The sequence below is a fragment of the Prionailurus bengalensis genome, chromosome A3 (assembly GCF_016509475.1).
Source record: "Prionailurus bengalensis isolate Pbe53 chromosome A3, Fcat_Pben_1.1_paternal_pri, whole genome shotgun sequence".
NCBI lineage: Eukaryota > Metazoa > Chordata > Mammalia > Carnivora > Felidae > Prionailurus > Prionailurus bengalensis.
In genome coordinates, this window is record NC_057354.1 from 77,364,306 (window position 1) to 77,436,394 (window position 72,089).

Below are 72,089 nucleotides of genomic sequence, written 5' to 3' on the forward strand. Positions count from 1 at the left end.
TTTGGCTCCCTTGAGATAGATTACTGGTTTTATCTGGAGGTGGAAGGCAGTGCCTTAGACATACCTTATATCATACGACAAATGTGGAGTTTGAGGAAATGTTCATCTGTTTTGCTATTATTTACACAGGCATATGGTCCCCGAAAGAATACACTCTTTATCTGTATAAACTAGGTAAATCTGTGTTTGTATTATGAAGGTGAGTCAAGGAGATGGGTTAGAACTAGAAAACTTTATGCTTTCCTTTTTTGTAAGTCAGCGAAATACCAGGTCCAACGATTACCATGTTTCTGATGAAATGAAAAAAACAAAAGGTGTGATAGCAGATTTTTTTTTTCAACGTTTATTTATTTTTGGGACAGAGAGAGACAGAGCATGAACGGGGGAGGGGCAGAGAGAGAGGGAGACACAGAATTGGAAACAGGCTCCAGGCTCTGAGCCATCAGCCCAGAGCCTGATGCGGGGCTTGAACTCACGGACCGCAAGATCGTGACCTGGCTGAAGTCGGACGCTTAACCGACTGCGCCACCCAGGCGCCCCCAGATTTTAAAATAAGTTCTGTTTTTGGATTCCTGATAAAGAATAAAGAAAATAGTATTTAATGTACAGCATGATTCAAAATAATTGAATACTAGAAATATACTAGGAGAGTACATTTTGGGTGCTCCATCCCACACAGAGGAAAACCATATGAGGAAAAGATATGTTAATTAGTTTGCTTCTATTCATCATTTCACTATGTATATCATATCAAATCATCATGTTATATACCTTAATATATTCATCTTTTATTAAACCCAAACAATAAGAAAGGAACGTAATCTCTCTTTGCTCAAATATACTTCTCTCAATTTCTGAATTTTGCTACCATCTCCAAGGGAGTCAGGAGGGACTAAAAGGGAAGTTGAAGATATTTATCTTATTTTTATGGGAGAAGAAAATGTAATTCACTTACTGAATATAAACAGTCATCATGCATGGAGGTCAGCATACATAGCATTAATTTGATTCTTAAAAAGGTGTGATGCCCTTAGGTTTGGCAAAACCAATGTCAAACATCTTGCATGGAGGATAAAACAGTATGAACTCTTTCCATCACGCCAAGAGCTACTTTAGATACTTGATGTATATCATCCTATTACATCATCATAATAAGTCAGTAAATTAATGTCATTGATTCCACTTTAGAAATGAGCAAACTGTTCCTCAGCGAGGGTAAGAGCCTTGTTAATGCTCTCCCAGCCAGTGAACAGCTAGGGCCAGGATTCCTACAGGTGAACTGCCCACTGAAAGGGCATTATGAAGTCGATGATGGTAATATGCATACATTTTGGGACAGCAGTCATTGCATTGAGTAACATTATTATCAGGAAATATCTTTGAGTTTTAAGATTCATCAATACATAAATGGCTTCTCCACAGGTGTCTTGTCATTGGAAGTATTTTAGGTATCACAAAGAATAATTTTATCATGGATCAAAATGGACCAGATACCTGAATATATCTCTTTGGGGGGGGGGGCAAAATCAAATTCCCATGTTAATGCAAGGAGTATGATAGAAGGAAGGAAGGAATGAAGGAGGAAGGAAGGAAGGGAGAAAGGAAAGGAGAAAGGAAGGAATGAAGCGAGGGAGAGAAGGAGGGAGGGAGGAAAGATTAAAAGAAAGAAGGAAGGAAGAAGAAAGAAGAGAGAGAAAGGAAAAGAAAGGGGGCTAGGGTAACATCTGTCACCATTATAAATGTTTTAAAACCTGTTTCTCGATACGGAAGGACATTGATGCATTTTGCTAACAATGGTATAAGATATATAATCTATGTATATTCAAGGAAAAATAACCTGAATTAATTGCAGTAGGAGGCCATCAATGCAAAATACTGTTCTATGCAGCCTTTGACCTTTATCAAAGATGAAGTGATTAAATAAACTATTAAAGACACATCAATTAAAATGGATACACTGGCCATTCTGAAAGCCATTCATTCCACGTGGGCTGTTGCCATGTGCAAACATAGAATGTTTTCCTCTAGGAGCAAGACGCACTTACTGATCTGTTGCAAGTTCCAACTGTTTCACCCCAGGTTCCATGCATAGCTTTCTATTGGGTGCATGAGAGCACACTCTACTTAGACTCTAAAATGGTAACAGAGCTACGTCATTCTGAGCGTGAATTCCTACACATGGACCAGGTGTGCTTGCCAGTGGGTTTGCGGCAGGTATTCACCATTCCTAGTCTATGGTCTTAGCTTGGCTTCTTCTAGGAAGGAAAACAGTCTCAGATTCCTAGGATTCTGCATCAGTTGCTGTGTACCAATCCTTGACTTCTCTGTGTATGATGTGAGGTTAATGAGAAAAGACAGTTTGCTTTTTTTGCCTCAGTGTGTAGACGCCGCTGAGCAAACTTACCCAACTGCCATTTGCTTGAGAGTAACTTCTGACATATGGATCAGATTTCAACACACAAGCAGACATGCACTGGTTTCATATGAAGCAAGCGTTCCCTTGATATCCTGTGTACGTAGCAATATATATGTAACTAATCGAGGGTGGAATATACCAAGCTGCACTCACACAGCCGTCCACCTAGGATCATGAACTCTATTCAAGTGAACCAAACTGAAGACAGAAGCTTTCTGTGATGCAACAGAATACTTCTAAGGAACATGAGTGACTTTTTAGTAGACTGAGATGGAATGAAAAACACAGTCACAGTATTTAAGGATGTACTAGAGTAAGAGACAGTGAGTACAAACATCCTCTCCCTGCCCCTGAGCTCCCCCCCACCCCCGCCCCCATGACCTCATGATCTTTCTTAGCTTTGTCCTGACAACCTGACCTTACAGAGCTCTACCTGGTCCAGACAACCACATAAACCCCACAAACAAATAGGGGGTTGGTGCAGCCTTTTCGGATTTAGGATCATGTTTAAGCTTATGAATCAGATTTTTCTATGTGTGGACATGACAACGATGGAAAAACTGTAATTTAGGACATATTCTCTTTATCCTTTTATGTAGAATTTCACTTTAATGTGATGCAAATGACAGTAAGAAATACATTCAGTGACTGTTAAAGCCTTCCCATTAAAAATTCTGTATGCATTTTACATTCTAATTCATGTACAGTCAAAAACCCTGATAAAATCACAGTGCTGATTTGGCTGCTGCACTTATCGTATTAATGAGGATACTTTATGCCTTTTGAAAATTGGGATATGGTCCATTATGTGATTGTAAATGATGTGATTGTATCACATAAATTTGTTATTCAATCCCCCCCTCCCTCCAGTCAGCTTTGTATATAAGAAGATTCATTGGTGAGCCAGAACCGAGGGCAGAGAACTGAACTGCAAATTACTTTCCTTCTTTTGTCTTTTTTCCATGTATAGGAAAGAATACAATAAACATGCACACGTGTGCGTGTCAGTATTTATGTATATTTTGTCTTCTCCTCATTTTATAACTTTCCCTAAAAACCAGAGAGTAAAGCTCAAAGTGAAAGAAAGGAGCAGACAGGCCAGAGGCTCGCAGAAGTACACGGTGACTTCTCCCACAGCCACAGCTACTCCCTTCGCTTCTGAGCTGATCCTAGACTGAGGATTTTGCTTGAAGATAGATCTTTCCTTCCCCCCTCTTGCAACAAGTGAAAGGTTTGAGAACTGTTGCTGTTTAAGGTTTCCTGATTTTGAGTTGCATTTACATTCCTAAAAAATACCAGCTCCTCTTTCTGTTTATTTATTTTTCTGTCATGCCTGCCTAATTAGTCATCATTTGCTCCCACGAGCACCTAGTGAGAGTGATCTATGAACACAGCTGCAGGGGACCTTTGGCTTCTTTCTGCCCCTGTACCTTCTGTTTCTGAATCCTGCCATAAACGTCTACCTTGGTAAAGGTCAAAGAACTGTTTTTTTCCCCTCACCAGAGACACAAACACCTCCCCAGCCATCAATATCTTCAAAGTCCCCACAGAACGAATTAGAGCATTGCCAGCACAAGTGGCCTCAGAACACTCAGGTTAAAACAAAGGAGGGGACCAGTGGCCCTCAGCTGAGTCCCTCATAGTCTCGAAGGGCTGCACACTTCCTTTCCTCTTTAATGATGGTCTCCGGCCTTGTCATGCGGTTGTTCGAGAGTAGTCCACAGACCACAGAGTGTTCTTGCGCCCAAGTCTGGGCAATTGTCCATTGTTGCCTGCGCTTCTGTGTCTCTTAAACATTTGGCTTGGGATTCCTAAGCAATTTGTAGGCTGGGTATTTTTTTTTTCTTGTATTTCTTCAAAAACTTCTCTTCTATTGCCTGGAACCTGGAGAAGTAGTGGTGCCCCTCACAGTGGAGCAAGCTCCGGGGTAGAGTCCTTAGAGTTTGGAAATGCAAATGCCCAAGTTCTTGACACACGCCTGGCGATTTCACATTTCTGACTTTCTTGCTCATCTTAAAAGCTGAACTTTAGGCTTTATCAAGCTCTGTGTTTTCCCAGAGTTCAGCTATTATGGATGAAATCGCTTTTTTTCTTTTTAAGGTCTCTGTCATGTTGCCACATCAAAAATACAGTACCAGGGCTCCTGGGTGGCTCAGTCGGGAAAGCTTCCAACTCTTGATTTCAGTTCAGGTCATGATCTCATGTTTGTGGGATTGAGCCCCACATCGGTGCAGAGCCTGCTTGGGATTCTCTCTCCCTCTCTCTCTCTCTCTCTCTCTCTCTCTGCCCTTCCCTTTCTTGCTCTCTCACTCTTTCAGACTAAATAAACATTAAAAAAAAAATACCGTACCATATGCTTCCTCTCCCTTCCCCCACCCAAAAGGAGAGATGCTACAGGGAACAATATGCCTAGGAGAATACAAATATTATTGTAAATTATATATTTTAAATGGCTTGTGGGAAAAGAGAAGTAGCTTGACTGAGATATACCAAAATCTCACAGCGGGTCTTTTGTGATGGGAGGTAAGTTTTTTACCTTATTTCAGATTCAAGACCAACAAGAACTTTGTACAATCTTCTGGACAAAGCTTGCCCCATCCTAATCTGTGCAAATCCACTCTGTTCTGTTGACTGCTCTCCTTACTAATCAGCCCTACACAATTGTACCTTCCTCAGGAGTTATACACACTGCATTTTTATGCTTCTGTTACTGAGTGGCCTTTTTCATACTTTTGCTTTATCTTGCATTCAATTACTCACAACTTGGTCTGTAGAATAGGATACCATCATTGCCTACATTTAAGCAACAGCACATTATGTCATCTTGCTTCATATATTTTACTTCTATCTCTCTTAAAGGCAGCGCATTTGAGAAATCTTGGCTCTGCCTTTGGGGAGGAATCATTTACCTTCTTTCATTCAGGCTGAAATTTGTCTCCTCGCTCCCTTTGTTAATAAAAAAACTTATTTACATCTTCTCAGATCCTATTAGTTAGCTCGATTGCCTAATTCTTGTAGTTTTAAGAACAAGTCATTTTCTTGCTTTCAATCATTGCTGGTCTATTTTATGGGTTCCACAAGGCCACATTTATATGTCTGCTTACTTTCTTTGGAAAGCTTTTTCTATTTCACTCTGACGTGCAGCATCATGTGCATGGTCCATTTCCCTCCCACGAATAGGAGATGTGAGGACATATGGCTAAACAGGCTTCCTGTAAAAGAGCAGAGAGGAAGATATTAGGCCTAGCAATATTGCCCATTGGGCTCTATGTCTGAGGATGAGCATATTTGATTCTATATGAATTTGCTCGGGTCTTTCTTCTCTCTTGTCTTTTCTAGTGTCTTAATACTTCCTCAGAATAAATTTTCCCACCTAAGATGGAACTCCTCCTTTCTCTCTTGACAATGCCGAGTAAATCAGGGTGTGGAATATTACCCATGAAACCCACTCTCTGAGAGGTATTGCTGGCTGAAGCCACGCTGTTCATACACCATTCTATACCCAACTGTGGATAATAACAGAATTGATTTTACCCGAGGAAAGACAAAGGAACCTCGGGGCTGCTTTCTGCATTATTTTGTTCTCAGGTTATTCTGCTCTGAATGGTAAGATCTCTCACTAGAATACTGGGTCACATTTAGCTTCCTTTATAGCAAATCCCCCGTAGGGTAACTTCTGGCATTGGGCTATGAGGTATTATTGTTCTGTGCCCGTGTGTGTGTGTGTGTGTGTGTGTGTGTGTGTGCGCGTGCGCGTGTGCGTGTGTGTGTGATCATCAAATTATAACATAAATAAGTTTGTGTTTTCAGGTCCCATGAATACCCTTCTTCTTTTTTATAACTATTAAGAAAGTATATTTTGAGCTAGAGACTAAAACCTGGCTTTCAGGTAGTGTGAAAGGTGGGTTTAAAGAAAACTGTTCTTTAATAAATAGTAATATGACCATGAATAAGTCAACCTACATAAATTATAAGGGCAATACTGATAATAGCCACTATGAAGTGGGTGCTTAGTATGCCTCATGGATGTTCCAGTTGTCTCCAGCTTATTAACTCACAAATTTAGGTGAGTTAACTCACAACTCCTTTAGATATGTATTACTATTATCCCTATCTTCCAGATGTAGAAATTGAGGCATAGAGAGACGTTTTACTTGTTCAAGCCATGGGTGGTAAGTGGCAGACCCACAATTCAAACATGTGGCATTGGCTCCTCGATTTTGACTCTTAAGTACCTCATTGAGAGGAAACTCTACAACCTTTCATATAGTGGTCATAATATCAGCAAGATCTTTCACAAATAATTTAAGGATATTCTGATAAAATCACATGTAATGGTAATGACTTCATTCCTAATACTTGTGATTCTTTTCAACTACATTATCCCTTAATAATAAAACAACCCAACATTTTATCCTGAGTGCAAAGGATTCTGGAAAGTTAATAACATATAATGGTGATAAAGGTGGTGGCCTTTAAAAAAAAATTCCAAACCTGGTGTGTTTGTGATATGATTCTTTTACTATTGCTTAGAATTCACGTTTCCATCTCAGTCTACGATCTGTTGGTGATCCCTGATTCACCTTTATGAAGGTGAATAGGTGCCTAATACTCGGGAAGGGTATCTCTGGAAAGCTCAGAGAAAGAATCAGCTAGAAGTCTCAGTTGTGCATGACCAGATGTGCGTTCCAGGGCTGATCTTCATATTCATAATTCTCTGTTTACAGAGAAAGTTAGCGAATGTTTAAGGGTCCGTGCTCACTGCAGCTTTCTGAGCATTGTTAACTTTGGGTCTAGTTCTTTTAGCTCATTGCTCCAGAGTTGCCATGAATGGGCTTTAAAGTCCTACATACACACAAAGAATGTATTGGATGTTCTGGAGTTGTGAAAGTTTGAGGAATATTGGATTTTATGTTTCATATAGTATCTATTACTAGCTGACTATCACTTGCTTCTAGCTCACAGAGAATTAAGAATAGTGAATGGAATGTTTTGCTGGTTTTGTATGTGTATTACCCATTGGATTGTGTGCGTAAGCATCAAATTACTGGTCAGGAATTACAAATTAGTACAATTTAGCGTAAATATCATAAAGCTTTCTGGAACCCCCAAAGAATCCTTTCTGTCTGGCTCTGGCTCCTGCCGAGTCTTCACTATTTGATCAATATATCAGATCAAGAATAAGTGGAGCCCCAAAGTCACACCATCTTATCAAAATAATTATCTTTAATTAATATAATTATTGATCATGTAGTAGAAGTCACTGTCTACATGATATAAGGCTTTTAGGATTTCATGGGAATGCTTTACAACTTAATTATGTTTCCCTGGGAGATTATAACATAATTCAATTTATTTTCCCATGTGTTTCATCAATCATTATGTGAATAGAAGGAATATCAGAATCTCATTTCTCTGTCAATTCTTGAAGAATTTAGACAAGTCATTTCAGTAGTACAGAGCTGATTAGAAGAAGACAAGGTCCCTCCCACATGAGATTGATCCCCTGTATCACTGTTGTGTCGGTGCCACATTCTGTTGCTTTTGTAGTATGTGACAAGGCTAACCGCAAAAGCCTGTGAAAGCTTTTGTGTTCCAGCTTTCGTAGCAGACCGAATTCCGGCCTATGTAAAGTTCCCTTCATTGATGTGTAAGGAGCTATGTTCTTCTCTGGGCCTTGGTTTCCTTATCCAAGGAGGCAGCTGGTATCTAGGCTTCCTTCCACCTGTAAAGTTCAGTGCTCTAGTTTTCCTTGTGCTTTAGCTCTTCTAGTGTCTACGGCGGTGCGTCTCAACTTTGAGTGTACTTCTGAATCACTGAGAATCTTGTTAAAATGCAGACTCTGAGTCAGTAGGTCTAGGTGGGACCTGGGCTCCTGCCTTTCTAACAGGCTGCCAGGTGATGCTGAAGCTGCCGGTCTGTGAATGACTCTTAGTAGCAGGGATCTAAATGATGCACAGAGACAGAGGGGGAAAGACTAGCTCTTTATCTTCCTTTGGTAACTTCTCCATTTGCTTTCCTCCCAGGGCTACGATTCTCGATGACTTTCTTCTGCAGATCACTGCAGCGTGCCTCCTCTTTCCTAGCTCTACCACACGGAATTGGGGCTTCAAGAAGACTGAGTGCATCCATACAGAGCACAAATCCCTTTGCCAAGAAGGAAATCACAGAGCTTATCAGGAAAGATGTGTGCCTGTAATGTCAGCCATCCCCGGCATGCTGAAATATGAAATAAATGAGGTGGAGTTTAATTTTAGGGTCTACAAATTTGTAATGTGTTCATCATTCCTGTTGCCATTTTGCATGGCAGGCTGAAGTTGGCGGATATGTTTTGTGAAGAGAGCTGCATTTGAGTTCTGGTTAAATCGAGCACTCACCCCCTCTCCTGTCCCTTCTCTAATCTCCTCTTGCAGTGATGAGAAAGAGATGCCACGTGTCTTCGAGGGGGTCCCTCCTGGAGATGTGCATCTCATTTGCTTTCCTGAGGGCAGGCTCTTTGGGGGATTTTCCCAAACCCCACTGCAGACTGGCCTTCCCCAGCAGAGGGCGCACTTCCCCAGTGCCGTGGCCCCAGAGCAGTTTCCTCCTCTCCTGGGGTGGACTTCTCTCTCCCCACTGGGCTGGTTAGGGCTCCTGGAGGATCAGAAGTGGGCTCTCAGGAGGAGAAGAGATGAAGTCTACTCTAAAGGAGAAAATCAAATCAAATCATTTCCGATCTGAATCAGTGACTTTTAAAATGAAAGGTCTACTTGGCTACTGTTAATGGGCAGCTTTTCATAATTCTCAGCTATTACAAGACTAACTTTCCTTTCTTAAAGCTTCTCTGAACCTGGCATTGTCCGGCATTTGTATCCTTCACTTTAATGAGAGCTAAATAAGAATTATATAGGGAATTTTAATAATTCTCACTGGACAGTTAATTAAGCAGTGAGGAGTCTTTAGAACTGTTACTCTTTCTGCCTTTTACAGACAAGTGCTTCCACAGATTCCAACGAAAGAGGTCACATTTATACATATATATAAAACGATGTGTGGGTTAGTAATTTTTCTCAGTAACAAATGACCTCCCTAACGAGCTGAAATAGTGAAGTAAAAATCCACCTTTTGTGGCCCACTTTCCTTGAATTCTATTCTCCACTTCTCCTCAAACATCTTTGCCCAGGAAATGAATTCCCGCTACCTTTAGGGGGATGGGTAGAGGGCTTAGGTGTGTTGATCTCAAGTTTTCCAAATTTGTTGTTCCTCTGTAAATCATACGGCCACAACCCAGCCCAGTCATTCATTGTGAAATTCATTTCTTTTCTTTCTTTCGTTTTAAAAATCAGTTTCTGTTCTTCCTCATTTTTGATGGATCCTACCACAAACTTCAGCTAGAGTGAGTGCAGACGACCATAACATCACTCTCACATAGAGGGTATTTTATTAAGTCCAGCAGTTAAAAATGTACAAAGTTCCTTGTAATAATCCATTCATTCTGTTCTCGCCTGATTCTTGGAGTAAGCCTGCACAATTATTCAAATCCCAGCTTTTAGCTACAGCATACACCTCGCCATGGGGCTATGCCTCTGTAATCTTGCTTTGGTCTTGCATGTCAAATGGAATTAACTCCCATAAGAAATGTGTGCGAAGACAACCCAAAGTGTCTAATCCTGCTGCTGTCTTAAATTTCTGAAACTCTGAGCTGTCATCTTTTTCTATTGCTTTGTTGAAGTTCTCACTTATGCTTCAGTCCATCCAAAGCTGGAGTTTAGGAAAATTTGCATTTTTATGTATTTTTTTCAGTTATGCTCTCCCTTGGCCTTTTCACATGTTCTCTTTGTAGAAGGATTTTTTTTTTCTCCCTTCAAATTCCAAGACCATTTTATACACAGTGGAATTTCAACGAGAGGTGAATTCACTTCTTTTTTTTTTTTCCCTGAGAGTACACAACTTGAAACACAGACAACACTAGTTGAAGATTCACAAGCCAAATCCAAACAGACGTGGGCGAGGGCGTGCGTGTGTGGATGTGTGTGTGTGAGTGTGTGTCTCAGAGTATTGGGTGAGAGAGAGGAGAGAAGGAATAAGGATACCATTATTACTATACCTTAACCACTCGCCTAGCTAATCGCAAAAACTAATTCTGTCTCGATTGAATCTCAAACCGCATCATCTCCCTCCTGGATAAAACGCTTGGTGAAATGAGTTTGGTGAGGCTACTTGTATGTTGTATTAAGAGTAGATTAGCTTGATGAGTGATTTCGTACTCTTCCTTCTCTAGAGAGCATACTGTTTTAAGATCCTGAATGCTGAGAGTGGCTTCTTCCTTCTTCGCCATGTCCTGAACTCCGTTTGCCACCTCCTGCTATTCCTGGACATGAGGAATCTGGAAGAATACGCCGTATCTGGAACGCCAAGCAAGCCCTTAACAAATATGTGTTGAAGCCCTTTGAATGAGTAAGAACAGCTTGTTCTATTCTTTCTGAGTGACTTATCCTGTTGCCTCAATTTACAAATTATATCATTCAATCTGGAAATGAAAGCTGCCCAGATTTTAGTAAACTTTCCTCACAGCCTGTGTGTTCAGTCGGATAATTACACGTGGTCCCTATTTTTAAATCACCAGTTATTCAGCATCGTGGGTTTTTCGAGGCGTCTTGACTAAGTGAGGTGTGGAAGGGTAAAACTGTAACTCGGTGTGGTGGATATTTAATAAGTGGTAAACCGCAGCATTCTCCATTTGAAAGTTAATTAAGGCCACTAGCTGACCGGGCTTGTGCAGCAAACATGTTCATGGTTTAGCCATGGAAACAGTCACAACAACGCTCAGCTAAAAATAAATGGCCTTAAGAGACATTTTTTCACTGATCACTCTTGAATGCTTATTGTTTTTTTAATAAAGGGGTTGTCACATTTTTTGAGGTAATCCCCACTAGCACCGGCTCCTTCAGAGACTTGGAAGTTTTCCTTATGCCTGGCCGCTGGAAATCAAAATGAAGAGTGATGTTAGGGGACAGACACATGACCAAACAGTGTTTTTAATGCTATGTGCAAGAATGTCTCTCGGAAGGTAATCATCTGTTGTGTTCTCCTGGGTCTCTTTGCCTAGTTGATAATGGCTTTTAATATGTGGATGCAACTCGTTTGGGCACAAGATTAGTGAACTCTCTAGCTCACTAATAGTTTATTTGCTCCAAATTGGGTTTAAGTTTGTCGAAGAGCCCTCCTTTAGTGACAGACAATATAATATGAATTACGTTTCTGTGTGCTCATTGTTTCTTCGTGATGAAAGCAGTGTAATAAGACAATATATTTTACTGTACAATATACTACTTTGGCTAATAGGATTGAAAAAGCACATTAAATGTAAATGTCCTTTCAGCATCTGGATGGTGAAGTTAGATTGTCTTATCAGATATCTTAATACTGCTCTGGGATCCATCCGGCAGTATTTAGGGCAGCTGAAATAGGTGATAGCAGTGTTCCAGGCAAATGTGAGACCGGGCTGGAACCAAGGTAAAGTGGTATCAAGGAGGCCGAAGCGATTCTGAGGCTTTGTTAGACTGCTTGATTTCAAGTTGTTTTCAATGGAGCTCTAAGGATGCTGTCTTAAATCACTTTGGCAATGGACACACTGTAATCTTGGTCCATGAATCCTTCCATTTGACTTTAAACCATCTTCCTGACATTGGAGCATATTGGGACCAGGTATTACAGGAATTCCTCTGCCTTCTCATCCATCCATACTCCAGTGGGTCTCTCTAGGCACATCTTGAGCAGAATTCTGAGCTCAAATGACAGTTGGTCCTTGACAGGACTTGCTAGAGGAAACAATGGCACAATGGGACAAATATTCGTACCATCTTCCAAGCACTGTATCTTGTATGTTGCATACACAAGCAAATAGAGATCCTATCGTGGTCTGAGGGCCATAAAAATTCAGGTCTAGATTTAAAACATCTTCTTGTTTATCCTGGCCATATCTGCATCAGAATATTCTACATGAAATTGGCCTGGAATTGTCATCCCGACAGATTCTCACTTGTGGCTCTTTTTAGCCTAAGATGGACAGCAAATGTCAATCTCTGCCGTTATCAGCTGAGTTTTTCGGGCTCCGTATTTCTCATTGGCTACTTTAAATGAATACCATTTTTGCTGGTTTGTTCCTCCTCCTCCCCACTCTCCTTTCATTTTTGTTATTTGTTCTAATTTAATTTGAAATGCCCAGCATCTGACTGTAATCAGGTGAGGAGGCTCTGGAGACTTCCAGCAAGAGCAGGTCTCCTGAAAAGGGTCTTTTGGACACAACAGAATGAGCCTTTATTTATTATCTCAGGGATAACAAAACCGGGAGAGAGCAAGACTGCGTGGCGGCTGTCCTTTCAAGCGGCAGCAACTTAGTGAAACACTCCTGTCCCTAGGGTGTGAACAGACCGCCCCTTGGCTCAAAGTCATCCTGCTGTCCCTGGCTGCTGGTTCTCTAGGCCAACAAAAACAAGCATAACAAAACATACAGAGAAAGTGTCAACAGAAACCCCTCTCTTAGAGCCTTGCTTTTGGAAGTGGACTGGATTTCTTGCCACACAAAGGCTCTGGGCAGGGTGTCGTTGGCCACAGCCACCTACCTAACTCTGTGACTCCTGTCCATGAGGTGGGACACGTGGCTCATTAGGCACACGTGATCTCACCCTTCCGTGATTCCCTAAGGAAGACCCCCAGATACCCCGTGCACCAAATGAAGTTTGCTGAAGAGCTATAAACGCTGGCCATTGCAAAGAATCGTGTGCGCTGAAATTCTAGCTTCATAACCTGCAAAAATGACCTTCCCTGACCCTCAGTTTCTTCTTTGGTAAGCTGGGACAGCAATGTTTCTCCTTCTCATCGTGGCAGTCGAATGAAATACAGAGATGTGTTACAGCTGAGCAAAATATCAAAACGTTTATACCAATGTAAGGTCTGGCACGTAGAGCCAATGGAACCGTGATGTAATGTGTTTGAGAGATAGGGAAGCAGGGCAGAAGTATAAGATATTACTGTCGTTAATAGCATCATTACCTTCAAAAGGGTAGGTCATTTTTCTCCATAGCAGAAAAGGGTGCTGATCCTCATCCCCAAATTCAAGCCTGGGTCTTACAATATCCACAGGGTCTTCTGCTCTCTGGCAAAGAGGAGACAGCTTACGTCTGCTCCTTCACAGAAATGTTGCAGAATGGCTCGGTTAGAGGAGATGTAAGGCAGCATCCCGAGGGTCCTTCATGCCACAGTTATTACAGATAAGCAATTATCTTGGGTATTTAATGTTCCTGTGTTGCGAGTTTTCAGGGAGGGGTGAGAAGAAGTCAAAAGTTCATGATAGTCGGTGGTTCCGTTCTTGCAGGAGTGAAGCGTGGTGAAGTGCGAAACTGACAGCTCTAACCTATCAGACCATAACCAGTGTCCAGCAAGATGAACTTTTCAGGATGTGGATATATTGGCTTTTCTGTAGTTAGTAGCCAAATGGATTTTTGGTCAGCGCAAGTGTTTCATCCTGCCACGTAATCTGCCTAAGACCTGTGTATATAAAGGGAGATAATGAGACTCCTTAGGAAACAGGGGTAGAACAAAGGAAGAATAAAAAGAAATGATAAAATCTATGGCCCAGGAGCATTTATTCCCTTTATCCCTAGCATTTAACCCAGGGGCTGGTTTTATTGAATATTGCATGATTAAAAATAATTGTAGAAGACTGTGACCGTGCCATCTTTTTTTCTTTTCTTTTTTCTTTCTTTCTTTCTTTCTTTCTTTCTTTCTTTCTTTCTTTCTTTCTTTCTTTCTTTCTTTCTTTTTGTTTTAACATTTCACTCCCTTAAACCTATGCAGAACCCATCACAGTACCATATACAGGGTGGGCACCCAGTGCTTTCTGGTACCAAAAGAAAATTTCCAGAATATTCAACACTCACCAATAAAGTGGAAGGCCCTGGAAGTGTTGACAATGTCTAGATGATGTCTAGACATCATGTCTGTTTCTGGCAGTCTGTGAACTAACTGAACCATTGAACATCTTTGCATTGTAAGGGTAGGAGTGGCCATGCTCTGAAGCCCAGACATCCACCTGAAATGCCTGGCATCTGGGCATTTCCCAGCTGCTTTTGCAACACACACCCACAAGCCTTTGTTGTGGCAGGTTGGGGGTGTGGAGGGGAGTGGAGAAGCAGAAAGTAGAAGCTGCCTAAGCCCTGTGAGCCTTTGTGTCCTCATCTGTAAAATGGGCTAGAGCTTTTGGAGTCCCAGAATTGTAGGAAATGAATGAAATAATGTAGGTTAAACCTTATCCCAGTGTCTGGTTTAGAGGAAGCATTCAACAAAAGGGAGCAACTTTTATTAGGAGGAAGCATATAACTCTTATCTTTGAAAAGAGGCCCTTGTCTCTCCCTGCCTCCTCCTTCAAGCCTTTGAGGCATTTCTGTAGTAATTGGCTGCTGGGGCTTGGCATCTATCTGTAGAGAAATACATTTTTGTGAAAGGGCTCTGAGGTGGTGGTGTGGAGCATTTATTAGTGATCTAAGGCAACATAAGTTGCCTCTGGTTTTTATTGACGGTTTCTAGCTGGAGGCACAGAAACGCACAGGCACTAAAGGGTGAGTTACTGTTGGTTGCTACTCTCTGGACCAGCAGGGACTTGGCGAGCTCTTGGAGGACAGAGTGTCTTGCATCAATCAACAGTGACCCCTCTGGCTGAATATGTACAGGCATAAAGAGGCTCCTAAATTAGCCCCTGTTCTCCTTAGCTGGATGGATGAAAGATGAAGTGAAATCCCTGGAGTGGGAGGAAATGTGTGGTAGAGGACTGAGCCACACTCTGGAAATTCAGGCTGACCCCTCCTGCCCAAAACAAATCCGAAGTGGTTCTATTTTCTGTGGGCCTACTGAAGTGTATGTGTTTAATAATCTGACATCATGGGAGAAAAAGAAAGGAATGGAAGATCCAGGGATAGAAGAGAATGGACAGGGGGAATAATACCCAGAAATATTTGTCTGATGAATGCATTAAAATGGAGCAGGGGTGGCTTAGGACTAACTTCAATATTTTTCCCAAGTGTGTTTTGATGAGATGGACTAACACTCTGGGCAGGCATGAGAGGTGTAGTATTAAGCCAACTGATCAGTTTTTAATATGATGTAGAAAATTTTCATGTGTTTATTAAAATTTTCACTGAATATTAATTTACCTAAGACTGCTGAAGAGCTGGCTAAAGTCCATAAAAGCCAGGAATCATACAAAAGCCACTTTTCTAGGGTATGGTGAGGTCCCTCTAGAAATAATGCTCTTGTTTTAATGTTTAATGTTTAAAAACTGTTAACATAGGGGTGCCTGGGTGGCACAACCAGTTGGGTGCCGGGCTCTTGATCTCAGCTCAGGTCATGGTTCGTCAGTTCGAGCCCCACATCGGGCTATGCACTGCTTGAGATTTTCTCTCTCTCTCTCTCCCTCTCTCTCTCCGTGCCTCTCTCCTGCTTGTGCTTGCTCTTTCTCAAAGTAGATAACTAAACTTAAACATTTTTTTTTTAAAAAGAACCTGTTAACATATACCCAAGGAGTCTTTTTCTCCCGGCCTCCCTAGTTGTAATTTCTCCATTGGTTGAAAAAGTGAGGAAAGAGAAGGATTCTCCAGGTAAAAGCACACCTTTGTGCCTCACATTTTCTAGAATTTTGATATGGCTCCATAGCATTCATTTCAATGCCTGTTTGAGAGCCATTAGCACTCACCAAGGCTAGTGAGAAAATAGTGAATCCATGAACTCAACATTTTTTCCTGTGTTAAGAAATGTCCTTTACTTGCTTTCTATGACACGTAAGACCAGTGTATTGAATCCGGCTCCGGATGGGTATGTCACAAAACTACATCCAGGAGCATGGAGTCATCCCAGAGACAACGGAACCAGATAGGGTGGCTAACTCAACACAAACCCAGTTCTGCCGCTGCCAAAGTGAATTCAGAAGGTTTGTTACACATATGTGTGTGCATGCATCAGTCACCACCACACACGCCCGAACTACAAAGAACCATGAGAAGGGTTTCTTTCTCAGTTACCAGGCCATCTCGGGATTATCTTCCTTGAGTGGGGATAAGTTGTGAACGTCAGAGGCTGTGGTGGTCTGGATATACATGAGGATTCCCCTCTTAATAACAACAAGTAATGCATGCGGGGCACTTAATAAGTGCCTGATGCTGTTCACATCCCACTTCATATATATAGATGTGTTTAAATCTCTTAAGAACCCTATGAAATTGGTCCTATTATAATCCCCATTTATGACGAGGAGTTTAAGGCACAGAGGTTGAGTGATTTCTCCAAGGTCAACTAACCAGTGGTAGAGCTGGGATGTGAATCCAGGCTGTTTGACTCCGTGTCATATGCTCTTTTGCCCTAGGTTTGCACCGGGGAGCCTGGAAAGTAAGATGGACTCTTCATCTACAAATTATACCTCTTTTAATCTGGGGCAAAGGGCTGCTAAGGACATCCAGATTTGGAGAGCATTCTTAGAATTGCCCTTCTAGAATCTGTGGGTCCTACATCAAACAAACAACAAACCCAAATTCAAGGGACAGTTTCCGGATTCAAAGTTTTCCTAAATAAGACTCCCTCTGGGACCACTCTCAACAATATAGACACAGGAGATAGCCTCAGGGTTCCCACGAGGAGACCCTTAGCTCTCAAGTACTTTTGACTCTATTGAAGGGGGTCCATTGCTGTCAGTAGCAGCAAATGATACAGACAGATGTCAACTTGAAGGTGTGTACCATGTTATCACAGGTGTGGGATTAACTTGTGAAAATTGTGAGTATTCAGGAATGCCACACCGTAACTCCACTCATTTCTGTTTGCAAATTAATTCAGGAAGAACCTTTGAAATTTATGTTTTGCAAAGATACAACCTAGTTCCTCCTCTTGTACCTCCCCCTTACTGCTCACCTCCCCTGCCTTCCACCACTAGTACGTCCATACATTTTTAAAGTCCTTTAAAGTTTTCAAAGTGCTTTCATATACATACTCCTTTTTTTTATGTCAGGTCAGGGCAAAATCTTAATTGCATTTGGCCAAAGGCCATTTTGAAACTTTAAGACAAAAAGGGACATACAGTGTGATCTTTGAAATAAAGGGGATTAAAACAGAGCAAAGTTGGGGCGCCTGGGTGGCACAGTCGGGTAAGCGTCCGACTTCAGCCAGGTCACGATCTCGCGGTCCGGGAGTTCGAGCCCCGCGTCAGGCTCTGGGCTGATGGCTCAGAGCCTGGAGCCAGTTTCCGAGTCTGTGTCTCCCTCTCTCTCTGCCCCTCCCCCGTTCATGCTCTATCTCTCTCTGTCCCAAAAATAAATAAACGTTGAAAAAAAAAAAAAACAGAGCAAAGTTAAGGTTAGACAGAATTTTTGAGTTTTATATATATGTAATGACCAAATATTTGATGTGTTTTTCTTTTAAACAATTGGGGTTTAAACAAAAACAACTAGAAGATGTAAACAAATTTTTTTTTTTAATTTTTTTCAACGTTTATTTATTTTTGGGACAGAGAGAGACAGAGCATGAACGGGGGAAGGGCAGAGAGAGAGGGAGACACAGAATTGGAAACAGGCTCCAGGCTCTGAGCCATCAGCCCAGAGCCCAACGCGGGGCTCGAACTCACGGACCGCGAGATCGTGACCTGGCTGAAGTCGGATGCTTAACTGACTGCGCCACCCAGGCGCCCCACAAATTATTTGAAAATAGCATTTATCTGTCTTTGATTTTAAATAGCTAATACATGCTCATCATGTAAAATTTGAGAAATGTGAAAGTGAAAAATCAAAAATATAAACATCCATAATCTCATTAGGCAGAAAAAATGATTATGTTTAGAGTACAGTCCTCTAGTTTTTATGTTACACGCACACACACACACACATGCACACACACACAATGGAGTTAGAAATTTCTTCATGCTACGCTCAGATATGCAGAAAATAAATACGGCCCTTTAATTTCTAAAAACTCTGATCTGCTCCATGTAATTCCACTTCACTGAGTGGTAAAAACAACTTATTATCTATCCATTAGCAACATTTCAGTCACTTCTTTCATTTTCACATTCAATCTATTCAAAGTTATGATTGTTCATATAGAGTCTTCTTTGAAAGACTTAGTGTCTTTAGGAAAATGCTCAGTCTTTCAGCTCGTTCGCGTACTCCCCTACTTCTCTTCCTCAAGACACTGGCCTGGTGTCTGAGAAATAAGGCTAAAGCTAACACAGACTGCAACTTAGAATGAAATATGAAAAGGCAAAGAAGGCCTCTCTGCTGAGATAACTGATGTCAAAAAATCTCCCTTACTCCAGACTAGGACACACGGCTTGCCAAGCAAGGGCAATACCTCGCAGCACACATCAGTGCACAACTTTCCTAACCGTAAGGTACATATTTGCCAAGGGGCTTGATCCATCTATATGGGAGCAGAGGATGGGGGTGCTCGAGTCCTTGTCCTGTGTCTGGCCCTGCCACTCTCTGTAGCAAGGTCTCTCAGACTGGCTGCTCTTTGGCCCACAGGTGTCTACAGGTTTGAATTGAGACCTGCTCTTCTATTGTTTGGTCAGTACTCTCAGATAACCCCGGGATGCCTCTGACTCATCTCAGGTTTTGCTGATGTTTTTTGAGTCTGTGCTATATAGCGTAACCAGCCTCTGTCTGGGAAAGTCCTCTTGGAGTGTCTTCTGGGAAGGCACCATGCCCTCCATCACAGGGGGCCCCATGCTAAGCCCACAATGCTCAGCTAGGCCACTCTGAGTCCTCTCTTTGGGGGACATTAATAAACTTCCGGGTCTTGCCTATGCCACATGGGAAGTGGGAACAGCTTGTAGAATATAAATTCTCCACCTTCCTCTTTCAGCCTAGGCAATACCAACGGGTTCCTTTTATGCGGCCATCCCCCATTGTGCATCTAATTGAAATCATTTCAGCTTCTACCTGATTTAGAACTGTTGAATTAACGGAAGGTCAAAGCGATAACGGGAGAGGTTTTAAAAAAAAAACTTCTGTAAAATTTACAGCATGTATTCTGTGTCTTGTCCCAAGTTCACACTTTTTCCTCATAAAGAGCTTGAAACTCTGTGGAAGTGTTTTAGTGCTGCACCTCTGGAGTCCCGAAGAATCTTCAAGGGAATCATTTGCTTCAATGATTTTGGCTTCTGCTAAGTTTATGTTTTTTTATCTAGAACAACTCTTGGTGAAAACTCACAGCATGATATACAGAACCAATTTTAGCTGATTATTTATACAGTTGATTGAAAGCTTGCATTTCTGCTCAAATGCTCACTTCTGTATTTTTTAAAAAGGAGCCCTTCTTTAGTGCTCCTTGCGATTGTTACGGAATTTAAACATCAGCCCTTGGAAACTTATACAGGATGAAACAGCAGAATCTTCAGCATTGAGAAGAGGTTTCCCTCTGGTTAATTAAAGGAGCAAGAATTATGGAACTTTATAGCCATTTAATTATGTCATTAACATGAGAGTTGGCTAGCAACAAGGGAAGAGACAGCCATGGGCCGCCGCGTAAACTGAGCCTGATCTTTCAGGGCTGTGTCAATGCTCCGACCGTGACTTACTGCATTTTTGAAAGATTGTGTCTACATTGACCCATTTGTTAGAAAGATATTTGATAACTTAGTTAAAATGGCATCAGTATGTATTTTCCTAATAGGTTTTCATTTTCTCTGGTTAGAAGTGTTAAATAAACACGGACAGGTCACCTCTGAATATTAAAAGCTAAAAGGCGGAAGTTTTCCTTCTGTGTGGTCAGCAGCATGGTTAGGCACACTTCGGGACGTGTGTGTTGATATGTCTGGTGGGAAAAAAAAGTAGTAACACCTTTGCCATACTAATTAATCCTAAGTGGCATATTTATTTATTTATTTATTTAATAAATGAATCTTATTGATTTTATCCTATGTACCAAGGCCTTTATTTTCCCTTGTTCAATATTCACAACAAACTTACGAGGTCAGTTTTATTATACCTGTTTTACAACTGAGCCTCAGAGATGTTCACTAACCTGCCCATGTCCTACAGCTAGTGAGTGGGATTCGACCGAGGCATTAATGACTAAAAGTCCATCCTCTTACCTACTTCGATGCGCCACCTTTCTTCCCTCCCCCACCCTACCAAGTTTGTTATGAAGATCAAATACAACTTTGTATGTAAATATATAAGCTATTTTCAACTAGGCAGATTCTTCTCAAGGTTTCTTCTCTGCCTATGTTCGGTTGTGTTATGTATCTTTGCATTGTTGATAAAAGTATGTAAAGGAAGACAATGGAAAATAACAATCATGACGTGATGACATGATGATTATAAAAAATTAAAAAGAAAAAAGATTATAATCATGGTATCTGCCTATTTGCGCCATTTTTTAAATTTGCCTTCGGGGGCGCCTGGGTGGCGCAGTCGGTTAAGCATCCGACTTCAGCCAGGTCACGATATCGCGGTCTGTGAGTTTGAGCCCCGCGTCAGGCTCTGGGCGGATGGCTCGGAGCCTGGAGCCTGTTTCCGATTCTGTGTCTCCCTCTCTCTCTGCCCCTCCCCCGTTCATGCTCTGTCTCTCTCTGTCCCAAAAATAAATAAACGTTGAAAAATAAATAAATAAATAAATAAATAAATTTGCCTTCGGTTTCTGTCAGAAGAATCATAAAATTATTTATAGTTTGTGTATTAGAATATGTGGTTGGGAGGGAATGCCTCTGATTTTCCATGAATTGTATCTCAGTTAATAAAGAAATGTGACCGAACTCCTCATTAATGTTACCCCTTGAAAGAAAAGTTGTCTGGGAGATTCTATGTTCTCTGGGAGATACGCTCTCCTACTAAAATGATCTTCGAAAAAGACATACACATACATGAGAAAAAATTTCTTTTCAGGAAATTTTAGAATAAGATTTGCTATTAGAACACTGAATCTGCATAGCCCTCCAGGATGGTAGGGGGAGAAGTTGGAGCAGAGTGATAAAGAGAGAAAGAAAGATAAATATTGGTAAAAGACCAACTTTTCCATGTCACTGGCACAATTTTGTTCTGACAAATATGAAAGATTAAGAACTGGAAAACAGACATAAAACAAACACTTTTGGGGATATACATTTACTTCACAAATTCAATTAACTAAACACTTTCCAGCTATCTTCAAAATGCCATCCATTAAGTCAGAAAACTTTTAAATTGGCTGCATAAACTCTTGACCCCTTGGCCTCAGGGCACCTTATCTTGTCTAATCAATCAACCCACAAGAATTGTTTTTGAGTTTCTCTGACATGCTCCAGACTCTGATGATCCTTTGTCCCTTCACACCCTCGTCTTGGCAGATCAAATTCCATCCTGGTTTCTCCTTTATTATAACATTTGGTCTTCTTTTCACATTCTAGACTTTCTTCACTAACTTCATAATTTCTGTTTACAGACTCCAAGTGCCTTTCCAAGAAAAAAAAAAAGAAGAAGAAGGCACTTTCAACAAGTGGACACACTGCTTCAATCAGTAGATTTTTGCTTTTCTCTTTCCTGGAACGATTGCTGGTTTTTTGCTTCCTTGCCATTTCAACATGTTCCTTGAGATTGTGGTAAGGTATGTATACTATATGCCAGGAGACAGTCATCTAGGACTCTGCAAACTCTTCTTTCCTTTTCCATTAGTACTAAAGGGTGTATCTGGTCATCCATGTAATTTTCCTTCAGGGATACGCTGGTATTTATTTTCTTATACGGGGCCACCTTCCTATAAGCATAAGCGAAAACATGTTTGGGAACATTTCTTTCACATCATTATCTCCCTTCTGTATCTCCTCTTCTATTTCAAATCCCACTCTCTGTTGGTCCCTCAGTATCATTTAGATGCCCTACTTTTTTGTTCTTATTATGTACTGTTCAATTGTACCATTTACTTTAAAGCAACTTAATCTGATTATTTGTCTTCCTTCTCCAGTAGACACCTTGGTGGCAAGAACTATGTCTCACTTATATCCCCAGGGTTTTGCACAGTATGTAGTCCATAGTAAGGACTGTGTGACGATAGATGGAAAATAACCCGTTCACTGGAATTACTGCATTAAATGAAGGGTGGGATATTTGGGTTAAGGGAAAGGACGGCTAAGGAAGAGTAAGAAAGTAACATGAGTTGATTTGGAGAATATAAAAACCTAAAAACCAGTTCTCTTAATATCAGCAGAGTCTCCTCCCTTTTCATCTGTGGAAAGAGAGGAGAGTACTTCGGTTGACCCACAGGCATAATCTAGCTCCTCCCAAGTTAGAGAGTTTCTAGCAGAGTGGAGAATTAAGCACAGGCCTGCATTAGTCGCTGATGTCATCTTAATATCTTCCATAACTGAAAGCCAAGTAGGGTACAAAAAGCTTCTATGAGCTCTGAAAGTCGATTCATTTGCACACACATGTATTGAGAGCCCACTTTGTGCTGCAACTACAGATATAAAGACAACTGGGACATTGTCTCATAATAATTCTCTTTTCTCAACCAAATTAGCTATTCTTATCACTACAGCTGTCTCTATATCAGACGTTCATAACACCACTTGAGGAGATCTTTAATACTTTCTTGTGAAGAACTCCAAATGGCTTCTTTTCCTGTAGGTATGCCATTCTTCTCTGCCCACTGTGAATTCAACCTTAGGTTTTCAGTAAAAGAGATAGCCAAATAGGGTTCTAATAGTGTTAAATTGTTAGTTCTTACCGTATACTACATTTTTCATCTGTTCATTTAATATATTTGTTGTGCAATGACCATATGCCTAGAATGTTTCTGTACATAGGAATATATACATGAACAACATAGTAGACCTTTTATGCACATGTGGGCAGACAATAAACAAACATGTAAATGGCGTCAGCCACCATTTTTTCTACAATAATGCTGTGAAACAAATAGCTCTAAAATCTCTGAATTAAAACACCAAACATTCACTTGTCTCATTAGCAATTCTGTGGGTCAGCTGGAAGATGACTGATCTTATCAAGGTTCAGCTTATCCTGGCTTGAAACTGTCAGTTGGGATCTGATCCACTGGTCCAGAAACACCAAATCCATGGACCAGAAGCATGTGCTTCTCATGAGGGATGGCAGGAGTGCAAGAGAAGAAGCCAGATCATGCCAACAAGTCTAAAACTCTGTTTCTGTTACATTTATTAAGATTTTATTAACCAAGACTATTCACATGCCAAGCCCAATATGAATGGATCAAGGAAATATTTTTTCATTCATAGTGGGAAGACCTGTAAATCATATGGAAAAAAAGTGAATGTATAATTTTATAAAGGAAATGAATGAAGACTTAAAAATAATAATTCAATCTCTCTTGTCAGTGTCTGCCCTCTTGGTCACAAGTTTTCAGAATCCCTCTGCACTTAGGACAGAGTCAGTGTGATCCCATGAAACCCACAAAGGCTCACCCAGATATAGTTTCAGGTTCAAAGTCCATGATCTCATGATCCGTGTCAGGTCTAGGTGGAACTACTCTTGATCTGTACATCTATAAATTGAAAAGATATGTTATCTGTCCCTACATATCTAATATGCAATGTTGGAATAGGGACAGGGTAAGAAACACTTGCATTTGATGTGGAGAGAACTGAGAGAAAGATAGAAGTCACTGCTTTATAGCAATTTTGAAATTCTGCTAGCCAAATTTTGCCAGGTTCCCCTACAGGGAGGTTGGTTTATATCTTGGTTAGGCCCTGGTTCTACACCTGAGAGGTAATCACCAGCCTACTGTTGTACATGGGTCTTTGCTCTGCCCTTGGAACTTCTTCCTTTTTCATCTTGGCTTTTCTGATGAGTACTGGAGAATATGCCCTTCTTTGTTGCTGAGCAGATTTCTCACCCTGCTTCCTGCCTGTGAAATTTGGGGGCCCAGAGGTCTTTATATATCTCAAACAGAGATAGTCTTTTTAAACCTAGGTAGGTGGCAATTTTTCCAATGCAACATAAAACTCCCTCAAAAATTTTGTTGATTTTCAATGTGGATTCTAGTCAACTACATGTGTCAAATGCCTCACCCACAATTCTTTTAAAGACATGATTCCTTCTAGATATAAGTGTAGGTACTTTGCTCATTTATGAGTCGCACCTTTGATCTCCTTCATCTTTTCAGGGGTCTTGACAAAGGGTGTGACAGCCACTTTTTTAATTTTGTCTTTGCTGTATGGCAGTGTTCTAATGCCACACCTTTAGAGAGAAGTGGTTTAAGGTTTTAAACTTACAATCCCCAGAATTTCTAGGTTCTTGTAATTCCCCTCAGTCCTGGGGCGCCTGGGTGGCTCAGTCGGTTGATCGCCCGACTTCGGCTCAGGTCATGATCTCACAGTTCGTGAGTTCAAGCCCCGCGTCGGGCTCTGTGCTGACAGCTCAGAGCCTGGAGCCTGCTTCGGATTCTGCGTCTCCCTCTCTCTCTGCCCCTTGCCTGCTCATGCTCTGTCTCTCTCTGTCTCTCAAAAATGAATAAACATTAAAAAAAAAAAAAAATATATATATATATATATATATATATATATATATATATATATATAAATTCCCCTCAGTCCTGCTTGAAAGCTAGTCAATTTTTTTCCAAGCTCATTTCTTTCTTGTAGTTACTTATCAAATGTGGATAATAGCAGCCAACTCATACCACAAATATTCTGCCTCAAAAGTTTCCCAGCCTGTGCTGTCAGTGCACTTGGCACATTCTATTGCCTTCCAAGTCATTGCAGTCGTTGGTTGTATCAAATGTTTTGTTTCTGTACAATATAGGTTGTCATTTTTCCAGCTTCTTATTACAGTTTTTTATAGTTTCCTCTACTTACTACACGATCCCAAGTCAAATGATGCATTTTTAAAGGATTTTGACAGCAGAAGGCCATTGCTGGTGTAATTTCTATATTAATTAGCAATTGCCACATTAATGATGGGTGATAAGCCTCACACTCAAACCCAAACATCAGAGGCTCAAACAACAACTGTTTATTTTCGTATTGATGGTCCCATGGGTTGGCTGAAATGGCACTACTTCAGGTCATGGGGGGAATTGGTTCTAGGCCTCCAGTTAGGTTCAGTTTTGTTCCAACAATGTCTTCATTCTTTGAAAAATGACAACTTACAGCATATTTTTTATACAGAATGGCAAGAGCTCCAGGACTCAAGTAAGACACACAGCACATTTAAAGTCTGTTTTCATCAAGTCTACCAACATTTAATTAACCAATGCAAGTTAGTCACATGACTAAGCCTAACATCAATTGGGTGGGGGGGGGGGCACCTGGGTGGCTCAGTCGGTTAAGCATTGGAATCTTGATTTTGGCTCCGGTCATAATCTTACAGCTTGTGGGTTTGAGCTCCAGGTCAAGCTCTGTGCTCATAGTGCAGAGCCTGCTTGAGATTCTCCCTCTCCCTCTCTCTCTCTGCCTTCCTCCCCACTCATGCTCTCTCTCTCTCTCTCTCTCTCTCTCTCTCTCTCTCTCAGTGTAAATAATTAAACTTTAAAAAAAAACATCAATTGGGTGGAGGTCATTTTTCTACCCATAGTTACACGGCATGCATATTACAGTAGCAGGGGAGTGGGAATCAAGAATTGAGAACCGTTCGATCTAGCACACATGCAAACAAGAAAATATCAACTAGTATAAATGCTGTTAAGGAAAAAAAAGTAGAGTAGTGTTTGGAGAATGCCCAGAAAAGCGTTAAGAATAGTTTCTTGGAGATGACATTTAAACTGAGGCTGAATGTCTTCCAGGCAGAGAGAATAGAGTATAAAGACCTGGACGCAGGGATGAGCTAGGTGTGATGGAGGAACTGAAATAAGACCATGGGGAGGATGGTAGGAGATGCGATCGATGAAGCAGGTAGAGGCCAGGGTATTTAGACTTCTGTTATAATTACTGCTATATGCCATATCATACTGGACATTTCAGAGGATTATTTACCAAAATGCTGAAAATACATTGTTTGTGAGTTTTACTGGCTGTCACGATAACCCATGAATAGGGTAGCTGAATTCAACCAGTCTGGAAGTTTTTATACACATTGAATTGTGTAATCAATTCTAAATGATTTACCCTTTCACTGGGTCTTATTGGAGTGTTGGCCTACTAAGTTGTTTCAATGGGAACAACTGAAAATACTAAGAATTCTTGACTAGAGAGGTACCAGCTAAAATACTCAAGAGAGAAAATGGTGGCCTCTGAAACTGTTTGGCTTCTTAACAACTCCAGGTATTTATTTCCCCCTGGGCTTCTTAGAGCTAAATGGAGATATAAAGGCATTGGAGCCTCCTTTCTCCCCTTACTCTCACTCTTGGGAAAAACCTCATATTCCTTTGCTCCCCAGAGGGTTTTCTAGATCTGAAATAGCAACAGCTCGGATTGCTGGTGATATCTCTTCCTGGGGAAGTTACGTGCTGGCACTCTGGACAGGGTGGCGACCTAGGGTGTAAACTCTAGAAGTACAGCCCACGCCCTTAGGAAGTTCATGACTAATCAGAGTGAAGGATGACTTTAACTGTGGTCACATGCAAAGTTGGTTATAAGTACCTCCAAATTTCACTAAACCAGAAACACAAAGATTCTAAACACGCAAATTTTCCAAATCATGAGGTCTTGAACACTTCCTAGAAAAGACCACTGATCTTTGTCCTATGTAGAAAATGTTGTTCAAAATTGGTATTCAATTAACAAGATTTTCTTCTGTCCTCATCTTTCTCTAGACTTAAAGAAAAGAGAACCATTCCCTTTTCAAATACATGAAAAAAGTAAATCAAAACCAGTGACAGGGACAACCTTCCGCTGTCCCTGGGTTATAATGACACCTCTATAGGTGTGCCCTTGATTTCTATTAAGAACGACCAGCTAAACAAGTGAAACCCACAGCTGTAAATTTTCACCGCAGCATCTTTTAGCAAGAAAGGGGCTGTGTCTGGATGAATCCGAATACGCCGGCTGGCAGAGCTCAGACACAATAAGGCGGTTTTTCAGGAGAAAGAAATGCGACAGTGTTTATTTCACACGCATTTGTTTGTCAGACTTCAAAGCACCGGACAGAGATCAGTTAAGCATTGCCACCTGTCCCATAGGCTGCGCCTCATTTTCAGGTGGGTCTCTGAGGTCATTAGCACTGAGGCAGCTCAGCCTCTGTTCAGCTCCTGTGCCACAAGGTAGGATAGGAATCCCGCCAGGAGGAGGACGTGGGTCCTGGCTCCTAACCATCCCCGCTGGACTCCAGCTGCCAGAACCGCCCAAAGAAGAGAGTGTGCCGCCTGGCCTGAAGAAAGCTCCCAGCCCAGGAGAGTGGCAGGTTAAAAGCCTATAGGATGGTTCAATCAAAGGCATTGCCTTCCTCTGTCCTGTGCCGCTATTGTACGTGGGAACACATGCTGCTAGGAGACAAAGAGGACACACGTTTATTTTCAAGCGTAGGACTTTGGAACCACTTGGGAAGAATATTCTTGATTGAGAACCAAAACATTCCATGATGCTTAACAAACCTGCAAATTGAAAAATCAGCATCGGCCTGTGCAGCCAGGAAGCAGGAGAAGGACCTATACCCTGAAAAAAAAAAATTCAAAATATTCCTTAAATGATATTTGTGTGCATTTGCAAAATTACCGCTTTCTGAATCAAAGTCTCAAGCTGTTTTCATCTGAGAACATATGTTGTGCCGTTAGACAATATCTCAGCTGCCGCCGCCCATGACATACCCCGCCGCATTGCATAATGGACAGTCCCGCGAAGAAGGCGCTGCGGCTCAGTCAATGCCCCTGTAATAATATTTTAAAATAAATGATATGCATCATTAAATCACCGAGGATGACTAACTCAATTTTAGAAAACCCACAACTCCAGCAATCATAGTTACAGCTCTGATTTGAATATTTTCACTTTCACCTGAGCAGCCAGTGGGAGCCAGTCAAGCAGATTCGCATCCAGGCTGTACTCTCAAAGGAGCAGGAAGGAACCCGTGATTATGTAGTTACAGTAACGTCGGCATCATGCCTCCTGTCCGCCTGGGCTTTTTAGACTTTTCCTTCCTCCCTTCTTGCCTTCTTATTTACATATCACAGGCATCCTCTTTGTAAAGTTATTTTAAATAATTTATTAGATTGATCTTTTTAAAATTCTACCCTGGCTAAATGTCATAAGGAGAGAGAGAGAGAGAGAGGGAGAGAGAGAGAGAGAGAGAGAGAGAGAGAGAAAGTCTTCTAAACTTATTTAAAGGTTTCTACTGGAGTAGGCCAGTTACCTGCTTCACTGCTGATATTCTAAAAATACCTCCATGTCCGTACTATTATCCATTCTTCACGTCCAATTGCTCTGTTATGGTAATAGTCAGAAGCACACCATGCAGTAATTACTTACAGCTGACTGAAGAAAAGAATATTCAACTCCCCCACTGTTCCACTAGAAGGTCTTTATGCACTATTAACTCATTCCTGTTTATTAATACTCTACTGGTAATTCAGACTGCTGCCTCTCAGGTTTGTAATAGGAGGACTATTAAACAGCAATTACTGACCATATGGGTTGGTGAATATTTGTTGTGGTTTTTTTTTTTTGGTGGGTTCCCCCCACCCCCTTCCAACTTGTTTTTTAAGAAGCCATATTACAACATGGTAAAAGTAACATCGCATCTGCATAAGATTAACAGGCTTGGCAATATTTCTCCCTTAGAAAATGCGCATTTATTCCCAGATTATCATTGCTGACTTAGGAGGACAAGATCATGGGAGAATGAGGGAGATATGGAAGACTGTGTACGTGTGGGAAGACCCCTGCCTTGGAAGATATTTTGGCTCTTATCTTCCCTATGTCTCTCGGTAGGCTGTTTTCTCTTACTGCCTTTAAGAGGCACTGACCCGTCCTCAAATCCTGCAAAAATAAGCAATATGTATTGAGGAATCCAAATGGAACACCCTTTTCCCTTTCAAGTTCCCCCAAGCATTTGGAAGTAGCCGCTTTAAATTTTAACATTTCGTAAGTGCATCTCCCAAAGAGCAAGTATGTATAGGACCCTGGGAGATGGCGAAAGGCCCCTCCTGGGCAAGGGATGGCTTGAGTAGTGGGTTCAAGTGGGGCAGGCAGTTGGTAAAGGAAGATTATGGTAATAATAATGCGTGCCTCTCTCACAGGTAGTGAGCTCTGAGCACGTGACAAGCATTAGAAGCATTCAAATGGAGATGCATCTGCCAGATAAACAGGAGCCCAGGAGCTGATCTCCATGCAGAAGATGATGAGTTGAGATCCTGCCCAGGTAAGTCGCTTGGCGGGCCACCCCCACGGAGGCAGGGGCAGAGACGTATCCGGGCTCTCCACACAGCCAGCTTTTGCTCCAGAGCAGCCAGCCTCCTTAGTGCTCCGTGGGCTTTCTCTTCCACTTTCTCTCCTTTCCCATGAGGGCCATTCTCTGTGTCCAAACCCTTTTAGGCCTTCAACAAACAGGTCAAACCTCTGAAGACTCCAGCTTGCCCCAATCTCACCCTTTCCATTCTGCCAAGTGAATTGAATTTATTGTTTACCTTTGGTAGGTGATCGTTGCTGGCTTAGCACTCTCCCTTTGTTACCTGCTGCTGTTGTGTGTGTGGGAGTGCTTTCTCTCAGACACACTCTAAATCCTTGAAGACAGGCAGCATGTTCTTTAAACTTTTCTTCTATTTATCCCTGCACCTCGTTTGTTAGTGGACATTCAGTTGGTGTTGAGCAGAGGTTGGAAGAATTTAATGGAAATAAGGAGAAGAAAACACTAGTCGCTAAATTTTCTTACTCTATGGAGGTCTAGGAGTTACAGTTTCTGTGTGAAGTATGGAAAAACAAACAAACAGTAACAAAAATAAACAACAAAAACAAAATGACAAATATCAGCCCCAAAGCATAATAGTACCAAACTAATGCATAACATATAATTGATGTTCAATGAAATGAATTAAATATGTTAGATCAGAGCTTCTTCACGGTGGGTCTAAGCCCTGAGCAAATCTGCACTTCATCCATGACCTGATTTGAACTAGAATCCTGGATTGCCCATTGCCTGGGTGATCCTCAAGGGGAAGGGGTGCTTCTCGCAGAATCTCTGTGGTGAGCATCTTTGAAAAATATAGCACCATAGGCTCAGCCTGCCCCCAAATGTTTCATGGATTAAAGGACCTAGTAGGCACCTTAGAGATTAGCTACTCCAGTGGATTTCCAAAGTGATTGTGTTTGTTTTTATTACTGTTGTTTTTAAAGCAGAATTTATTTTTTCCAGTTAAGCATGATGCAGGATACTGATGCAGATTAAGATAGGACAGCTCTGGTTGAAGTCAGGTTGGGAGCTATGGATGCCCAATTTGATAACTCAGCTGATAAAGCCACAGAGGCCCTTCTAGGAGACCCTACTGTTCCTATATGAAGATATATGAACATTATATGGAAAACATTTTTCTACTCCAGCCCTCTTTTGATACATACGTGTAGACTGAATGTCTAATTTCAAATCCACACAATTACAGAGCAGTGGAATTATCCCTGGAGTTCAATCTCTTGGATAATCAGCCATTTTTTTTCCCTGTATTCCCCACCTGTGCTAGTGGGTTACATCTTTGCCACCAGCAGGCCACTGTTAGTAGCTATGCACGGGACACTGGAGGACCAATACATTGGGCCTCCTCTTAAGACAGAGCTGAGCCAGCTTTGAAGTCCAATGAGTCCAGGCGAATTGGCTGGAGTAAGCAGAAGCCTTTGACGACCCTAAATGCCAAACACATGTGGTGTGGAGGTGGCTCTCTCCTACTTGGCCTCTCCTGCACTTCATGATTAAACTTTCGGCACTGGCTTCAGCTCAGTTTGGGGGTTGCACATTTGCCTGGTCCTTGGTCACACTTGTGTACCCATTTCAGTCCAGCCTGAGTTGAGTGGAACTACCACAGAGACTTGCTGAGGGTGCTGGAAATTATGCTTCTGCTCACAGCACCATATAGGTTATGCTATCATCTTTTATAGTGTTTAAAAATTGTGCGGCAAGGAGGTGGGAGTGTCCATATTGCAGACCACCCTTTCATTCTTTCACGGATAGAGGCAGCAAGACATAGAAAACAAAACGGCGTGGGGGCTCAGGGCACCTGTATTCTGGACCAGATTTTTCACTGGTTAGCTGCATGTCTTAGGGACATATTATTTAACTTCTCTGTAGCCCCATGTCCTCATCTGTAAAACAATGCCTTCTGGCCTAGATTTGCTTCTAAAATATATTTGGCTTTACTGGGCCATCAAAAATATATATATAATGGTCTTTATATAGTAACTCTATGTTAAATTGTATTAAAATAAAACAAATGATTATGAATAGTCACATTATGAATAAAATGCTCCTCTATGCCAAGAATTTTAAATTAGGCTGCATGACAAAAACATTTATTTCTGATATCAGTGAAAACTCGAGATAAGTCAGTAAAGATGGTATTAAGCCTTGTAAATATCATCCAACTGTGACTTGCAACTGTGGAGCTCTCCCCATGGGTGAGAACATCTGGGCAGTCTGTTGGCTTCGTTTCAGGCTCTCACTTATTCAGTGCATACTCACTTTTTTCCTATGCTATCTCATTCTTCAATTCATAAACATTAAGTTGATGCCGTTGATTCATTCAATAAATGCCACTCAATGCATCTTTAAGTAAAAACCTGCTACATCTGCAACAGTGTTTTAATAAGAATAAAATGGTGAGTCCCTGACTGTGAGGGGCTAACACTCTCATTCAGGAGGGACAATGTATATGATAAAAAGATGAATAGCTTTACTTGACAGTGAGTGATTAGGGTCCAAGAGAAGGATAGAGGCTATAAGGGTTGGGAGTGGGGGGGACTGGTTATGTGGCTAGTATGGACCGGAAGGGTTCTAGCATGCCTCTGGTTATTCCTTGACGCGTGATATTAGCACAGGTGGAGAGGATGAGAGAGGTCACTTAGGTAGGGGAACAGTATGTGCAAAAAGCAGTGAATTGGAGAAGATTAAGAGGTATATGAGTTTAGTGTAGATCTCCATCTGGAGAAAAGGTTTCCGTAAGAGATTAGCGGAAGCAGTGAGTACAGAGTCTTGCATTTTGGAGAGGTAAGGAAAGTCAGGCGAAGACTTTTGGCTATCATCTCACTGGCAGAGAGGTTTGTTTTGCTTGTTTTGTTTGGTTTTGTTTCTTTATAGGGTGTTTTAGTCAACGGAAATGTTTTTATTAGTGAAATCACAGAAGAGTCCTTAGGATCAACACAGAAAGAAAAAGGGAGACTGCAGAAAACCACTGGGGAGTCAGGTGAGACAAGGGAGAGATGTTAAAGCCTCAGAAAACATGACTGGGGCAGCAGAGCTTAGAGGGCCTGTGGCAAAGGCAGAGAGCACACAGAGCCTCCATTTCGAGGTTTGGTTTCTCTTGCTCTGGATACTGTGGGCTAGAAGGTAGTGTGGGGTACACAAGGAAATGTCTGGAGGAAGGCACTGGAGAAAGAGAAGAATAAAAGGAAGAAATGGAGGGGATAGATAGAGACAGAGAATCAGACAAGAGTAAGGGATGAAAGGAACAAAGAGCACATGGTCAATGAGGTTTCAGGAGACAAAGGAAATTAATCAAAATCATTATGTGGCAGGTTGGAGTTCAACTCACAGATTCAGGTTTGCAAGTAAATATGACCATTTTTTTGGAAATTTATTCTTCTCTGTCAAGGCCCTGTTTTGCAGGAGACAGTCATGTCAGCTCAATGTCTGTAACTTCCTCCCATCAAATCCCTGAGGTGGTCTCTCATTTGCAGGATCTTCGGTGGTACCGAGGTGATGAGGTGGCTGGAGGGGTTGGGGCCTCTGCCCTTGGTTGCCATCTGTCCGCTGGGCATGTACCAATCCTGCCAGTCACCAATCCATACAGACCACCCCAGAGGCAAGCTTGCGTTCAGGGCCTCCCAGGGCTGCTTCCATGCTCTTCTCCCCCACTGTAGAATCATGGTGCCTGTGCCATGCTGGGGGTGGGGAAGTTCACAAGCCCATCGGCCTGAAAGGACCACAGAGTGCCATCTTCCCAACAGAATTGCTCTATCCCTGGAGGGCTCTTCCTTGCTTTCATAAAACAAAGGTATCTGGGTTTTTGTCCCCCTGCCATCCCCCCACCCCCAGAGACCCAACCCTGCAGTAGGACCAGCCTGTTCCTACTCCAACTGTCCTCCCGCCCTACAAATGTAGGCAATTGTCTCTATTATTGAGCACATCCCATTTATGATGAGGCTGAAACAATTTATAGGTGGGGAAAATGACATAGAGGGTTATGTGACTTGCTCAAGGTCACACATCTTGTCAGTGAAAAAAATGAATAAAAATGAAAATATGCTAGCTTAACCTCCTTTTTCTTTTCCTTCCACTTTCCCTCCTTTCCTTTTCTCTCTGTTCTTCTTTCTCTTGTTACTGTTGTTTCTCTTGTTTCTCTTGTTTCTGTTGTTACTTTCTTTCTCTTCTTTCCTCCTGGTCCCCAGAAGGACTTATTACGTGCCAGATAGTGTATAGGTACTGGGTATACCATACCAAACAAATGAAACATACTGCTTTCATGAATTGTGATTCTTATAGGGGAGATGGACATTGTACACGTGCATACCCAGACTCATAATTTAAATTGTGGTCAGTACTCTGCTTACTCTGGCAGCACATATACTAAAATTGGAACGATACGGAGATTGGCATGGCCCCTGTGCAAGGATGACAGGAAAATTCATGAAACATTCCATATATTTTAGGGAACAGACTGATGGTTACCAGAGGTGGGTGGGGGGATGGGTTGAATGGACAATGGGGATTAAGAAGGTGCACTTGTGGTGAGCACTGGGTGTGGTATGGGAGAGTTTAAGCACTGTGTTGTACACCTGAAACTAATACTATACTGTATATTAACTAACTGTATATTATATAATATAACTGTATATTAACTAACTAATTTAAATAAAATGTAAAAAGATAAATTGTGGTCAGTACTGTGACTTCTATGAGAAAGCACAAGGGGGAACTTAATTTAGGTTAGGCAATCAAGGAAGATCTTTCTAAGGAAGACACATTTGAGCTCAGAACTCAAAGACAGGGATGAGAGCATTCCAGGTAGAAAGAATGGCATAGGCAAAGACTTGATATGTTCACAGAGCTCGAAAACACTTGTGTGACAGAGGTACTTCAAAAAGGGAAAATGGAACAAGATGTGGTTGGAGGAAGCTACAGGATCAAAGTCTATAGGGCTATTTTAGGCAAGTCAGAAATTTGGATTTTATTTTAAGCTTAATTGAAAATCAACTTAAGCAGTGGAATGACATAATCTGATTAACATTTAAAAAATTCTTCCGGCTGCTCTGTGGAAAATGAATTGAAGTGAGGATGGATGGAAAAGGAGAGAGTAATGGGAGTTGGGGTCTCTTCAGGTAGTCCTGGGGAGAGATGATGTGGCTTTGGACCAGGGTCCTGCAGGTGCAGATGGAAAGAAATGGAAGAATCAGGTCATGTCGTTGGAGGAAGAGTTGACAGATTATTGGATTTCAAGTGTTAGGGGGACAGATGTCCCAGGTTTCAGACATGAGTGACTGATTATATGTGGTTCTATTTACTGATGAGGAAGACTAGGAAAAGAATAGGTTTGGATGAGAAGAGTTTGGTTTCCTGTGAGAAGATGTTTCATCTTGTGGTGTTGTGACTGTAGCAGAGACAAAGGTGGACACTAACGCGGTGTTTCCAGTTCCTGAACATGAGAAAGAAAACATTTACTAGCATCCCTTGTCCTCAATGGAAATCGTTCAACCAAGTTCAGGAAAAAGAATTTTGAGGGAAATAATGTCATTTTCTGTCCAACTCACGTGACCATCCCGCCTCTTTCTGTAGCAACTTTAGAGGCAGCCTTTTCTAGATGGCACAGCTGTAAGATGATGGAACCTTTTTAGCCTGGGTTCCCGAGTGACTGCCTCAGAGCTCTCTGCTCACCCTCAGTGTATGCTTCATATGAGTGGGGATATGCTGAGATTGTGAGAATCGATTGTGAGCTCTTCAGGAATTTTCCAAGCTGCTTGTTAGGTACAACCACTATTAAAAATTAAAAAAGGAAAACTTAGAGAGATTATGTTACAAACAAAGGTAATATATATCCAACACATATCCCTTCCCAATTATTTTACCAGATTCATCTATACTCTTGAGGTGTTTAGGTCAATTGTATTCATGTGGTAAATAACACAGGATGGTGTGATGCTATGCATCTCTCTTTCCCACTCTGTGTTCAACGGCATTGCGTTGGGAGCCCAAACTCAGCCATGGTGTGGGCATTTATACCTTGAAGGTCAACACATGCTGTAACTCAGGGCTTGAAGAATTGCTGCGTTGATTATTTAGACGTATGAAAATGGTGAGAAAAATGCCAGAAATACAGATTAACAGTACTTTGGGTGTGTAGCTGTTACACTGTGAGTAGCATTCAAAGTTAAGAAAACATTCAAAACTATTATCTTATTCAGCAAAGAAGTTGCCAATGCCATTGACAGTGAAGCTCTAAGAGTCATCTTGACAGTTTCACTTTTGTCTAACTTGTCAATGGAAACAGGTTATTGAATCAGAGATGGAATAAACAGGTGTGGTTTTTGTTTGTTTGAATAGCAAGAGTGAGTGATGCGTTTCTATGCTCTCTATAGACGGTCTTTATAGCCATGGGTTTGTTTGCCTTTTTTTATTTTTTGATATGGGGTAAAACACTTAACAGTCTCAACAAAATCCTGTGCTGGGACACCAGTAGAGCTACATGAATTCAGGGTAAGGAAGGAAAACCTCTCTCTCTCTCTCTCTCTCTCTCTCTCTCTCTCTCTCATACCCAGCATCTAACTCCTCACCACCTGTTGTTCATTCTACTTCCTAAAGTCTCTCAACTTAGTCCTCTGTGCTCTCTCTCTCTGCTGACGTTGCCCTATTTGAGCTCTTCATCATAGTTTGCTGAGCTCAAAATAGTTCCAGGGTGTCCCTCTGGGTCTTCTGCCACATTGCTGCTGGAGGTATTTACTTTAAAATGATGAAACTGGATTCAGGGATTCCACAAGTGTGGGATAGAGATGCGGTAGAATATTATTCATCCATGAGAAAGAGGGAGAATTCCATTGTTTGTACTAATGTGGATGGACCTTAAGGGCATTATGCTGAGTGAAATAAGTCAGAGAAAGACAAGCACTGTATGATGTCACTTGTATGTGGAATGTAAAAGAGCCAAACTTAGAAAGACAGAGTAGAGTGGTAGTTACCAGGGGCTTGGGAAAAATGGAGCGATATTGGTCATAGGTTGTAAGCTTCTGGTTATAAGGTTAATAAGTGATGAGGTTAATAAGTTTGGGAATCTAATGTACAGCATGGTGATTATAGACAATAATACTGTATTGTATACTTGAATGTTAAAAAAAGAATAATCTTAAATATTCTCGCCAGAAAAGAAGAAGAAGAAGAAGAAGAAGAAGAAGAAGAAAACAGCAATGTGACATAATGGGGGGGGGAGTAGATAATACTATGGTGGTGATTATTTTACAATTTGTAAACATATCAAATGAACACATTGTAAAACTTCAACTTAGACAATGATATGTCTCATTTACGTTTCAATAAAGCTATCAAAAATAAATTTAAAAAATAATAAATACTGGTCCTCCTGGTCCAAAAGACAGTATCTGGACAGTTCAGCATGTATACAAGGCCCTTGACCATGTGTCCTTGTCCTACTCTCACACCTTCACTTCCACCTCTCTTACTCCTTCATACAGCCCCTGCCATGAGTGACATCACCACTTGCTGGTCGCTGAACATGCCATGCACTTTCACACGTTCATCCCTTGGGGTGCCTCGGTGGCTCCATCAGTTAAGCGTCCAACTCTTGATTTCAGCTTATGTGCTGATCTCTCAGTCTTGAGATTAATCCCCGCACTGGGCTCTGTGCTGAGCGTGGATCCTACTTGGGATTCTCTCTCTTCCTCTCTGTTTGCCCATCCCCTGCTTGTGTATACACATGCTCTCTCTAGATAAATAAGTAAACGGCAACAAAAAGTCCATCACTTGCCCCACTTTTCTGCCTGTAATCTCATTATTTAAAGCCCGGTCAAATGTTACCCTGTCATTTAAGTCTTCCTAAGTCTCTCCAAGTTGTGGTCCTGCCAATGTGTCCCTAATGCTCTTCCATCTGTGCCTCTGTCGAGCAGAACATTGTCTCATAATCACTCAGGTGGGTGTCTGACTGGTCCACCAGCCTTGAGGGCAGGTCCCTCAGGTAGCCCAGTGCTCAGCACAAAGCAGACACTCAAATTTTTTTGGATATTTTTTTCCACGTGATTTGCATGGGATTAAGAACCTTCAATGATGTCATCTACAGCCCTGAAATGAAGTACCATTTATTGAAAAGCCCAGGGCCCCTGACCAACTTGCTAAGTAGTGGTTTGCCTAAAATGAACTGCATATGTGGCAACTTTTCCAAGGTCTTTATCACAAGTCAGGCAGGATATACCACTGACTTATATGAAGGCATTTCATGGTACACATCTGGACATTTTTTCTTCATGCCAGGAGATTCCCAGAGCACAGTTAGGTTTGATGAACATTCTCATACGCATGTGTCTAATTATATGCTGAACAATTGATCAATTAGTTGCAATTTAGACAACTTACTCTAACGTCATGTTTGTTGTTGTTTTACTATTTTAAGAAGTAGTAGATCCAGAATGATCCTTGGGAGTGAGAGCTCAATGCTCTCTAGTCCATAAAAAGTGAATGGTATCATAGGAGTGTTACATCCAGGCTCTTCTCACTGATATATGCTCCTCCACACTCATGCATAGGGTCTGAGTTTCCAGACATGTGGTATTAGATAGTTAAAGCACATCGATGTTAATTTGTGAAAAAGTGTGACTAATGTAGCCGTGCTGTATGACTATATATGTGTGTGTGTGTATATAGTATATCGTGTGTGTGTGTGTGTGTGTGTGTGTGTGTAGTATATCTAACCCAAGACTAGATTTAAAAAAAATTTTTTTTCAATGTTTATTTATTTTTGGGACAGAGAGAGACAGAGCATGAATGGGGGAGGGGCAGAGAGAGAGGGAGACACAGAATCGGAAACAGGCTCCAGGCTCTGAGCCATCAGCCCAGAGCCTGACGCGGGGCTCGAACTCGCGGACCGCAAGATCGTGACCTGGCTGAAGTCGGACGCTTAACCGACTACGCCACCCAGGCGCCCCCCAAGACTAGATTTAAGAAGAAGCAGACAAAATGGGATTTGTTCCCATGTATTAGTTGCATGACTTATATATCACTTACTGTTATGTGCTGAATTGTATCCTCCCAAAATTCATATGTTGGAGTCCTAACCCCCAGTACCCATGGCCCACAATTCAGAGCCTGTTCCTTTAGGAAGGATGTGAAATCATTGCTAAATATTAGCTTTGAAGGCATAAGAGGAAAATGGTTGTTATTTTCCCTTCTTCTCTAGAAACCCTACTGAATCCCATTAAGAAGAAAGTTCAGCTATTATAATAGGAAACTATGTGAAATGGCCTTTTCTAGAATAGCAGATATCAGTGCTTTGAGATGTATAGCATCAAGAACACTGTATATTTTGTGGCATATAGATTAGATAACAAGTGAATAAATAGGGAATCTTGTATAAGAAATATGTTTACACCATCCGAGGTACTTATTAATAATGATCTTTTTTACCAAATAATACCAAAAATTGTTACTAACATCGATCACAGGACACAGTTTGTAAATTTTCAACCACATTTATGCCTCTTGCCTATATGTGATCCCTGTGATAAATAAGGTGGATTTTTCCCCCCATGCAATAGAAATAAATAGGACCCCAGTAACTTTTGACATTTGCCATAGATCAAATAACAATTTGGAGCCAGAGGAATGACTAGAGCCTTCACCTTTGTAACAATCTTTAAGATCTAGGGAGAGACAAGAGCTGCCTAACCGTCCTTTACACATGTTGATTCATTCCAGTTTGGGTTGTTTTCACTGTAAAATTTAGGAAGGCAGTGTGTAAAATGGTCCCTGGGCTTTGGTGAGATTTCTCAAAGGCAGTCTGAGGTCTGTGTTAGCAGTATGTACCATCAGGATGAGAATAACAACCAGTATTTCACAGTATGTGCTCACTCCGATATCCAGATTCTTATATCGTCTTCCAATTTGGGCCAGTTTGACATCCTAACAAAAGGTAGTTTAGTCACCTTGTAAATGACTTTATGTAGGTTATTCTTATAGGATGTAGTTCTACGGAGCAGAGAAAACAAACTTGAACATAAACAATGCCGGAGCAGGTGTTCTAGCCGTTGGAGAAAAGTCATTAGAGTGACATTACTCAATCACTTTGTTTCCCTTATAATAATATATTATTTATTAGAAGCATTGCTTTTTTTTTTCTGTCTGTGTCACTTTTTATAAATTTCACATCTAACATTTTCCCCCTTTGGGTGTGCCACAGCAGAAGCAAGTTATGCTTGCAGAAGGTGAGCCAGAGAAATTTTAATCCTGTTTTGACTAAAGCTCTTCCCTAAGCTTATTTAGAAACCAACAGAACATTTAGCAAGACACTGCTGATATATATATATATATATATATATATATATATTTTTTTTTTGTCTTTTATTTGGGTTTCTCAAATCCGAAATGTTGCATTTCAGAGCTTAAAGAAAATTAAAACAAAAGCAAAAACAAAACCTATTCCTCATGTCCCTCCATTGGAAAACATGAAAGGAAGAGTAGCTGCATTAAATGATTCTATGAACACTTTAATAAGCAGACCAGACACAGATATTCGTGGTAGTGCATTTTCTTTCAGTGTGGAAAGAGCAGTGATACTGTGGAATGTTTTCCCCTCCACATACCAATTGAGAGTAAAAGGGATTCTATTTTCTAGGTATCTTACTTAGTAAAATTAAGCAAAGCTTCTGGATTTAAAGCCTTCAAGTGAAGACAATAGAGTGTGTTAAGTAGCCAGCTAATATTCTGCTAAAAACCTGACAACCCTCAGGGAGGCCTCATAGAGTGTCTATTATTGGATTGTGAGTCTCATCCGACATGTTTTTGATTTGGATAACTCCAATTCTACCCCATTCCCTCGCCATTTCAAGCAGCACTATCACAGTTCAGGCAATCAACAGAGACCTGGAGGAAGAGAACATTAGATCTGCTCTTGGGAACACAGGGGAGACAGCATGTTAAAACTGGGGCATTCGCCTCCAAAGTGGGGCATGTGGTGCCCTTACAGAGAAGACTCTCCTCAGAAACTTCCTGTCATTCCCTCGAGACTGTATCAAGTTATCTTGGATATGACACTATGAAAATGCTACAGATGCAGCAGGAGAAATAATTTTTTTTCCTAAGATGATTATCGCAAACAAAGAATTCATGTCAAAAATAAGTAAACTTATCTGAGGAGTTTAATAAGCTCTGGCTGGTGGAAGGAGAGGGAAGGTGAAACTTGGAAATTTTGTACTTCCTACGTGTTCATCTTCTGTAGTCTGGCTTGGGTGAGTAGGGTCACTTAGAAAGGAAAGTAGGCCAAAATGAGAAGCAGACAATAAAAAGGAAATTTTTATCAGGAAGTTTCCTGTATTATTGATAGTGTCATTGCTAGCGTCTAGTGTTTCCACTGGAAACATCAAATATGCAAATAAAAAGGTGCTCATGAGCACAGCCACTTCACAATTAGCCACACCGAGGGAAGACAAAAATTCTTGGGGATTTTGGGAAGTAGAGAGAATACATACACTTAAATAGATAATTTTTCATTACTTTGGGCTCCTCTTGGCATTGAGACATTGGCAATGTCTCACAAGGGCTTACAATTTAGGGAATAGGTTGGATAAAAATGAACAGGTAAAATATAGTGTATAATGAGTGTATATAAATGCCATCCAAGGCCAGTATGATTATTGCAGCTTCCATTACAATCAGCGAACATTTACTATCTCTTCATAATGGGCCAGGCAAAGCTCTAAGTCCCCTCCTAAGACAAGTTACTTAAATCCCCATGACAATGGGAATTGCTATCTCCATTTTACAGAAAGTGGAACTAAAGCACAGAGAGGTTGAGTAACTTGCTCTTAGGACCATGGTGCCAACAGCAGAACTAGAATCCAAAGTACATGTTTATGGTTCTTCACAAAGATGACCCTGTACTGCAACTTTACTGGGAGAGCAAAATGGAACTCAGGTCTGAATGGAAAACCTATATAGCAAACAGGCTGTACATGGCTCACTAGCTTACCTGTGGTGTATTATGTTTGAAGGGTTGCCTAATTGATGGTTTAGGAATAAATCAATTCTAGAAATAGTTTAGGAATATGTGGTTGAACAAATAATGGTATAATACCATGCTCACTATAATACATAACATGTGCTTTTTATTCTTTCTTTTTGAAGTAAACTAATTGCCCTCATGAACAATTGGTCATACTAGGTACTTTGGCCCATGTACATTGATTTGAAAACCATCTCATTGAAGTACTGGGACATTCCACTTTTAAATCTCCAGCTCTCATTCTGACAGGTTTTGGATAAGGATTGTATGGAATTCATCCTAAAAAAATGTCTTATTTCACTGAAGATGTTACTAAGAACTGTGCCTAAATGTCGTTTGTCTTCTAGAAAACACAGTAAAGAGAAGAGCTCAAGGATTTGAGAGAAGGTTTGGCACATGATGATGAAGGAATAGGGCTTGGGGGAAATGAAGGGACTTTCTCATCCCTGGTTCACCTGAATGTGCACCATACAGTCCAGTGAAGGTGACAAGAAAGGATGGTATTTGTGAAATGCACCCATGCGGTGACATCCTCACCTCTCTAACACTGATGCCATTGTAGATGTTTTTTCCAGCCCTCTTTTCGCTATCCACACAGCATGATGTACCTTGGCAGGGCTTTTACCTAATTTTTCACCCTCAAAGATGCTGAGATGGAGCTGAGCATATGGTACAAACAGAATGAATGGCAGAAAATAAGTGCAAGGAGAAACATTTATTTAACCTCAGGAAGACAAAGAAGTCTTTGGTAAATTGGTATAGAACTATTGGATCATTCTTTACGTGATTGTTCCTTCTTAATTTTAGTAAAACATTTCAGTTTGGGGGAATATCGTTCCTCACCAATAAAATATAAAAAGAGAACAACTTGGGGCACCTGGATAGCTCAGTTGGTTGAGTGTCTGATTCTTGATTTTGGCTCAGGTCATGATCCCAGGATCATGAGATTGAGCCCCGCATCAGGCTCCATCCTGAGCATAGAGCCTGCTTAAGATTCTCTCCCCTTTTCTCTCTCTCTTTCTCTCTTTCCCCCTCTGCCCCCTGCCCTACTCACATGCTCTTTCTCTCTCTAAAATTAAAAGACAGAACAGCTTTAACTATTTGCAGCTCTTCCTTTAGAATTTCATGCTAATTTTGCCTCTCTCCCTCCTCTTTATATTTCTTTCTATGCAAATAATTCTTGCATATTTCTTCCAATGTATTTTTCATGAAGAAAACATAATAGAAAAGTGGAAAATCAAAGGTAAGCAGAACAGATCAAGGCAGAGCTTCACCTTTCTCCATGAAGTGCTTCTGAACTTCTTTAGATGTAATGCTCTTGAAGGCAAGAAACATATCTATTTTGTCTTTGTATCTGCAACATGTTAGGTACACAGCAAATTATCTGACTCTATCAATTAATGAACAAACAAGAATGGATGAAGAAAGTAGATGTTTTTGTAAGGCGCTCAAGGAAGATTTATAGAACATTTTGGAAATAGGCCCACTTTGTTTCCGAAGGAAATTTTACTTTCAAATTAAAAAAAAAATTTACCCAAATGAGATTTTGGGGGATTTCATGTGATTAACTCTTTACATTATCTTGTAGTAATTATACAGAAATCTCTATTTATGTAAACATGGTGAATGCATCATAACACTAGAATAAGTGTACAAATACTGCATGTCAAATTAGGTTATAATCACTTTCAAGGGACGTGATTTCCTAGTTAAACAGATTCGTTTACATCTTGTGAAATAAAAAATAAGTGAAAATAACTATATAAAATCAGGCTTACAGCTGGACAGATCTTCTTGGCAATGGTCCAGGCATTGAGCGGGGGTGTTGTCGGGGGGGTGGGGAAAGCCCCTCCAGCTGAAGGATTCTCAGGAAGACCAAGATGACTCTGTAGGCTCGGCCCAGAGAGGGGCCTTGGGCTGCTGTCTTGACTGCTGTCTGTCCCTGGCTGTCTGTGGGGAGGTGGGCTGTCTTCACATTTCAGATGAGACTCTCTACTGGGAAGGGGTGGGGGAGGGAATGGAAAGTTGCTTGGTAGAGGAGAAAATGAAGTCAGTTCAACATTTCACCCATAGGTAAAAAGCATAACACAGTAAGTCAGGGACCCTCTAACTAAAAAGCGAATAGTTGAAGTAGCATTGGAATCATAGTTTAGAGTCAGAGTTTGAGAACCATGGATCATCTGGTACCATGCTCGTAATACAGATGGGGAAACCGGCCACAAGGTGAGAAGCAGCATGAGAGGAAGACCCATAACTCGTCTTCCCAAATCTGGCACTTATTTATGAGGTGACTAAAGCTCACCCTTTCAATGAGATGACTTTTGAAAAGCTGCTCATTTTGTTGCATATTTTGGAGAAATACATTTCACGTTGCCCTGACTTAGCCAACACTTTCTGCAGTGCTGCCTTATTTCAATGGCAGAAAGGCATGTTCCGAACCTCGGCCAGACGTGGCATGTAATACGGTGGCATTCTCTATGACTGATCGTACATAATTTGCCTTTCCCTAAGCTTTGGTAAGCAGGGGCTTTGGTTACCTTTTCACTGTGTCCCCATCATATTCAACTGCTACTTATTTTTGTTAATTACAAGAAGTCACCAAAGCCATGATTTTTTTTTTAACCCATGAATTCTGACTTGGATATAGCTCCACATTTCTGCAGTTGAGTAAATTTTTTTTGTTTAGTTGATACTCATGTTTGTTTAAAATGTTCGTTGAACACTTGTTCTATGCTGTACTGCGTGTACATTACCTTCTTCTCGTGTTCCGTTGGTTGAATTGTCCTGAGCAGGGCTTGGCAAACTATGGCCTGTGAGCCAGATCTGGCCTACTGCCTGTATTTGTAAATAAAATTTTATTGGAAGACAGTCACACTCATTTGTTTGCATATTGTCTATGGCTGTTTTTGCACTACAACGGCAGTGCTGAGTAGTTGGGATGGAGACTATATGGCCCATAAAGACTAAAATATTTGCAATTTGGCCCTTCACAGAATATTTTGCCAACCATGGTCTTGAGTGTGAACACTCAATTATCTGGCTGGCTTCATAAGAGAGCCAAATAAAATAGATGACACTAAATTAGCCACCCTGAGTGCTTCTCACTCTCAAGCGTTTGTGGCCACGAGTCACAACCATGGCACTAGGCAGTGAGGAGGGACCTGGCAAAATAGTCTCCTAAGAAATACAAGCCTTCTCCACATTCATTAATTTTCAAGCCCTGTTCCTAGAACCATCCCTAATCTGTACTAATACTACAAACTTGTAGCTTTTGCATTACGAATTTATTGTTATTTCTTTTACCTCCTTTTTTTTCAGGGAAAAGGTAATTAGGCTATAAACAGAGGCCTGACAACTAATTTCAGTCAAGGCAAAATTAATACAAAGCAAGCAGATAATTTCAGTCACGTGAAATTAAAATAGATATTTTTTAATGACATTCTAAGAAAAATCCAAGTCTATTTTTTTCCCTTTGTTTTCTCTTACGTCACCCAGTTCTCATGCAATCCCCTACTTGTGCAGGTAGTGACATGTGCTAATTTAGGTGAACTACCAGCCCACGGCTGTAGCTGTCCTCACGGCTCCTTCTTTGTGTCCTCGCTGTTGATCTTTGCATGGAGACCTGCTTCTTCTCTCTCCTTCTCAGGGATTCCTGCACACAGAAAAGACAGGACATTTGAGGGAAAGGTAGTCACTGCCCACCCCTTAAGTTTCTAAATTTTCATGGACATTGATAAGAGCCCATTCGCTAAATCTGTTTTTGAACTTCAAGAATGTAAAGTTAGTGCCACCGTGGGTGTGTGGGTGTGTATTTCTGGGGGGAGATTCCAAGCTTGCTGTGTTCTGTCACTCCAAGAACATATTAAATATGCATCTCAATGTCAGCAGCACCTTGAGATGCTATCTCCAAAATTATCACCTGCCTTCTGAAAACCATAACCCTAAAAATATTGATTGGTTAAAAGGCAGGATCTGAAGGAATGAGCCAGTGTCTCTGTGAATTATCCTAATCAAATAAGGTTAGTATTAACCTAGATACTCACTGATCTGCCAGTATTTGGTTTGAAATGTAGGCATCTCAACTGAAGTTATGTGTTTCATTCTTTTGAATATTTCTCCCAGACATTTAAATACATTACCACTAAGCCAGAACCAAGAAAAGCATAAAAAGCATTTTAGGGAATAAATTCAGCAAGTTTCCATTTGTACCAGATAGTAAAATTGTTGACATGCATTATGAGGCATGTGTATTTTTCAGCCTGTCAGGTCTCAGTCACGTGCTCCAGGTGGAATATTTTGGCTGCTAAGGGTTACGCAGGAAGGTCTCAGACCATGTAGGTAGTAGTGCTTCCTGATGAAAAGAGAATTTCCAAGTCACCTGGCTAGCTATTTAGGTAAGTCAGAAGAAAAGCTTATTTCATTAATTATGCTATAAATGTAACTTCAATGAAGGGTAGCCAGCTAAATATAAGATTAAAGAGCTGGTAGGGATTCTCTCCATTGAAGTGTTGAGCTTTACGCAGTTTTATTTAGAGGCACTTCCATTACTAAGGAGGCTATGAGTTGATCGACTGTGTCTTAGAATTAACTACAGTGGTGAAAACACAAATTGCAAACCAGCATGAAGTCACAAAGGGAAGGGAGAAGAGAGAAGAAGTTAAAGTCGAGGACTCACAGGTACTCTCCGTTTTCCTTTACAGGAATAAGTGTCAGACCAGCTGCCTGGAGTCCGACGTTAGCCGGAGCGAGCCTAATTACTGGTAGGCAAGAGGGCCCGATGCAACAACGTGCTACACACACAGCCTTCCTCTCTGCTCTCATTCGCTTCTGGTTTCAGAGGAGCCTGGAATTTTGTTGGAGGCAAACAATTGTGTTCCCTCTGCTCGATATGCTAGGATGAAATATGATTGGTAAGGAAAGAGAGGACCTGGCCTGGAAAGTGTCTTGGCCACAAATTATTTGTGCGGGCACCAGAGGAAGGTTCCAGTGCTATACTGTGTGGACAGAGGGGAGGAGGCCACGAGGGCTCGGAGCGGGCTTAGCGCCACCACCAATTCTGAAGCCTTTTGTGGGCACCCCTCATTCCCGCCAGAGACTGTCAGTCCCAGCCTCGTCAGCGTTCCCTTTGTGCTTCCCAGTGGAGAAAGCAAGTGCAGATCAAAATTAAGCTTTAATCCTCTCAGAGAGTAATACTACTGTCTTTTCCCCCTTTTCCTGATTCCTTGACTGATTTCTCTCAAGATTCAGGGCTCAGAAAAATGTTTAAGTTTCCCACAAATGGCCGGGGTGCAATTTTTTCACGAAAACACTAAATCACAGTCTATCGAAGGGTAATTCTTTGTACTCTGTTATGCACATCTCTGGGTTTCCTATGGTGACATCAAGACACTGTTGGTGACTAAATTGTTAAATAAACGCTAAAGATATTTAGCTTTTATTGGCGTTTCCTTTTCAGTTTGCCAATGATTCTACAACTGTTAGTTCTTTTGCTATTAGAAGATAAGCCCACAGCAGAGCAAACTTTATTCTCATTGCAGACATGAGGAAATAGATTCTACGGCAAAGATTTGACACAGGTTAGACGGCGGGTAGTTGCCAGATTCTTGACTAAAACTCCTAACTCTAGATTTGTAAGCATTATGCTACTGGATGGCTCTGCCCCCACGGGCCAGGGGAGACCATTCCTTCCCACCTCCAGGTTCAGTGATGTCATGTCAGTAGCTTGAAATTGGCCATGACAGCAGTGTTTACACCATGGAAATTGTCGAAAGCCACAAATCAGAGAGAGTTGGTTAGTCACCTCCCAAGGGAGTTGGCTGTCGACTATCTATCGGCATACCACCGGTTAGAAATCTGGGCACTCGGCAAAAAACTCTCATCCAGGTTTCTTCATGTTTAGGATATGTTCCAATGTGCTTGATTTGTACGACAGTAAGTTTCTTTGTAAAACCTTTTAAGTGTATCCTTTTGCAGTCTTTTGAAACTACGCTTAGGAGAACATCAAAGTATCTTCTTGGAGAGGGAGAGCGAGGTCTGGGAATAAAATTAGCTACTTGTTTAAGGCTATGGGTGTTTGTGAACATGCAAGTGTGCTTTAAATTACACATAATTTTAAACAACTGTGTAAAAAGAGTTTTAAAAGTTTAATGGTGCTGAACCACGAATAGGAATTAAAAATTGAAAAGGAAATACAAAACTATACCTTGTTTTTCTGCTTTAAAAAATAAGTTCCCTTCTCATTTGCAATTAAGATGGAAGAATTTGCATAAAATGTGTAAAATTAGAGATAATTGAACTACAGTAGCTATAAAAGTAGCTTTTCCGCTTAAAAAATAAATCAGATGTCCACTAAAAGGGTGTAAGAGCCATGCCCCCCTCCCCCACCTCCCTCTTGCATTTGGGTCTCTGGTATTTTTCACACTTTTATAGCTGATTTTTATTGCCAAACAATCCTTGGAGTTTGTGGCAGTTCGGAGACAGCAGCAGGCCCAGGCAGGCCTGTTAACTCTGGCATGTTAAGGACCCTTCAGAAGATTTCAAATCTAGCCTCAGCACCCAGGTCAGTAGATCAAATCCAGGGAGACCTTAGGGAGGCTGCAAGTGGGGGTGGGAGGAAAAGGGAACATGGGGAGAAAGGAAGACAAGAAAAGCCAAAGAACGGAAATGCCTTTAAAGTAAACATCAATAGCTGTTTTTGTTTCCCCGAACCAGCATTTCCCCCAGGGAACCTCCAGTTGAAAAGGGCCCGTCTGGAAAAGAGTGCGCCAATGATCAAAGTGGCCACATATGATGGTCCCAGACTGATGCCGGTGTTCCCACTGAAGGAGACTTTCTTCCCGGGATGAGATCCAGCCTCCACTCTAAAGGTAAGCTAGGGAGCAGCCCTGAGTAACTTCAGGAAACGCGCGCTAGGCCTATTCCTGATGGCCCCCAGCAGAGGTGGCCTTTGCCTCTCCCATGGGGGCCCAGGCCCATGACGATGCACCCGCCCACGGTGCGCTATTTATTTGATGCTCTCCAGAGCCGTTTGTAATATTCAGTGTTGGTAGGGTATTCTTTCCGTTTGCCTCATCTGTCCTCTTCCTCGAAACCATAAGCACTTCAAGGGCAGAGACTACGCCTGTCTAAGCAGAGCACTGGGGGCGGGAGGGGAAATTTCACAGAGATGAAACGTGATATCGAAAGTGCCCACGTGGGGGAAAATGTTCAATTCTCAGAAATGTGACAAAGCTCTCAAAGTGGTATAAATGGAAAAATGCTAGTTGTAGTTTTATACTTTCTGTGGCTGAGTACAAAAATCACAGTTTAAAAAAAAATCATCATAATAAATAAAAACAAGGAAAAGCAGCCTCTTCATTAGCAGTGAGATCTCTCAGACTAAGCCATTTTTTCTGTGACCCTCGAACATCTGCTCATGCCACACCTGTGCATTATGCAATGGATGCCAGGGCATCTAGGAGGTATGTTAAAAACGTTTGTTGATTGGATTTGACATCCTTTACCCTCCGGAACCCAGAGCCTTCACGGTCAGCTCTGTCTGGAGAGGGCTTTCTAGCATAGATCTGTGCTGCTAACGCTCCTACTCCATCTACGTTCCATCTCTTTAAGATAAATAACAGGAAAGATCCTGCAGTTCCCTTAGCTCGTACCCTCTCTTTGGAAGTTATCAGCTGCTTTGATATTAGGGAATAAGCTTATTGATTTAGTGCGTACCCCTGCGTGGTAGTTTGCTTGCCTTCAACTTGAGGCATCCTGGAGATGATACGTCAACTCACAGTAGCAATTCTGCTGGCATCAGAGGCCAGTGGGGGAGAATACTGGCAGGATGCAAATATTCTGAATCCCAGCAAAACTTTACTACCCAGAGAGCTGTCTTCTCCATTTTTCCATTAGGCCAACCTAGATGTGCTCCCCATTAGCCATGGGTATGTCCGTTTTACTTACACCATGGCATGTCCATTTCCCAAAGAGAATCAACATAAACATAAAATTACTTTTACATATTCCATTTCCCATGTGAAGGTAGGCGGCTAAAACCTGATTCATATTTAATAACACATATAACTACTGTGAATGGTGTACACTCATTCTTTATATACTCCAACCCAAAGTTCTTAGCACGCCAGGGTGAAGAAGTTCTGGAAGTGTTCTGTGAAGTTGCATCTTGAAGAATGAGGAATGCAGAGGGGCCTCTCAGACCACAGAGGATGGCAGTGCTGGGAATGACGTCTGGAACTGGTCATTGGCACCCGAGGGTGGAGAGAGCTGGAATCCACGCCACCATTCCCTTCTTTGTGCATGTTGAGACCTCCTGTGACTTCAGAATCTTTGTCAGCATAGTGTTACAAGAAGCAGTTAATTGAGGTTGGCCAGAGCAACAATGCTTCTTTGGCACTCTTGGTATTTATCGTAGGAGGGTATGGTAAATAGTGCTGGAAGTAGAATGTGCCACTTTCTGGATTATTTTCTTCTAGTTGATGAGTAGGATCTCTTCCAAACCTTGGGAAAGACTTGTGCTTTATAGATATTTTTTTTCTTCCTAATTATATTCCACTACCAGCTTTTCAGCCTGTTTACATGGGTATGTAAAAATACAGAACTAGCTTTCATTTAAAGCTAGAAAAAAAAAACAAAAAGAAAAACATAAAAGTAAAATACGTACTATAGGATCTTCAGAGCTCCTGCCAGTGGACCTCAAACTTGGATTTCAGTTTTTTAGCTCTCTACAAAGAATGGCCTTCACAAGTCCGTCCAATGACTGCAACAACAAAGACAGGGCCCCACAATACTTGAGGTCATCGAGGGGCATCGTGGCACGTTTGGGGCCACCTTAACTTCATCTCTGTGCTCAGACTGCCCTTGAGTAATCACTGAACTCCCTTTCCGTCCCGTGGGAAATGACACCTTAACGCCTTCTTTCCAAATAGGAAACCTCCACCATTCATGGAAGCGATATCAATTCTACTCAAGGTAAATTCTATAATTTTTCAAGAGTCTTTTGTTTAATATGGAAACTTCAAGCAGAGGACCCAGGGCATTTTCTTTCATCAACGTGATTCTAATTTTATCAGAGCACTAAAAAGAAATCTACTTGGCTTCTTCTTGTCCAGTACTCCACTTGCTCTGAAGCACATTCAAAAGCCACCTCTCTGATCTGAAGACGTCTCCGCAGAATTATGTAATTGGACCAACGGTTGCCGGTTCCCCACACTCTTGCTACTTCGCATTATTGCAGAGCAGACTACTGTTTTGCAGACCTTCCTTATTGCATAAATGGCTACATTATCACTGTGTACACATTAGGACAAGCAAATGGGCCCCTTAAGGCAAATAAGGGTTCAAATAACCCAGACAAGGTAGCCCAACTGAATTGAGGATTCACCCTTGTTACAACCTCATTGCTTTATGGCACATGAACTAGTGGAAGGGACAGACTGCTTCAAGTGTGTTTCTACTGATCCTGCTGGCAAATCACAGCTTTATTACAGTAATGAGCCTGACCATATTTCTGTGCTTATGCATATTAGGCACCAAATGTATTTTCCGGCCTGCCAGCCTGTGGTAGTAACTAACACGAGCAATTTGTCCTGGGTTACAGTGTGTGTGCATGCATTAGGTATGAGCATGTTAGTTGCTTTGGGGTATAAAATACTACATGTTTCATCATGCGTATTTTTATATGCACAACTTAACTGTATGCAAAATAGCTTGGCAATTAACCAACACAACTTATTAGTTTACTACAAGATTATTGCATAAATATGTGAACTGGGGACAGCCACAATTTCAATTTGGCAATATTAAAAATTTTGGTGGATTATTAAATATCTGAAGAAATATCTCCCCCCTCTATGGTATAAGTGTTAAGGTTCTTTAAAAAAAAATATCTTGATTCTTCTCCCATTTTCATTTCCATAAATAACCCTGAGCGGGACCCTTTTCGGCAGGCTGTGGGATTTGAGCCGGTGAATTCCCCCATACTCATTGTGAGCTATTTGGCCTTTGACCCCGTCAGCTTTCAGGTGAAGGTGAATGGTCATTATTGCGATTTCTTCCTCAGGATCACATTTTATGTATGCCAGTTATTGGGTCCAGGGTTATTAAAAAGGACCATCAGCATACTTTAGCTCAACCACTAAGAACAGTGTATATGTTTCCTCTTTCTGTTGACCACTGGGATCGTAGAGCTCAGTGCTGTTGGCTTGTGTGACTGCCTTGGAGGCGTACAGGACTTACTCCAAAAGCGCAGACCCATGGAACCACCTCTCCCTGAACTCTTAATTAAAATGAACTCTTTCTCCCGCTTCGCTGCAAAACAAAGAAACGAACAAAACATTAAGTATGGAATACAGGATTGGTACAAAATAAAGGGTTAGCTTGTTGGGAGGCTGCTGCCAAGGGAATGGCTGCTCTTGCTACTTCCGCACGTGTCACATGTCGTAAGGTGTCAGAGAATTACTTTTTTCCTCCATTCGGGTTGGATTTATGTAAATGACTGCACAGGACAGGTGCCTTTATTTAGTTGCTACTAAAGCCGGAATCATGTTGTACAAGAGCTGATAACATGAAATAACACGAAATAAGTGGGCTTATCCCTTCTGAAGCTTGTTTTACAGTACTGGTATTTCTCTTTAGCAAATCCTGCTGCGTTTTTAAGTAATACGATAAAACAACATAAATGTCTTTGTGGCTAAAACTGATTGTTTCAGGAGGAACATGGCTGTTTTATTCTTGTCTTTTATCTCCTCTACACTGAATTTTTGAAAACATGACCAGCTCCCTGGCCTGTGTGTATATAAATAGGCTATTTGCGTAGAGACCCCACAATTATTCATGCATCAAAGAGAGGGAGAATGGGAGGGAACCCCATGCTGATAATAGCAGCACCCCAAATCAATATAAAACCAAGACCGAAATGTGCCTTTTGCAGTCCTGTCACAGATTAATATGGTTCATGATAGATACTTAGTTCTCTGACAGTTTCCCCTGCACCTTCGCTGGGAAGTTGATAGAAATTACTCCAGCTGAATGCTTAAAGCAGATGTTATCCCATTAATTAGCTCTGGACCCGGGTACACTCGAGACTTTCCCATTTTCAGGCCGAAAGGAATTGGTCCCAGTGAGCGTGCTCTATATCCACATTTAGTATCATCTCATAAACAGCAGTGAAAACACAGCAGGCCCTTGATGAAGATACATTAGCTTATTTCTAATTTAAAGTTATGTTGCTTAACCTTAATGTAATTGGTCACCGGTGGCCAACTGTTTGTATAGTGTGTTGATGACCAAAGAGATGTAATAAATTATAAAACTCTCTGCTTAAATGGAGGGAACGACTGTTTTGTTAAAAGCTTTGCATGTAATAATGGTAAAATAATTACACCTCAAGCCGAATAACTGTGAAGCTGTTAATACTAACAACAGAGTTGTTCTCAGGATAGCTCGGTTCATCCCCATTTAAAACCAGTACGTGAACCTGGCTCTTGTATTTAGCAAAAGAGTAACTTTGAAAGTTCAATCTCACCCTGATTAAAATAAATGGGTAAGTCGTCCTGTTATCTTAGTTGGAAATGATGGTGATGGGTAGTAGGGTGGTGGGGTGAATTAAAATAACCAATTGCTATGGTTAACTAGAAGACAAAAAGCACAAACCGGTTCGTAGTCACTGCCAGACACGTCTTTAAAGAAGACTTGATTAGCTGGTGGAAAAACTGGGATAATCATCAAATATGAAAGTAATTGACACAACTTTAATGTTTAATAATGAATAGCCCGCCAGAGGCAAAATAAAGGGAAACGGTCTTCTTTTCTCAGAACAAGTTCTGACTTAAAATTTCTTAGGCCAAATACAGAGAGCGATTGCTCGAGGTTTGTGAACTACAATTCCAAGATTATAATTAAAGTTATAAATATGGTTAAAATGAAATCACACGATTAACAATATTCAATCTATCAGGGGTAATGATATTCATTCCATAGGTTTTCTGTATGTCACTGTGAAAAATCTAGTCCCCCCTCTCCCTGTTAAAGGCTTGTGACTTATTTTGAAATGCAAAAGTGAAATAAACAGAGTGGTGCTTCTGTCTGGATATGCGCTTTTTTTTTTTTTTTTTCTGTCCTGGTTGGACTGTGTTCACTAGCTTCGCTGTAACAAGTAAGAAAAGTAAAGTTTTTGCTTTTCTCGAAAGATTGTCCTTTTCTCTAAATATTTGCATTCTGAATTTGGATCACCTCCAAAGGGTACTCGCTTCACAATAGAGAAAAAGCACTTCTCTCCCTTCTCACATTACATTTCTTAGAAAGACCTTCGAATAATTTAAACTATTTACAGTACCTCCAGGTCATTATTTCCCCTGACTCCACTGAAATACCTTGGGACACTATTTACGGCTGACTTTCTGAGTTACCCCACAGGATCAGTTTACAAAATGAGACTTCACCATGTGAAAGTCATTATTTTGTTTAACACAACTCGCAACGTTAAGGGATTCCACCCCCCTTTTCTCTTCATTTGCCACTTTCACACAAACGCTGTCATAACTGGTAGTGTCAGTTATGAAAACGTCAGCAGCTCAGATATGAAGAGATGTACTCTTCAGGGCCAATATATCAGTATTATTTGGGGCTAATTCATAAAATCAAAGATATCGATCTGAAAACAACAGGAGAATTAATAGATTTATTTTTTCTTCCAGGAAAACAAAGTGGGGGGGACTTCCTATGCAATGAACAATTCTGCATTATGGATAATAACCTAACAGACACTTCCAAGCAATCAGAGGACAGGGTTCCATGCCACGAAGACCACGCTAATTGAAGCTGTAAAAGGGGAAGTCCCCAAGTTTGTACAGAAAACAGTTGTGCTCTGGGAATAAGTTCAGAGCTACCCTTCTTAATGGTAAAAATGACTCTGTGGCTGTTCCAACTAAAAATCAATGTGGCTCACAATTTTAATAAGGAACATGAATCTGAAAACGTGTTTAGTATCAGGTTATATAAACACACCCTAATGAGATACCATAAAATCCATCACATTAAAGGCTGGTTTCCTGCAAGGTATATTAGCTAAAAATGCTCCATATATTAGGTCAGTATACAACGGTACACATAATAAAGCAGCTCTGTCAAGATAAGATGCATGTTTTGCCCCTTAAAACTGTTATGTTTTGCACATTTTATAAGGTTCCTTGAATACATGAATAAGATAAGTTATTCCCATCTCTTTCTTAAGCAATCTCAGAAATGGCTCTGACCTGAAATTGGAATTCTTGTAAACACCCATCCGAAGAAAATGTGTGCGGCTCTGTCTTAAAGAGACGGTACATGTTTAATTATCCCAACTTCTTCTAGCAGAATACTATTAACGTGCACATTAGCATCATCTCATTGGCTCATCGTGCGGCTCCGCCTTAGGGGCAACAGTAGGAGCTAATCTTATTGCTCCCATGCGCATAATAATGAAATTTGGTCTTGTCTCAAGGCAGCGTTCTTTGGTCTAAAGTACAGCTGGAGACATTACCGTTCTGGAAAATTTCTGACCGATTCCTTGTCAAAGATAAAGAAATAAAATAAAATATAGTCCCAAACAACGACTGTGAAATATACTGCTTTTACCTTGAGTATCGAATATTCAGCGACTAAAGATACGGACGACTTCATGTTTGAATAAAGACAGGAGTGGAAGCTACATTAGTAGATACCCATGTTTGTATACATACCAAGGAGCACACCCCACATGTAAACTCCAGATAATCAGCGGATACCAATGCAAGTTCTGCTTCTGAACGCTATCTTCGGCTGTGTATAGGTGGGTTACAAAGAAAGCAAAACCATAGAGAGAACCCTTTTCCTCGTGTCTTTTTCATCTGTTTGCCAAGAAACAATGACAAGATCTCATGGAATATAAAATACCCTTGCCTTTTTGCATGCAATGTTGGAAAGCTCTAATAAAAGAAATATGCATACACCGCCTAGCACACACAGAAATACACGTGAATTCAAGGCTACTGAATTAAGGGAGGTTGTTCCAACATTTCCCCCACTGTCCATTATTTGTATTCAAGGTTTTTGAAATGACATTGTAATCTGATGATGCACCAGCCTATTATATTGTCTAGCAGGACAAATATCCTTGCGTTTTCTCTGTAGAACTAACACAATTTTTCCATGTCAGAGGTGCATAATATCCTGGCGGTCATAAGGAATGATGCTATTAATCCTCTTGGGCAATCTCCAGGTCTGATTATTAGGGAAATAAATTTGCATGCTGCATATGAGCTAGGTGAATCACCGAGAGCACAAATTATATTTCCTGACAGCAAGTTAGAGGATGGAGCCGTGTCGCTTTTTTATCTTTCCCCCCCTCTGAAAGCTATAGAATTTCAATTCATTACATGAGATTGGTTAGAATTCAAGTCTCTTTTTAAGTTGATATTAAGTTGAGTCTGTTATCTCTGTGAAGGCTGGTAGGTTCCCCAGAGTATCCACCTAATCACTACTTAAAAAAATCGAAACGTATAGTTAGTGTCATGATTTAGGTACCCGAGCTCCTTTATTTATCAGCACAGAGTGAGATAATTTCAATTTGAGCCTCCATAGCCCTCATGAATTTAACTGACTTGAAAGCTTTTCACCCCTGCTCCCTTTCTCCCCCCCCCCCCCCCGCCTTTTGTTGCATATTGTAATAATAGTTATTCTGGGCACCTTCCTTTCTGCCATGCCAAGCATTGCACTAGGTTCCTTCCTCCATCGGAGAGACTCGATTCCTGCCAGCCAAGCTTGCGCACACAGCCCCGACTTCTCTCTCCACATCTCACTGCCTCCTCTTTGCCAGCAGTACTGCCAGACGTGTCTGCATTCACCATCCATGATGAATGTATTTTTATTATTTCCAGGGGTTGGCATCTGAGAAACCTTTTTGCATTATTAAATTTGAGCAGGGAGAATGATAGCAAATAAGAGCATAATAAATTGCTTTCTGTCCTAATGTATTAATTAAGCAGACATTTATTATAATGGTTGTTTTATGGACCCATTGTAAAAATGTATGATTGTGTGGTGATACTCTTAGCTGGAGCCACATATGGTGACTCGGGTGGATGGGTGGTGACGTTTGTCAGATTGGAAAGGGTTCACCAGGTCTGGTCTGCAAATTCACGAGGAAGCAAAGGGGCTGGTGAAACAGGATCGCTAGCATGCAAGCAGGTCAGGAATCCTTTTATTATTATCGTGGTTACGTGTAAAAATAAAAAAGGCACGTAGCACCCACAGTAAATACCTTCTGTTGTATAGTGCTTTATGGTTTTTAAGCTACATTTACAGATGAACGCACCACAAAAAGATACACTAGATTATAGAGTCTTCCTTCAATTCAAAAATGTGTCTTATTACCATTGTTTGAAACAGAAATATGTGTACGCTTTGGAATAATAAGAATAGTGGCAAATCCAGGAGGCAGACAATTTTGGAACACGTAAGATCTAAGTGTTTTAGATTATATTTATCTATTCAGAGCGAATCCACAGTGGCACAGCTCAGAGGGTTCTATCGTGGCCTTCTGATTACTTGAGCCACAGGTAATTGTCAGAAAAACAATTCTCTCTTTACCTTGCTTCTCCACGGTGGGTTAAGTGATTCATCTACCATTTTTTTTTCCAAATAAATAAACAAATAAATAAAAGGTTCCAGCAAATTCTTCCATCACTTTGCTTTCCCATGCAGTCAGTATGGTTCCGGTACAATCATTTTCAGAACAGAAACACCTACCATATCACAGGTGTGCTTTGTAGGCACATGGCTTGTGATTCTTCATAGTCAGAAAAATATTCTCTACACTTAAGAAAAGGAAGTAACAGTTGGAAGGAATTCAGGGAATGTCCATGGGGAGGGGCGCCTGGGGTCTCAGGGGCTGTTTCCTGTCCCTCACGTGGGGGGCTACTTTTGACTTCAAGTAGTAGTGTCTTTCGGTACTGTGTAGCTCCTGCCTGATGCTGGACATTGAAGCTGGTAATTAGAGTTGATTTGTAACCAGCTCAGAAAAGGACATGAGATTAGAAGCTAAAAACGCCTACAACCAGTTAGCGCAAATAACGCAAACCAAACCCATTCCCGGAGCTCTCCTAGACCCCTCTCCTCTGGAGTTCAGCCCTTGGGCTGGCTGCAAAGCAGGTATCAGAACCACTGGGGAGGGGAGAGGGAGAGATGGAGAAGGGACGAGACTGGAATATATTGATCACCGAGCACATAGGACAGGCCTTGAGCCTGACCGCTAGACAACCATGGAAAAGAACCGTAGAGGCCATGCAAGGTGCATCCATGAACCGGTAGCCAAATGACACACAATCCTGAAAAAACGCTGCCTCCCTCTGCATGATGTGAAAATAGTCACTCGATTCAGTAAAAACACGCCAAGTTGATGAGAATCTTTATATTTAGAAAGTGATAAAATCTGAGTGATCTGAGTTTGCTGCTCTCATACCTTTTGTTCAGATATTATGTACAGGTTAGAGAAGGAATTTCCATTCCTTAATGGAGAGCACCCGGCTAGGCACCGTGTTTATGCTATTTTCCATGGTCCACCCATGGCCTTACATAGAAGGAGCGTGGGTTTATTTCAGGTGTGAGGATGCCGAAGCCTGAGCAGTAAAGTCAAAACCTAAGTGCAGAGCTAGAAGGTAGTGGAGCTGGTGTCCCCATATGGTTCTGATGCCTGAAGTCTTGTGTTCTTATTCCTGGGCCAATGTTTCTCCTAGAGAGAGGGAGAGAGAAAAGGGAGAAGGAGACATGGGAAGAGGGAGGGAGAGAGAGAAAGAAAAAAACGCTGGGAGAAGAGGGACGGAAAGAAGGAGGAAAAGGGAGAGAGAGAGAAAGAGAGAATTTGAGTCTTCTAAATGAAAGGGAGAGGGAGGTAAATTTGGTATGTTTTTCATACTTCTGCTCCAAACGTGAGCCTGGGTGCTCTGTCTTTACATCTACAAGAATCGCATGTAAACCGTTTCTCTCTGCTCTTGAGAATTAAAGGAAAGAGCTGGTCATCACCTTTCTCAGAAGCTTTCTCAGGCACAGAGTCTATGAAGCTGCATGTCTCTGGATGATGCTATTTGGACCCAGACAGAGTCAGGTGTAAATTAAATCTTGATCTTTACTAGCTATTATGTCTTCCAGAGAGCCATTTACCCTTTTGAGTGTTCAATTATTATTATTATTATTGTTATTATTAATAATATTACATTTAATAGACTCCATTGTAAAACCTCACGAAGCACAGTAAATTCTTCCAGGTCTCTGGTCAAAATGCAAATTTGTATAGTCCAGACCATAAACCAGGCAGAATCCAATCCTCCTAGGTCGTTAATCGACCCAGCATTAAAACAGTACACTGATTGGCTGAGCCCAACACACTGAGTGTAAAACTCAGCGCTGAGAGTGGCAGTGATTAGCCTCTCGCCGTGATTGTGTGGAATCTGATAACACGTTCTACTATAATCACGGTCATTTCCATGTCTACATTTGTCCCGGCTGGTGCAGTGAACAAGAATTTTTACTTCCGTGTTTTCCCACGAGTCCCGTAATTACTCCAAGAGAAATGGTACTTTCATTGACATTTTACAGATGTGGAAACAGTGGCAGAGATTTGGAAAGACCTGCCCAATGCCACCACTAAGTAACAGAACAGGACCTGAAACTCAAGGCCTTGGCCCTTTGTGGTACGCTTTCAGGTACCAGCATTTTGGATCTTGAACCTTAAGCTGAGGAGCTTAGGAAAAAAAGAAGAACGACATATTTTCTGCCACGTTTTTCAGCCAGCGTGAGGAACTAGAGAACACCAAGCTTTGTGTAGGGTCTGGATCCACAAGGTAAGTTGATTGATATGTCTTTAAAAATTGCACAATTATCACAATGCTAATGCCACTTACATTTATATAGGGCTTGGATTCCAACCATAGCGCACTTGTCCTGAAAACAAAGGCTAGCTTTGCAGGATTTTGCCCAGGGCCCTGGCATCCACTGGGGAGATGGCAGTCTCCGGTTAGCTTCAGTGCAGTGACCTATCATGACAAAAAAGGAATTTCACACAGCCCAAGCCTCTGACAAAACAGCTCACCTTTCAGGGAAAATGTAATATTTTCTGATAAGCAGCTTATGCTAGTTTTCTTAGCAAATAGCCCGGAAGCGTTTCTGTCTGTGGCATTTCTAGATGTGATAAGTTGAAGGGACCCCTTCTGACCATGCCATAGTCAGGCAGGCCCTTTTGGTTCAGGGGACAGCTATTTGGAAAGATGTAAACATGTGGCAATTTGAAAATGATATAAAGTAATTGATCACAGAGACAGCCCAGAGCATGCATTGTTAACAGAAATACATGTCCCTGTTTATGGAGTTGTAAACAGAGGAGTGTATATTTATTGTTGGAGGTAGAGGCCGAAGCCTGGGGCAAGATTAGGTCAAAGCCTTGTCACTTTTGCACATGGGCATGCATAAAAGCTATGCACATATTTTAGTAGCAGTGTTTTCTAACGTGCGTTCAAAGAACAAGGGACAGGGGCTAGACCTTCCCGTTCTGGGTTTCATTTGCTCGACATGGCAACTTAATGAGGTGATACCGTTACCGTTTTGTGAATGAGGAACTGAGGGCCAGGAAAATCTAGTAGGCCACGTTAGGAAGCTCATTAACAGCAAGAGTTACTGTTTGAACTGATTTCTGACTCCAAAGCCCAGGGTCTCCACCACCCCATTCTCCCTCCAGAACTGAAAAAGTGAGGTACGTCGTGGGGCCCAGGGCTCACCCAGATCTGCTCCTTGGTATGAAAACCTAGGGTTACGCCATCAGACCCGAGCAAGGACGGGCACTATGATATTTTGTCCCTCTCTAATTATACATCAAAGAAAACCTGAGGAGGTGCCATATCTCCTCCTGTGTCTGAGTACCACGGGCTTGGTCAGGCTCTGGTAAAAGATGAAGACAATCCTTCAGGGAAATTTCCAAGTGACTTACAGCCTTTGCATTGCAAAGAATGCTACGATGCCTACAGAGTTTGCTTTCATAAATTTGGTTGCAGGCTATTTTGAGGGAAAATGCATCCCATCTTCCCTTTACCTTGCAGGTATTCGGGAACTATTAGACCACATTTTAAAATGAATTGTGTGCACTGATGTTAGAGAGGGTTAGACTCTCTGAGCTGCCACCAGTGACATATGACTACAGTGACAGACAGTCAGCGGTATTCAAACTGAATTAATCAGAAAACACAGCCTACTTCAATGTGACGTTTAGAAGGAGGAGGAATAGCTACTTATTTACCAAAGGGATGTCACTGAACCATCTTTCTATCTGGAGATAGCCTATGGCTACAGAATCCTTTCAAACCAGCAGTAGAGCGAGAAACTACACTGGGAGCCAGGCCTTTCAGGCCAGTGGCTCTTGTTCTCTTGTCTCATTCCTCGAGCCGGCCCTGGGTATTTCATTTTGGGCAAGGCCGCGAGATGAAGTGGGGGCTTTGTGTGCCTTATATGGGGACCGCGGGGACACAGGGAGCCTTTGGAGTTGGAGGCCCTTTCTCTGATCATTCTCCAAAGTGAACACGCACACGCAGCACCCTGCAAGGAAGGAAACGTGCTGCTAACGGCGATAGTGGTACCTTAATTTCACAAATACGTGATGCTAATTATGCAAACAGGTGAGAACTCTGAAATCTCTTCATCGTGTGTGTCATCCAATGGAAATATTATGCGGCCCGCCGCGACATTATGCAGTAATAATGTTATTTCACACCGGCTAGTTGACAAGCGGGGGCCAACGCTGTCTATCAAACAAAACTGTTGTGCCAGATTGTATCTTGGCGATAAGAAGAGGAGCCACTCGGAGTCTGTTTATGTATTAATCAAGGCATCAGACTCACATCAGACCTTCAGATACATCCTTTACTAGAAAATATGAAACTCTTCTGGATACGAGGTGTCTTAGCTAGAGCTGCTGCAACAAAACATCATAGACGGGGTGGCTTAAACGACAGAAATGTGTTTCTCACAGTTCTGGAGGCTCTAAGTCTGAGATCAGGCTGCCAGCACGGTCACGGTCACCTTCCTGCTGTGGCCTCACGTGGCAGGGAGGGAAAGAGAGAGAGAGAGAGAGAGAGAGAGAGAGAAAGATGGCTCTAGTGTCTCCTCTTATAAGAACTCTACCCTCATGATTTTAGCTAAATCTAATTATTTCCCAAAGGCTCCATCTCCAAATACCATCACATTAGGGGATGGAGTTTCAACACATGAGTTGTAGAAGCACAATTCAGTCCATAGCACCAGAGAGTATGACTGATACCCCCTACCACTACTCCCCCCCACTCCTCCTTTGCTCACAAACTTCTATTTAAGCTCCAAGTTAAGTAAACGGTATGGAGTTCTTAGAGTTGGTCCCATTTTTTTCTCAGCATAGGAAATCATCTGGCTGTAACTCCCCCAATTGCGTATGCTCCTCACACTTCCACAAGTGAGACAGACACCACGCAAATTTGTCATGAAGGCAAGCACACTACTTTGCACCCAGGACCAGTTAGGTGTGGTAAGACTTGTGGAATGGTTATGCCACTTGTCCCAATAAAAAGTGCTTTGCTTCTAGAACAGATCCAAAATGACATGTGCATTTTTACACCAAGTCACCACTCCTCCTTCCTACTTAGTGCTTACCAGATACTCTCAAATTCCAACATTCTGTAATAGTCACAGTGGGTAGGAGTATTCAGATCTCAGTGCCAGAAAGGTCTAGGATTCCAGTCTGAAACCAAATCTGTGACAACATCTGTTGGACACCTGAAGGTGACACCAATATTTTCTTCACCCAGTTAGTGTTGGAGTATTTCAGATGAGTGGTTGAACTAAAAGTGCTTTCAGTCCTTAGGTGATACATATCTAGGTGGAAATCAAAGGTGAAATTCTTTTCTTTCCTTGTGTCTCTCTCTTCCTCCCTCCCTTCCTCCCTAACTCTTCTCCTCTCCTTCCTTCCTTCCTTCCTTCCTTCCTTCCTTCCTTCCTTCCTTCCAAGAAGCTGTAAAAAATCTGAGGGGTTTATACCACTGAAGGAAGAGATTATTGAGTAATTACTAGCCACGACTGACTTGTTAAGAGCTTGGTAGAACTTAAAGGCTGAGTCTACATAGCACAACGTGAAGAGGATATTTGGTAATTATTATTTAATTTGAGCAATCTTTGCCAAGAGGTCCTTTTACAATTAATTAGTCTTCATTTAAACACAATTTCATAAGTGGACCTCCAAGTATCACCTCAGGAGAAAAATGCAGTACCAATAATGTTACTTTTATCAGGAAATAGCATAATGGAATCTATGACATGGCACAAATAATTATCTATAACCCAAACAAACCAGTCCTTAATGTTCAGAATATCAGTCCTGTGTTTCTCTTTCCCTGTCTCTCCCTCTTTCTTTCTCTCTCATTCAAAGAAAGAACATTTTTGACACCTATATAGAAAGACTTAGTAAAATGTTTCAATTAATGCAGAGTAGTTTTGCTGTGTGCCTTGAACTTAGAAAATGCTGTTAGGTAAACTTTTCAAGGATTTATCAGGGAGTTTCTTCCATAAGTTTGTAGTATAAACAAGGACTTTTCAGTCTGATTTGGAGGTGATGCCAGAATGGGAGCAACAGTTCCCTTGTATATATTTTAATTTGGCTCAATTCATTTCAACCACCTATAGGTGACACGTACTCTGTTGCAGGCACTGTGCTTTATAGGTAATTAGCTCCTGCTAGATAGCAAGTGTTTTACAGACAGGAACCAGATCTTAATGGACTTCGTGTTCCTGATGCCTAGCAACGATAGGCAAGTGTGAGTGAGCACAGTGTGTTTGGGGAACACAGTCCTGGATGAGACTGGACAATGAGTAAGAGAGTACCAGGATAGGGGACCTGACCATGGTGGGTCTTGAATACAGCCAAGAGAGTCTCAAATAATGACATAGAAACCAGAGAACGTTCCTGCAGTAAAGACTTTAATCCACATAATATCCATGCTGTTATCTAGTGCAATTTATCCAGTTGGCAATTTTTTGTGTCTGTAAAGAGTGAAATAGTAAATATTTTTCTCTTTTGTGGTCTCTGTTGCAGCTACTCAGTGCTACAGCCATTATAGCAGGAAAGCAGCTACAAACAATATGTAAGCAAATGGACCAGGCTGGATTTAGTCCATGGGCTATAGTTGGGCAACTTTTGATCTGGTTCAATGTTTGCTATCTTTTTTCTAACAAAAGAATTTTTGACTGAAGTTTTATGAATGACAGGAGCAGTCCTTAATGAACAGTGTTATTAGTGTTTTTCTTTATCACACACACAATGTATGGATCACCAAAAAATAAATGACAGTAGAACTCAGAAGTCACCATAACTCCAAAGCCTATGTTTGTCATGCTCAAGTGGAATTATAGGAATATGGATTGAATGGTGGAGTGAATACTGCAATGATCTTACCGAAAATAATGTTCAAACAAAAAAATTGAATTTCTGTGACCCGGTCAGACTAATTTCAAGTCAAAATATCAAGAAACCACTCAATTCTCCTGAGACATCTGTATCCACTTCCAGATGACTCTCAGCATGAAGACAAAGACGAGCTGAGATCTTTGACCCGTGCCAGGTTTCCTCACACATGAAAACTTGAGTCACAAAAGGTACCTGGTCAGATTCTCAGGTGAGCCTCCTGCCGTTCCTGTCAGGTAATGAAGGGATCCGAACCCTGGACTGCATCTGTGTTGGGAAGTACCTCAACCCGCTGGTAAGAGTTTTTCAGAGCACGGTTGTAGCCCTTGGAGTCAAGTGTAAACAAACACCTGGAACTTCTACCCCCTTCCACATACTACTGGTACAAGACTTCGTCACATTTGAAAAGATAGTGGTAGTAATAACAATGGCCCAGCAAGAAGCCGAAGGTAGCCCTTTGAGTGAGCGAAGATTGAGCTACAGTTTCCTGTGCTTCCTCTCCTCCACTGGCTCCCTGAGCATCCCTTCTGCCCAGGCGTGATTTTTCTCTCTGTAGTAGTTTTTGAGTATTTGAATGGTAGATCACACACCTTTAAGGCTGTTATTTTCAAGTTTTAATAATGTTTTGCAACTCACTTCCTGTTTCTCAGCTGCCAGCCTTGCCAGAAGCATTCCTTGTCAGGTACTAATTTGGGTGACGTGACGACCACTTGATCTAAATTTTTGGTGGGTAATTACTGAGTCAGAAGTGAGTAATTTTTTGATATCCAGTGGCAGTCAGAAAGGTGGGTATTTTACTACCCACTCATTAGAGATTCTCCAGTAGCGAAATGTCCTGAATTTTGCTCTGTTTGCAGACAGAAGAAAAATCTGACTGCTCAAATGAAAAGTAACTTCCTGCTTATCTGGCAGCACTTACAGGGTGTATTGAAGTTTTTTATTGTGAACCCGCTCCAGAGTTTCATTGTAGCTGCAATATTAATTTTGTATTGATCAAAGTCTCATGAAGTGACTTTCTCCATTTTTTGTTATAAAGATCTTGCATTTAATTTGAAGAATAGCTGAAGATATTTCAGTGATGAAGGATTTAAGAAATAGTAGAAGTCCTCACTGGTAAATCTTAGCACTTGAGAGTAAAGAGCACCATCCTTTCTGTGAAAGTGCTAGCCCTTTTCATGTAATGCTTTTGAGTGGATACCTTTCATGTTTCTAAAATTGTTCATTTTCTTTTTCTACCAGAAGACATGAACAATGGAAATGTCTTGGGTGAGAAATTAAATATCACTGGAACTTCAAGAAACTTCATGTACCCATTTATTGGAAGCAGTGAAATGAAAGACGCCATTTTTATTGTGGTAAACTTCTACTTTTAGTCACAGACATCAGCCTATCATATGATATCCCTTTAACTTCAGGCGGAAAATTGAATTGATGTTATATACACTCAATGATTTTTTTTTCCTTTAATAATGTCCTAGATCAAATCACAACTTTTTGCTGTAATTAGCCCAGTGCACATTTAGAATTACATATTTTTAATGCTTATTTATTTATTTATTTATTTTGAGAGAGAGAGAGAGAGAGAGAGAATGTGAGCAGGGGAGGGGCAGAGGGAGAGAGAGAGAGAGAATCCCAAGCAGGCCCTGCACCCAGTGCAGAGCTCGATGTGGGACTCAATTTCAAAACCATGAGGTCATGGCTTGAGCCCAAATTGAGTCAGATGCTTAACTGAGCCACCCAGGAGCTTCTAGAGTTACGTCTTTATAATGCATTTTCAATATTGAGAATTCTATGCACAGAGATCCAGTTTAAAAGTGAAAAATTGTCTAATTGATCCGAATAAATTATTTTAGAAATATTGATTTGTGTTGAATAATTCTGTGTTGGTTTCCCATGGCTGCTGTGGCAAATTAGCACACAAACCTGTGTGGTTGAAAGCAACTGAAATTTATTCTCTCATAGTTCTGGAGACCGGACGTCCAAAATCTATATTGTTGGATCTAAATCAAGATGTCAGCAGGGCTATGCTTTCAGTGGAGGCTCTAGGGATAACCCTATTCCTTGCTTTTTCCAGCTTTGTGTGATCTCCAGCCCTCCTTGGCTTGTGGCGCCCCCTCCTAAATTTCTGCCTCCATGGTCACATTGCCTTCTCATTTTCCATACGTGTGTGTGATCTCCCTCTGTGTCCCTCTTATAAAGATACATTTGATTGCATTTAAGCCCCACCTGGATAATCCAGGGTAATCTCCTGATCTCATTCAGACCATTAACTTAATCATATCTGCTAAAACCCTTTTTTGATACATAAGATAACTAACAGGATCCAGGGAATAAGATGTGGATTTCTAGGGGGAGGGTGTTTGGTACCTGACTCCAAATGCTTACTGAATACTGATACTGTGCAATACAGAATGCCGTCTACATCCTCATAGCAGTACTATCTTTTGCAGGATTTTGGACAAAGTAAAACTCACTCCCATTTGAGAATAACAAAGGTTGTTAAAGAAAGGGAAGTACAAATTATGCAAATAAGTATGGGTTTAATGTTTTTTTATTTTTTAATTAAACAATTTTTTTAATGTTTATTCATTTGTGAAAGACAGAGACAGAGCACAAGTAGGGGTGGGGTGGAGAGAGGGTGAGGGGAGACGCAGAATCTGAAGCAGGCTCCAGGCTCTGAGCTGTCAGCACAGAGCCGAACATGGGGTTCAGTGAGGGGCTCGAACCCATGAACCGTGAGATCATGACCTGAGACGAAGTCGGATGCTCAACCGACTGAGCCACCCAGGCGCCCCTGTTTTTTTTTTTTATTTTTGAGAAAGAGAGAGAGTGCGAGTGGGGGAGGTGCTGAGAGCAGGGGAGACACAGGATCTGAAGTGGGCTTCCCACTGACAGCAGTGAGCCGGATGCAGGGCTCAAACTCGTGAACCGCGAGAGCATGACCTGAGCCGAAGTCAGATGCTCAACTGACTGAGCCATCCAGGTGCCCTGAAAATGGGTATGGAGTTGAAGGCAGGAATAAGGTTGCGAGAAATGCCTAGTGAGTGGAAGATTCGGATGGAGGCTGTAAAAAGAGGGAAGCTTGGCATGTAGATTGGGACTCTGGGTTTGAACCTTGGGTTCTACAACCAGATTCTTGGATTTGAATCCTCACTGTTTTTTCCCAGATGTGTGTCTTTGTTTGATCTCTCTGTAAATCAATTCTTTCATATTTATAATGGAGATATGAGTATCTAACTCATAGGGGGTTTGTTATAATACTTAGGACACTTGGATCCGTATTTGCAAGATAGTAAAATATAAGTTTCTATTATCATTCTTAAATGTCTAACATCTCATGGTTATTGACTTAATTGCCCCAAATCCCTTCAGAAGTAAGTAGGGGTGCAAGTCTTACATGAGTTACTGGGAAGGACAAAGGTTTCTCAAATGAATCCTTTTCTTTATTAATCTCAGTCCAGCCCTATTCCTCACAGAGCCCTAAGATTAAATTTTAATGACAATACTCCGTGTGGTCTTTTTACCTACAGAAACTTCAAGTAAGGAGAGGGTAAATTTCAGTAATTCTAACATGCACATTCTTTCATGACTGTGTCTTATAATCACTGCTATGTCATCATTTAGCAGTGAACAATCTTTCTTTCTTAGTGGTGTATGAAATAATGGCAAATTCTATAACCGTGGCCCTTTAGATTTGATGAAATGTGGGTTCTGTCTCATGATATAGGTGGGGAGACTGAGACGCTATGTGCTTTGTTCAGGTAAGTCAAAGATCCAGGTTTAGTGATAGCATTCAATTTCTGACTCAGTTGTGTATTTTCTTCTCCAGACCAAGCCTCTCTGGTGGTTTCTAAAAGATCCTTCAGCTAGGGAAGAGGCAGCACGGTAAAGCAAAAAGAACCCATGATTCAAGGCCACACAGAACTGAGTTCATATCCAGACTCTGTTGCCTGCGTGATGCTAAGCAAGTTGCATGTCCTCTCTGAGCTTCAGTGAACCCATCTGTTCAAAGGTATTGATAATACATTTCTCAAAAGGTCAAGGTAAGCATCTCATCAGTTTCCTCTGGCAAATGGAGAAGGCTCATCAAATACTCCATCCGCTCCTTGAAATCAGGTAGTGCCATATGACTAGCTCTGGCCCGAGGCACCCAAGAGCTGGTGTGCAATACTGTATCTGCCTCAGCCCCTGAGAATCTGAGGGATCATATGTTCTATAAGGTGCAGCTCATCCTCTATTTCCGAATAATTCTGGGGGGCATATCCCAGCCCACCCCCAGACATTCACATGAGACCCAGAGCAGGAGAAAGAGGTAACCGTGTGTTCTGTTAACCTGCTGAGGTCTGGAGGAGGTTACTTATTACTATAGCATGCCATGGCTGTATCCATTTCACAATACTGCATAACAAACGACCACAGACACAGCAGTTGAACACAACACACATTTATTTCTGTTTATGCTGATCAGAAGTCCAGGTTTAGAGGGACCAGATCCTCTGTTTAGGGTCTCATGGAGCTGGAATTGAGGTTTCCGTGAGAAGGCAGGTTCTCATCTGGCATTAGAGTCTTCTTCCAACCTTACTGGTTGTTGAGGGAATTCGTTTCCCCGAGCTCTGGAGACTGAGGTCTCATCTTCTTTGCTGGCTGCTCTCAGCTCCTACATTCCTTACCATGTGGTCCTTTCCACCTTCAAGTCAGCAACAGAGCGTCATGTTCTTCACATGCTTCGAATCTCTGGTTCCCTCTTCTGTGGCCGGTCAGAGGAAAGTTTCTGCTTTTAAAGGGTTCATGTGATTAGTTCAGAGCCACCCAGATAATCTCCTATTTTAAGGTTAATTGATTTGGGGCCTTAATTACATCTGAAAAATCCCTTCTCAGCAGTACCTAGATTAGTGTCTGTGTGTGTTCATTGAGGGGTGGGAGTCCTGGGGATCATCTTATAATTCTGCCCATCACAACAGGATATCTTAATTTACAGAATACCACCCACCTAACAGGTGCTTACTAAATATGAATCATCACCACACTCCGATTGGACATTTATCCACATATCAGTATTTCAGAGTAGTTTTTATTTTTTTTTAATTCTTTTAAACAAGGAAATATCACAAAAACACATCCTCCTTATAAAGAATCTTAGTTCTTCAGTTGTAAGAGGAAGAGAAGCTCTGTTATAAGTTTGGTGAGAATAATATCAAATCATTTGCTATTATTTATATACATGCATAAATACCTGTATTGAACAAAGAGTGTGGCTTGGTGTGTGCATGTGTATGAGGTTTTGAGTGTTTGTGTGCATGCTTGTTTTTACATGTTTTTACATGTTTTTACATAAGTAGCATCACATGTTTTTACACACATGTTTTTACACACGTTTTTACATAAGCAGCATCACACTAAATGTATGCCATGCTTGCTTTTTCACAGATGAGCAAATCTTCTAGATGTTTCCATATTAAAGCATATGAAACACATCATAGTCCACAGGTGTTCTACCCTATTGCATCAAAGGCTTTTGGTAGGCACTTAGGCTGATTCAAACTTCAACTTCACAATAATTGCATAATAAACATTCATGCATAGGACTCTTTGTAATCATGTGTGAAAGTTTCTCTAAGTTAGATGGTGAAAAGCAGATTTGCTGTGCTATAGCATACGTATGTTTTTATTTATTTATTATGTATTTATGTATTTATTCATTTAGCGTGAGCAAGCGTGAGCAGGAGAGGGGGAGAGGGAGAGGGAGAGAGAGAATCCCAAGCAGGCTCCACACCCAGCACAGAGCCCAATGCAGGGCTTGATCTCATTACCACGAGATCGTGACCTGAGCTGAAATCAAGAAGTCGGATGCTTAACCGACTGAGCCACCCAAGCACTCCAGCATATGTATGTTTTAAGTTGTGATCAATGTTGTGCCTGGGTGGCTCAGTTGATTAAGTGTCTGACTCTTGGTTTCGGGTCAGGTCATGATCTCACAGCTCATTAGCTCAAGCCCCACATTGGGCTCTGGGCTGTCAGAGCAGAGCCTGCTTGGGATTCTCTCTCTCTCCCTCTCTCTCTGGCCCTCCCCGGCTTATACTTTCTCTCTCTCTCTCAAAATAAATATATAAACTTAAAATAAATAAATAAATAACTACATAAGTGGTGATTAATGCTATAAAAGTGATCCCCTAAATTTCTGTAACAATTTTACTCCCACCAGCATTGTAAAGGAGCACCTGTTCCACATACCCTCATTGATAATGTGGTTTTTTTTAATTGGATTCTGAGTAAGTTACAAGGTATTGAACTGCTTACTTTCAGCTCTGTGACAACAAGTAGTCTTTATCTAATGTGGTTTGATTTCCTGAATACTCAGCTCCTTATTCTTTCTTTGAGGTCTAAGAAGGACCCATTTCTGTTGATACTCTTTTTTATGTCTTTGAGTCTCCTTTGAAGTCATCAGCATTTTGGAAAGCCTTAGCCTGGAGATAGGAAAAAAGAAGGCAGTGGGAGATAATAAATTTAATTATTAATATAATAAAAACCGTCATACTCCCCCCTGCCCCAGATGAATCTGATAATATTAACCGTCAACTGTGCCTATGTGCATGTGCTGTGCCCATGTGCTTTCATAAAGATACCCGTAGCAGCAAACCCAGAGCCACCAATTAAGACTAAAAGAGTGAGAAGCACTACTTTTGTAACATGCATCAAAGGCAGCATTAGCTGGTCCAATACCAGCCTACCGTTTGCTTTCTTCTACTAGTAAAACTCTTACAGTGAATATGGAATTAATGGGGAAGATATTGATTTCAGTTGTTAATTTGCTTTCAAAAATTGAGCTCCTGCAATCTTGGAAGAGTAAGTCTAAGACATATCTGTTTATCCATTTATTCCTATTAAAATGGCACTTCTAGAAAATATTATCTGGTATTAATCAGGTGAATGGTGTTATAAATGCCAGGGTTTATGTTTATTATACTTATTAAACTGGTCCTGATATCTCATAAAAATAAAATAAATGGCAGGGTTAGAAATGGAATACTTTGTATAATTCTTCAAATCTTTAATATTCTGTTTATTAAGTTTTTATTGAAATACAATACATGGAGGACAGAGTGAGTGAGTGGAGTCCCAGATCTAAACAGCAGCTGAGCTCTAGCAGTTCTAGGAGAAAACAGTCCGGTTTCTATTTTTTTTTTCCTATGAAAATCTCTTAGACTTCTGAAGTCGCTCCATTCCTGGAAATACGCTTTTCAGAACTAGGAGGCGAAAGTCATCTTTTCCATTAGGAAGTGCTTTTGTTGAAGAAGCGCAGGCTTCTAGACTTTCCCATCATCCAGAGCTGATTGCATTTACTGTTGCCGCTTTTGCAGAGAAACAGCATCAGCCGTGGGAACAAGGAAGGGAAGAGAGGCTTATAGAAGCACACGGGCAGAGACCACAACCCCGGGAATTCTCCAGGACAGAAATAACAGTGACACCTGTGCCATCGTTCCTTCACCTAACAGTAACAGTGCTGAGCATGGGATATGCCCTTGGCCTGCACCATTTGGGGGCAGAGAGCAGGTAAACTGAAATGAGCTCCTGGAGGAGGAGATTCAAGGCAGGTCAGCTGAGTGGAAGGCTAGCTCTTTCACGGGCTAGAATCCGGGAACCACCCTGTTGCTAAAACTTACAAGTAACTTTCGCTGTCAGGGAATCCAGCCCTTTTAAGTGAATTAACTCCCTATGCCTGCTTTCACAACTGGACAGTGATAATACCAATGATGTTTTTTAATATCCCTTGTATATTAGAGAAAAGAAGCTAATTATGATAAAGCAATTTGAAAGCTTCTAAAGTAAAGCAAGATATTATTAGAGCAATACTAAAGTATTCCATATGCA

At 41.3% G+C, this 72,089-nt stretch overlaps 2 long non-coding RNA genes and 1 other non-coding gene across 3 annotated transcripts; all 3 read left to right on the forward strand.

The window, feature by feature from the left end:
- The first annotated feature begins 21,843 nt into the window (after nucleotides 1-21,843).
- Nucleotides 21,844-47,353, forward strand: LOC122496875. Its single transcript, XR_006300976.1, has 3 exons — nucleotides 21,844-22,018; nucleotides 29,558-29,679; nucleotides 46,435-47,353. It is a non-coding gene; the product is annotated as an uncharacterized LOC122496875 (long non-coding RNA).
- On the forward strand, nucleotides 34,058-34,166 carry LOC122467364. Its single transcript, XR_006292907.1, has one exon. It is a non-coding gene; the product is annotated as a U6 spliceosomal RNA (small nuclear RNA).
- A 932-nt stretch (nucleotides 47,354-48,285) lies between the features above and the next one.
- On the forward strand, nucleotides 48,286-53,823 carry LOC122496876. The gene is made up of 2 exons (XR_006300977.1): nucleotides 48,286-48,600; nucleotides 49,846-53,823. It is a non-coding gene; the product is annotated as an uncharacterized LOC122496876 (long non-coding RNA).
- The last annotated feature ends 18,266 nt before the right edge of the window (nucleotides 53,824-72,089 follow it).